Raw genomic sequence first — 72089 nt, 5'->3', positions numbered from 1 at the left:
TCAAATACGAGGCTTGACTATGTTGAGGGCAGGACTTGGTATTTGGCTGATCTCTCTGGGAACCTACCCCAAAAACTCGAACCTCATGGATAAAATGAGCTGTTCTAAAATCCAAAGAGACAAAAAGTCTCGGAGGCTACGAACGACCCCATGAGACCCTTGTTTAGAACATACCAATGGGAAGGGTAGCCTCCCTAAGCCGTCATGTCGAACCTATGAACTTAGGACTTTTGTGCTTTTGTGCTTGATATATGTTTGCGATTTAGATGCTACGAATATGTGCGTTTCAATTTTGCAGGTAATCCTACGCGTCCCCTGGCCTGCAGGGACTCTATTTCTAAGACCATGTCCTTCCCTTGAAGGACACCTTCATTTAGGCACGTTGATTGGCCTCCCGATGGCCATGAGACTTAGTCACTGTCATGAACAGTCACCCCGCGCCTGCATCTACGCACTCCCTAGCCTGTAGGGACTTTCCTTTTATATCCTTGTATTTCTATAACTACGCGTCCTTCCCGCGAAGGACATCTGTATCAATGCACGTCGATTGGCCTCTCGATGGCCATGAGATTCAGTGACTGTCTTGAACGGTCACCCCGTGCTTACACCTTTTATCCCTATCTTGTAGGGATTCTATTTCTAAAAAAAATCACGTCCTTCATATGAAGGACATCTTTATTAATGCACGTCGATTGGCCTCTCGATGGCCATGCGACCTTGTGACTGTTCAAGACAGTCACCCCGTGCTTCCATTTACGCATTCCCTAGCCTATAGGGATTCTATTTCTGAAATCGCATCCTTCGCACGAAAGACATCTTTGTCAGCATACGTCAATTGGCCTCTCGATGGCCATGAGATATAGTGACTGTCTCGAACGGTCATTCTATGCTTGCTCCTACGCACCCCCTAGCCCATAGGGATTTTCCTTATACATCTTTGTATTTTTACAACTACGTATCCTTCCCACGAAGGACATCTTCGTTGACACATTTTGATTGGCCTATCGATAGCCATGAGATCAAATGACCTTCTTGAACGGTCACTCCTTGCTTGCTCCCGCATACCCCTAACTCGTAGGGTTTTGAATTCCCATTTATACATCTTTTATTGGTACACGTCGATTGGCCTCTCGATGGTAATGAGATTTAGTGACTATCTTGAACGGTCATCAGCTTCTACTTTCCGCGCACTCCCTAATCTATTCCCATTAATGCGTCATAATATCTAGCTTGCAAGTGTTTCATTAGGGTCTAATGTCATCCCTAAATCCGCATAGGCTATCCTTAGGATTATATCTATCGCACATCCGCATTGTATTACATACAAGAAGTTATAATAAAAAAGGGGAGCCTTTTACATACGCATGCATTTGCATCTTCATGCATTCATACATTCACATTTGCATTCATATCTTCTCCCGCATCCATACTTACCGCGCAAGCCGATTTGCCGAGACTCACGAAGAAGACCAAAGAGGATCATAAACTATAGAGAAAGGAGGAATGATCCCTACTAAGAAAAAAGGAGGATGTCTTCCACTATGCCAACCACGTGTTCATGCCTTTTCGAAACAAGATTATAAATACAACAAAGGTTATCGTCGGGCAAGGATTAGTTCAACAAAGAAGTTGCCTCATAGATACACTCAAGGGGTATCTAGTTATAAGGGGTTCATCTATGAACATAGCAAAGCTTACAAGGACGCTCTACGATAACTTGGGGGTAAGGATTAGTCCAACTGGGGAAATATCCTGAACGAAGACGCATAACTACGATGGAGGGAAGGCGACATATGTTAACTCCCCACCAAGGGGCAAAAGGGTCCTAAATTTCCTTTATCAATCTACAAACTCTCAAGGTTGCAAATGGTGTGATACTATCCTTTAGAAAAAGCAAAAGAGGTTCAGTCAAAGGAAACTCATGAAGTTCCGATACGACGAAAACCCACCGCTAACAATTTATTCCCGACAGGTTTGGCGTGCCCAAGGAAAGTTCGAGATTACCCTTTACTTCTACAAGTCCACGAACTAAGGAGTAAAACAAGGTCGATAGATTCACAGAGGAGATTTCCCCTAGGATCAATAGGTTTATCATTTCAAGTTGTAAGTTCTACGATCATAAAGTATTATTTGGTGTAAAATGTTGTACCTTTTCGAATAATAATTCAGTAAAATAATCATGCATGTTTTGAAATCAATCTGTTCACTTCGCTCTTGCATTACAACGACCTTCCATTTCAAATTATCACTCCCAATTATTAACAAACTTGCGGGAGAATGACGAACACAAATAACTAAGTCTCGCTAAAAGTATGCTTTAAAAGTAAGACCGAACCGACGATGTACAAGCATTGTTTCAATTCCCAAACAGTGGAGATATAAGGATGTTAATCCCTCGTCACCCCCTCGAGCCAGGAGTTGGAGTTTGTTTCTACTTTTCAATTAAACCTTGATTTCAACCAGGGGCAGGGTAGATTTCAATTAATTCAATGGTGTATTTTGGTTGTCAAGAGAATCAATCCATCCAAGCAAGGATTCAAGCAAAGGTTCAAGCATATCTTCTTCCTCACATTCATCCAAGATTGAGGAAGCAATGGATATAACATTCACAACCTCTTCTTCCTCAATACATCATTCAAGATCGAGGACGTATCAAATTCGAAGCTTACAAATCAAAATCAACATGGCAGTCACAACATTCAAAGGAGAATTCAAAAAAAAAAGAAAGAAAAACGCCCGCTAAGTTAAAATGGAGAATTCCATGAAAACAAATCCAATGACTTAGGCAAAATTTAGGGTATCCCGATGGATCAAACTTAAAGGATTTGGTTCATGCAAAAATAAGGGATCAAAACAAAACGAAGGCGAAATACAAAAGATGATATTGCGACTGCTAACTCATCAAAGCTTCCCATCAATGCTTGGACTTCTACAACATTTTTCATCGGTGCTTGGATCTCTACTAAGGCTTCTGCTCAACATCAGAACTGAAACGATTCTCTTACACACAAAGCACATTCATTGGATTAAGCGAATTTTTAGGATTTGGAGAACATCAAAGAGAAAGGGGTGGGCTAAATAAATTTTGAGCCTTATATCCATTGTTTCTTAAAACCCTGAACCAGGCCAAGTTACAACATTCAAAAGTCCTAATTGAGGCAAGGTTAACTATGAAAGCATATTAAGCAGGATTTTGTTATACTGACTCCTAGGTTTATTAAAACTATTTCTAATCACTACGCTTCTTCAAAACATCCATTTCCAATCATCCAGTCCTAATTCATAACGGACTTCGATTCCAAAACTTGCATACACATTGCACTGGAGTTACTTCTCGAAGGGTACAACGTCATCTAAGAACAAACACTTAGCACTCAAGGAGATCTCGAAATTGGTTCAACCAAAGGCGGTCATTTCTGATAAAGACTCTTGAATGGGGAAACCACGTCCAGAGGGTTTTCCTAAACAGGGGCAAAATCTCAAGGATTACAGGGGCATACAATCAAAGGTCCTATTAACTAGGGGCATTCATCCTAAGGTTCAATTGACTTGAGTCACATCTCAAAACAATCTCAATCAGGGGCATGTAAAACATGGGGGAAATTTAAAAGGATAGAACACCATGGATAACCCTCCATACCCTGGAAATCAAAGGCATACCGTTCAATCTAAACGTCAAAGCATATGACAAGGTTGTTTCCCGGGCACTTCCCTCATGACTTGGAGATCATGAGCATCTTTTCCCACGAAAATATTGGGGCAATGGATATCAAATCCGTAAGACCCACAACAAAAGGAAAAGGCATCCTCACACTTCACAACCTCGAACCAATCTTTCTCCTAACTACGATCTTTAAAGTTCAAAAAACAGGTATTGGGAAATCGCGCTAGCATCCCACAACCTTACAACATTAAGCGAACTATATACGCTTTGGTTATCAACAACCTATCATTGAAGCATCTTGCAAATACATATAAATCATTCATCACATACATTATACCACACCTTTTTAGGTAGTCTTCTTTAAGACATTCTTTCTAAGAACCTTTTTAGGTAGTCTTCTTTAAGACATTTTCTTTCTAAGAACCTTTCTAAGTAGTCTTCTCTAAGACAATCATCGTCATTTCCAAGAACCTTTTTTAGGTAGTCTTCTTCAAGACATTCTTTTTCTAAGTACCCTTTAGGGTAGTCTTCTCCAAGACATTCTTTTTCTAAGTAACTTTTCAGGTAGTCTTCTCCAAGACATTCTTTTTCTAAATACCTTTTTAGGTAGTCTTCTTTAAGACAATTTGTCATCCTTTTCAGGAACCTCTCCAGGTAGTCTTCTTTAAGACATTCTAAGAACCTTTTTAGGTGGCCTTTCTTTAAGACAATCCTATCCTTTCCAAAAACCTTTTTAGGTAGTCTTTTTAGACATCTTTCAGCCTTTCCAGGTAGTCTTCTTTAAGACAATCCTATCCTTTCCAAAAACCTTTTTAGGTAGTCTTTTTAGACATCTTTCAGCCTTTCCAGGTAGTCTTCTTTAAGACAATCCTCATCCTTTGCTGAAAAACCTTTTCAGGTAGTTTTTTTTAAAGAAAAATCTTCATATCCATTCCTGAGACCTTTTCAGGTAGTCTTATAGAAAACATTATTTCGATCCACTCATTACATCAATCAACATATGCATGAACATAAACATCATTCCATACATCAAAACATCCAAGTCATCACTCTGGTACTAAACCACACTGTCCACCTGCTTCCCGGTAACATTACCGATGCCAGTAACCTCACTGAATGTTTATTCTCCAACCACCTGATTGACGCTTTCCGGTAACCTTACCGATGATAGCAACCTTGCTGTTCATTTCACTCATAAAACATATACATACGCAGTAGCATATACATATCATCTAGCGCATTCACATATTACAAAAAGCCCAGTTCCAACCCTCGTGTTGTGATAGGTGTGTTTTCCGACCCACGAGTCGCGAGTTTCCAACCCTCGTGTTGTGATAGGTGTGTTCTCCGACCCTCGAGTCGTGAATATCCGACCCTCGAGTCATGAGTTTCTGAACATATCGTTTCCTTCCCACCCGCGAGTCGTAAAACATTTGACATGCTATTGTCTCCGAACCGCGAGTCGTAAAACATCTGACATGCTTTTTTCTCCGACCCGCGAGTCGTAAAACATTTGACGTGCTATTTTCTCCGACCCGCGAGTCGTAAAAATTTTGACGTGCTATGTTCTCCGACCCACGAGTCGCGAGTCTCCAAACAAGTGATGTTTCCTAACTGCTATTCCCAATTTTGATTACAAGGAAGTGGTCCTCACCACAAAACTTGTTTCCCAACTGCTATTCCCAATTTTGATGACAAGGAAGTGGTCTTCACCACAAAACTTGTTTCCCAACTTCTATTTCCAATTTTGATGACAAGGAGGTGGTCCCCACCACAAAACTTGTTTCCCAACTTCTATTCCCAATTTTGATGACAAGGAGGTGGTCCACACCACAAACTTGTTTCCCAACTACGATGACAAGGAAGTGGGCCGCCCCGCAAACTTGTTTCCTAACTACGATGACAAGAAAGTGGGCCACACCACAAACTTGTTTCCCAACTATGATGGCAAGGAGGTATGGCCGCCCACGAAGACTTACTAGAGCTAGTAAGTGGGCCACACCATAAACTTGTTTTCCAACTACGATAGCGAGCAGGTACGGCCGACCACGACGACTTACTAGAACTATAGTAAGTGGGCCCTACCATAAGCTTACTCAAACTACGATAGTGAGTGGGTATATCGACCGCGACGACTTACTAATGCTATAGTAAGTGGGTTACCTACAAACTGCAAACCCTTGCTAGCACCATAACAAGGTAAACTCCTTCTACACAGCATTCATCACGTTAGTCCCTTGGCAGTGATCTCCTTCAAATCATCTCGCTGATTAATATCACGTTAGTCCCCTGGCAGTGATATAAAGCTACATCTCTTTGCAAATAGGGATTTATTTTCCCTGATCACAAGGTTTCTCAAACAGTTCTTCAATTGGGTTTATCATGTTAGTCCCTCGGCAGTGATCTTCTTCAAAATTTCATCAAAATTTTTCTTTTCCAAAGTTACTAACTTCAACTAACATAACTAACAATCATGCATCATTCAATTAACATACCTCATTCATACATAATGCATATACATACATCGTTCTCATTTATTTTGAGAAGCTCACTACATCATACATTACATGCATCATAACATTGCATAAAATTCAGGTTGCCTTTTTAGGCTATGCTACAATCAAAGCATCTGGTTCCTTCCAGAAAGTATTTGCTTCATATGCCAAAAAATGGTATTTACCTTGGATGGCATCTTTAAGCCCATCTCCCTGTTAGCTGAAGATTTCGTTTGGGAAGAATATCCTTCGAAGGTTTGAAATTCGAAGGAAGGTGGTTACTGATGACCATCTTTGAGATCAAAAATGGCTACTGATGGCCATGTTCGGGAATGATGGTTTAAGTTAGGACGGAGACAGTTAGCACTGAAGCTAAATTCGAAAAGAATCATCTTTTGGGACTTAAACGTTTTTACGAAATATGTAAAGTACTGAAGCTTAGCGTATTTCCGTGGCATTCTCGATTCTGATTACGTTGCCACGCGTCGAAAGAGGATTCAGGCGGGAGGATTTGAATTTCAAAGTAGTTTATATAACTGCATAAAGACAGATGACATCCCAAGGATTCTCGTGAGTAACGTGGCATCAGATTAGTGTAGGACCGTTATGGTCGAAATTAGTATAAATAAGGGTCTTAGTATTAGGATTCCGGGTGTTCATTTTGTACAAATCACTCCCATATTGCTCAAGTATCAAGTGTTAAGAGAACGAGTTTCACTGAGAAATGTACGTATGACACCAACACCATTTTAAATACATTTGTATCTTTCTTTATTCAAGTCTCTTTTGATATTATTGCATTTCGTTTAGTTTCTGTCATTTACATTCCTGCACTCTTTATCTTCATTCTACTTAGTTTCAAAGCATTTACGTTTCTACACTTTAAGGTTCTTGCACTTTACAGTTTTGTTTTATATTTTGTCTTTATCTTACCCTTCGCTGATGTTATATTTACGTGTATAACAAGGTGATTTCTAACCATTATTTCTTTGATTAAGTATTTCTTATTTCGAGATAAGCCAACCATAGACATAATTCGAACTATCATGAATAACAACCTTTTTGACTATGTCCTAGGATCAATCTAGTCGATCCTGCGAGTAACCAAATCATATTTATTATAGTTTGGAAGACTAGCGGTTGTTTACCGGAAATCACCGTAAACAAATTAGCACGCCCAGTGGGACAGTGTCAAACAGATTGTTTTGTTTTGTCTAGAAAATATCAAGACCTTGTATGAACCTTAGGAACGGTAAATTAACCAACAGTGCACAACCGATTCCTAAACGAAGGTACAACAAGAAAATGGTCAATGTGGCCAGTGGAGGGGGAAATCAGGATCCCCCACAAGGGTCAGGAACCGTAGCGACAAATTCTACGCACGTTTCGACTTCTACTCAAGAGGTGCAGGCTATACTAGTTTCGACGGGATCTGAACCCATAGGTAGTTCCCAGGCGATGCCCGAAAATACTACAGGGACAACAGGGACTATACCAATTTCGAGTTCGACCACCGCGCCTTCATTCATTAGCGCAAGCGAGATACCACCCTTCTCGACAAACGCTACAAATCAGATGTTTACCCCAAGACCACCGTCTGCCTCAGAGATGTGGAGATCCAATTTCCAATACGGAATGCCACATTCCTACATGACAGGATTAGGAGGAGCGGGGCCTACATACACTACAACTAACCCAACAGCGTTTTCGCCTAATGTTGGTTCGATAGGTCGAAGTGCACAGAATACTGGCTTCTCTGCCCAAGTACCCCCTTTTACCACAAGTAGTTAAGCAACATTTCGACAGGAAATGGATGCAAGTAACCATGATATGTTAGGAACTCTTGCCAAAGAATTGGGCTCCATCTTGAATCCGTTAGCAACGAACATTGCTAGGACTAACCAGGATAATGTGGAAACTTTCCAAAAAATATCATCTCAAATAAATCGAATCGCAGATTTTTTAAGAGTTCCACAAAATAGACGAAGGAGAAACCAATCAACTTATCAGGAAGGGGAACCCATTCTAGAACAAGTTCGAGCCACAGCACCACCATCTATACTAACACCAGTCGAGCAAAACCAAGTTATAGACTTAGAAACTCGAAGGCAAACGACTAACGTTGGCCAACAGGCAGTTGCCCAGCAACAGCCTAATCTGGTGATGGTAAGAAGAAACGAACATCCTGACGAAGTGGTCCATAGGGTTAGGAGAGACAATTTGGCAACAGAGAACAATCTCACTGCCATGATAGAGAGAATAATGGCTAACAATGGCCTTAATACCGGGCTTCGACGCCCAAATTATACATCTCCAATAGCAGAATATATTATGCAAACAGAATTGCCAAGGGGTACCAAAGTACCAAAATTTACTAAATTTTCAGGGGACACCAATGAGTCTACCGTGGAGCACATAGCCAGGTATATGACGGAAGCAGGGGATCTAGCAGGGAACGAAGAATTAATGATTAAATACTTCCCTAGTTCGCTAACAAAAAATGCTTTTGTTTGGTTCACTACTTTGCCCCCAAATTCCATAGATGCATGGGCACACTTGGAGAGATTATTCCAGGAACAATTCTACATGGGTCAAACCAAGATAAGTCTGAAAGAATTGGCTAGCATCAAGAGGAAGTTCACGGAATCTATAGATGATTACTTAAAAAGGTTCCGTTTGTTAAAGTCAAGATGCTTCACGACTGTCCCAGAGCATGGGTTAGTTGAAATGGCTGCAGGTGGCCTAGATTATTCAATTCGAAAGAAACTGGATACTCAATACCTAAGAGATATGGCCCAATTGGCAGACAGGGTTCGACAAGTCGAAAGATTAAAAGCAGAAAAGGCCAGAGCAAGTAAAAGTTATAAGAAGGAGAGAGTAGCATACGTCGAAGCAGACGACGTTGATGGCGAACCTTTCGAAGATTCATACAGTATGGAAGAGGTCGAAATAAATCTTGCTGAGTTAAAAGAGGCGCCGCCTTATTCTTGCAAATTGCTTACCCCTTCTAATGGAAAAAATCCAGTAGAGAATGATAAAAGTGATAGATTTCCTAAGAAAACTTATACATTTGATGTCACTAAATGTGACGAAATATTTGATTTATTAGTAAAAGATGGCCAGATGATAGTACCTCCCAATTCAAAAGTTCCTCCGTTAGAACAACGGAAGAAGCGAGGTTTTTGCAAATATCACGGTTTTTTAGGCCATAAAACTTCACAATGTTTTCTTTTCAGGGATTTAATTCAGAATGTTATCAAGGACGGACGTCTGAAATTCGCTGACAAAACCAAGAACCATATGAAGGTTGACACAGATCCTCTGAATGTGGCTGACACTAACTTTTGTGAACCACTTGATGTCAACATGGTGGAAGTATCTGAAATTGATGCTGCTGAATCGGAGATAATTTCAGATGGAAAGCAGGCTACTGAAAGCCTAAATACCAATTCGATTTTCAATACTGATGTTGAAGAATGCTTTGACGCTGAGATGACTGAAGATCGGGAAGGAAAAACAAGTGAGGCCACTGAAGACCTCACAGTGAAGCTTCAGCAGATACGGATTTCCGAGGCTCCTCCGGCAGTTGTTAACATGGTCAATGCTAGACGACCTTTATCTGAAATAGAAGAACTAGAAAAATGGCTGATAAGGGAGAAAGGAAATATTGAAATCCCACCAAGAGGGAACAGTTTGAAGGATTATCTCTGGGATTGTCATGTGAAAAATGGTGGAAAAATGCTGATGTGCCCAAGATGTCCAATTATGCTGAATCGAAGGGTTCAAGCCAATTTCGAGAGGGCCCTGCGAGAAAGAATGGAGCAGCCTTGGAGAGGAGGAAACTTATTGCTCAAGGTGTACCCAAGGAGTGAAGAAAGCTTGGTGGGTTTCTTGGTCAGATGTCACAACGACAACTCTGAGATTGCATTGTGCCCTAGGTGTGGAGCAGTTATGATGAATTTCTAGCAAGATCATTCGAAAGGGTGTATCTCTACATGGGTCGGGAAACTCAAGGACTTCGTCCCAACTTGTACGGGTTCGATATCAGGACCCCATCAAGGAAGCCTGACAGCCCACACCCTAGAGCTCGAAGGGTCACATTCAAAGTTCCTGCCGACATACCCAGGGATAGATGGATGCAAGCTGGTGCCCGAACCAACAAATGGCGAAGTTGGGACCAAGGAGGAAGAACTGCAATAGCATATGGGAGGCAATTCCAGACTTCCAATCGAGAGATGTACAGGTTGGAGAACTACAAAGGCAAAAATCCTATGTCCAGATCACAATGGAGAAGGCACTAGAGGATGAAGAGAGCCCAAAGGGAATACAAACCAAGGGAGACTGGAGAATCAAGTAGCAATCAAATCCCAATGCAGGGGGCAAGGACAAATAAACCTCCAGTAGAACGTAAGCTGTTTGATTCTGAAAAATGAGAGAGAATAAGAAATAATGCATTCCAGCCCTTAGAAGGAAGACGATAGGATGACAAATGATTTCGACTCAGATGGAGTATCGTCGATAAACTTAAATTGCAATGTTGTGTCAGTACTCCCTCATGAATTTAACCAAGAAACTGAAGTTGAAGATTGTGAGGAAGCTGATGAGGAAGAGATGGAAAGACACAGACCTGTGTGTTATTATGTGCTGAACAATGGGGCAGTCGAAGAACAGAACGCTTTCTTCGAAAGGCTTGATGAAGGTATGAGGAATCATTTGAAACCACTATACATAAGATCCAAGATTGACAATGTTGGCATTAACAAAGTCTTAGTAGATGGGGGGCAGCAGTGAACCTAATGCCCCAATACATGTTGAAGAGAATTGGTATGTTCGATACTGATATAAGGCCACATAACATGGTTCTGTCCAACTATGAAGGCAAAATAGGGCAAACCTTGGGAGTTGTTCAAGTAAAGGCTAATTACAACCTTTTGCTTGGAAGAGAGTGGATCCATGGAGTGGCGGCTGTGCCTTCGACGATGCATCAAAGACTAACCATTTGGAGATAAGATGGCATAGTAGAGAACATTGAAGGAGATCAAAGTTACTACATGGCTGAAGTCAATCAGGTCAATAAAACTAGTTTCAACAGGAATTTGGCGAACATAGGACCTTGCCATGCTGCTGAAGATATATACACTCCAAACAAAAATGCTTTGTACTATTTGTCTTTACATCCTAATGGATTCCAATGGAATAGAGAAATAATGGACGGTCCAGAAGATACCGCACCAATAGAGCATTATCCAACAATACGACCAACAGGCTGGGATGATGATGTTGATAATGTCTGGGTCATCCTTCTTCGAAAAGATTTCGGCTTATATAGCCGAGAACAAAAGAAAGACGGCTCTCGTAGCCGAATTATCAAACATGATGGTTAATGCAGTTCCAGGAAAGGAAGAAACGACAGATTCGGGGATACGCATGATCCCTCAATCCCTTGAAGATCCAGTTCAAACCGAAGTGATCTCAGGAGAAGAATCGAGTCAAAGATTAGACGCAATCTACGATGAAGAACCCTTGGGATTCGAGAAAGACCCAATGGGGGCAAATATCAAAATGTTAGCCCAAGACCCACTCGAAGAAGTAAATCTCGGAGATGGAGATCAGAGGAGGGTAACATACATCAGTGCGAAACTAGAGCCAACTTTGAAGGCAAAGTCATCACGTTGTTGAAGGAGAACAAAGATTGCTTCGCATGGGATTACGACGAGATGCCTGGTCTAGGGCGAGATTTGGTTGAATTAAAATTGCCCTTAAAGGAAGGGAAAAACCCCATCAAGCAAACTCCTAGAAGTTTCGCACCAGAAATTCATTCAAAGATCAAAGCAGAGGTCGAAAGACTCCTACGATGCAAGTTCATCAGAACTACGAGGTATGTCGAATGGATTGCTAACATTGTGCCGGTTATTAAAAAGAACGGTTCATTAAGAGTATGCATAGATTTTCGTGATCTTAATGCAGCAACGCCTAAGGATGAATATCCCATGCCTGTGGTAGAAATGTTAGTAGATTCAGCCGCAGGCTTCGAATATCTAAGTATGTTGGATGGATATTCTGGGTATAACCAAATCTTCATTGCAGAAGAAGATGTGTCTAAAACAACTTTTCGTTGCCCAGGGGCCATAGGCACCTACGAATGGGTTGTAATGCCTTTTGGTCTAAAAAATGCTGGGGCAACTTATCAGAGAGCAATGAATTCTATATTTCATGATTTTATAGAAACTTTCATGCAGGTGTACATAGATGACATTGTGGTGAAATCTGTTTCGGATACCAGTCATCTGGACCAGCTGAGCCAATCATTCGAGAGAATAAGAAAACATGGCTTAAAGATGAACCCCCTTAAATGTGCTTTCTTTGTGCAGGCTGGAGATTTCCTGTGTTTCGTTGTCCACAAAAAGGGAATAGAAATTAATCAAAACAAAATAAAGGCTATTATGGAAACAAAGCCTCCATCCACAAAGAAAGAATTACAGTCTTTACTGGGGAAGATAAACTTCTTGAGAAGATTCATCTCTAACTTGAGTGGACGCATGCAAGCTTTTTCTCCTTTACTTCGACTAAAGCAAGGAAAGTTCGAATGGCGTGCCGAACATCAAGAAGCTTTCGAAAAGATAAAGCAATACTCGATGCATCCACCAATTTTATCTCCCCCAAATGGGAAGAAACACATGCGCCTATATATTTCAGTGTCAGATAATACAATAGGTAGCATGTTAGCTCAAGAAGATGATAATGGCATCGAAAGAGCCATTTATTACTTAAGTAGAGTACTCAATGATGCAGAGACTAGGTATAGTGCAATAGAAAAACTCTGCCTTTGTCTATATTTCTCTTGTATCAAACTAAAGTATTATATAAAGCCATTTGATGTTTATGTTTCATCTCATTGTGATGTGATTAAACACATGCTATCAAAGCCTATATTGCATAGTCGAATTGGCAAATGGGCGTTAGCCCTTACTGAGTACTCCTTGATATTTCAACCCCTTAAAGCAATGAAAGGTCAGATCGTATCAGATTTCATTGTTGACCATGCAGTGGTTGAAAACCCTCAACAATACGTAGAATTGAAGCCTTGGAAGCTATACTTCGATGGTTCAACCCATAAAGAGGGAACTGGCGTTGGAGTACTAATAATTTCTCCTGATGGAATTCCAACAAAGCTCAAATACAAGATTGAAGGTCCCTTATGCTCCAATAACGAAGCTGAATACGAAGCACTGATTGCTGGACTTGAACCTTTGTTAGAATTGGGGGCAACTAGAGTCGAAAGTAAAGGAGACTCTGAACTAGTGATTAAGCAGCTGACAAAAGAATACAAGTGTATCAAAGAAAATTTGATCATGTATTTTGTTATAGTAAATAGGCTGCTCAAAAAATTCGAGTATGTGGATTTAAATCACGTTTCAAGGGTAAAAAACCAAGAAGCAAATGATTTGGCACAGTTAGCTTCAGGATACAGGGTATTAAAAGAAAAATTAGAAGAGCTGATCGAAGTAAGAGGCAAGGCAATGGCTACCAGACTTTCCCCAAATGACTTGGAGAATTCACAATTAGGTTTTGCCAACAAACAAGATTTTGAAGTTTTGAATATAGACTCTTTAGCAGACACAGATTGGAGAAGTCCAATTGTGAACTATTTAAAAGATCCTTCGACAGACACGGATAGAAAGGTAAAATATCGAGCTTTATCATACTTTTTAATGGGAAATGAGTTGTTTAAGAAGACTCCCGAAGGAGTTTTATTAAAGTGTCTGGGCGAAGCATAAGCATATTTGGCTCTCTCAAATGTACAAAGCGGAGCATGTGGCGCGCACCAAGCGGGGCACAAAATGAAATGGCTTTTGTTTCGATACGGAATGTATTGGCCTTCTATGTTGAAAGATTGCATAGAATTTGCAAAGGGATGTCAGGAATGTCAAGAACATGCAGGTGTTCAACATGCTCCCGCAAACGAGTTAAGTTCAATAATAAAACCATGGCCTTTTAGAGGTTGGGCATTAGATTTAATTGGAGAAATCCACCCCAACTCTTCTAGAGGTCAAAGATATATTTTGGTAGGAATAGACTACTTCACAAAATGGGTCGAAGCGATACCACTTGCGAATGTGGATCAGGAGGCTGTGATTGAGTTTATTCAAAAACACATTATATACAGATTTGGAATCCCAGAAAGTATAACCACAGATCAAGGATCAGTGTTCACTGGGCGAAAGATGCAAGACTTCGCCAAAGAAATGGGGTTCAAGTTGTTTACTTCCACACCTTACTACGCTCAGGCAAATGGACAAGTCGAAGCAGCAAATAAGATAATAATTGGTCTGATAAAGAAACATGTAGGGAAAAAACCCAAGAATTGGCACAAAACTTTGGACCAAGCACTTTGGGCTTGTCGAACATCTCTAAAAGAAGCTACAAACACTACGCCTTTCCAACTGACGTTTGGACATGATGCAGTACTCCCAATTGAGATATATTTGCAGTCAGTTCGGATACAAAGACAAGCAGAGATTCCTCCAAATACTTACTGGGAATTGATGATGAATGAATTAGTAGATTTGGACGAAGACAGACTTCGAGCATTGGAGATGATAAAGAGACAAAAAGAAAGAGTGTCCAAAGCATACAATAAAAAGGTGAAAGGTAAAACGTTTATCAGTAATGACTTAGTTTGGAAAGCTATTTTACCTATAGATCGAAAGAATCAGGCGTTAGGTAAATGGTCCCCACATTGGGAAGGCCCTTTTCGAATCTTGAAAGTGTTCTCAAATAACGCTTATGAGATAGAAGAATTGGCAGAAGATCGTAGAATTTTAAGGGTAAATGGAAAGTATCTGAAAAGATACAAACCAAGCATGCATGAAGTAAAGATTCTTGCAAAAACGTAGATATTCGAAGTATATTACGTAGGCCAAAATGGTTGAACCAACACCAAAATGGCTGTATTTTCAAACAAACATGCATGGTAAATACAGTAAGAAGACAAAGAAACGTCAAAATATTTTTCATTAATATCAAAGAAGTACATTCGTTAAAAAGAAGGTGGTTCCCAAGTACATTGAGGATTACAAAAATTCGAAACATAAAGCCTAAAACAACCCACCTCCTAGTTGATCCTTTGATCTAAACCCTCTGGGGACAGTAGGGGCAAGCTTTCCGCCTCGAACATGTCCAAGGATCCAAATCTACGCATCCTTCTCACTATTCCCTTTTTAAGGAACATGTAGGACAAGAGTCTTCCATATGGAAGACATGTTACTACACCTTGCCGAGTAGCAGCCATAGAAACTGCTTTAACAAGTCCTTTGAAGATCATCAGAGGAAAGTTAATCTTCTTCCCACGGAGGGCACAAAGTATAAACTCCAAATCCTCCACCATGATGCTGTTTTGATCATGGTTTCGTGGATGAAAGTTGCCCACGAGGAGCTGGTGTCAAACCCTCATGACCTTGGCGCTGAAAGGATCATTGTCCATAAGAGTCCTCAACATAAGATGGGTGGTCATGTTGAAGGTATTATCATCAAAAGTTTCTCCAGAGTTATTGCATCTCAGCAGGTTGGAGATGGTGGAAGGAGTGATAGTAATATGGGCCCTTCGAACCTCAGAGACGATAGTGGTTCTGCCTTCCGGATCTATGCGCAGAGACGCAAACATCCAAAAGTCGTCTAACATATTGGGATAAACAGATCCCTCCAGGATATCAAGCTCTTGGTTAGCAAAGAGGGCGCCGATATTTATAAAGTTTTCATCAAGTTCTTCTTCAGAGATTTTGAATTCTTTCTTGATGCAAGCCCTGATGTTAGCATAAGTTAGGGGTAGTGCCATTTGGAGAAGAGAGGATTGGAAAAGTTTTTGTCTGACTCTGTATTTGAGAGAATGCAAGAAGAAACGAAATTTTGGGCAAGAGGTTGAAGAAAGTGTGAAGGAAGAAGTGGAATGCCAACCCTTTATATAGAATAAGTGGGCAGCAAAGGAACGGTTCATTTTTAATGTTTGATTGGACTGCGTTTGGTATTCCAAAGAGAATTTATGGTTTCTGCCGTTTCCCGCCCTTGGAAGTTGAAGTGTAATCATGATGAGAAATGATGCACGCACGTCTCAAATAGACGTTTTGGTAAAGGTGACGTTAGCTTTCAATGATGGTTACGGCTAAGGGTAGTAGAAACGTCAAGTCTAGGCTCAAAGGGCTGCGAAGGGTAATCATGTCACGTGGTTTATATTTATTAAAATTACTGTGACAGTGAAAAAGTATATTTTGGCAAGTTTTAGAGAATTGCTGGGGCATTACTTATGACAAACTGCAAAATAAAATATGTGGGAAAATTGAAAGATAAAGTTGCATATATATATATATATATATATTCTTGGAGAAATTTGATTACAAAACAAGATAAGTACGCAACACAAAAGGAAGTACAAGGTTCGAAGCAACTAATTAAAATCTTTGGGAAGGTTATCTTTTATCTTCGCGTACTAGATCTCCCATAAGGACATATGACGTTCAATCAATGCCTGTTGTCTTTTCAGTTCTTCGATCTCTGGCACTAGCTGTTGTGCCGTCTCGAAGTGTCGAATCCCTGACTGCGCCACTTCAGTTAACTCGTCTTGATTGGTCTTCTGGATTTCTACCTGACGAGTCTGGGCATCCTTTATCTTCCCTTTGAGTTGCTCAATTTCTTTTTTCCAGGCTTTGATATTTGTCTCACACTCTTCATATTCTCGTTGGTTCTTCGAACGCTCGAGCTTAAGGGTTTCAACCTTCTTCGTTGCATCGTTAGCAGCTTCCCATGGAGAACTGTGAGAAGTCATTTTTGCTGTGAGCTGTCCGTCAATATCCCGTTTTCAAAGGAGAATAGATTGCAGTTGTTCAATCAGAGAACTCAATAAAACAATTACTTCTGAGATTTCCACTGGAACAAGCAGTAAATCCACTTCCTTCAGAAGGTTGTTTAGACCATAATATTTGGTGGAATCCTTGCTGAGAGCTTCGACGAGGTTGGTTTCAAAGAACCTCTCTCTTATCTGATGAAGGAGTTTAGGAATATCATCCTTGTCATCAGCACCTGCCAAGACAGTCGAAGGAGTTCCAAGGGACGAAGCGCTATCGATACTCATCATGGTCTTGAGAAAGCTCACAGGATCAGTCTTCTTGAGTTGCTCTAGTTCTGAAGGAGTAGGCATCGCAGGGGCTTGCTTCGAAGTTGTCCCAGGAATGACTGTGGTTCCAAGGTTCGAAGTTTCATTAGAACCAGGTGTAGCCAGTTTGGAAGTTTCTTCTGCAGCATCTTGTTCAGATATGGTGTCTTCGCTGCTAGTTGGTTGTCCAGCTGCGTTTCCACTATTCGAACATTGCGGATTTTCCTCCATAGTTTCATCTTGATGTATGGGTGGAGACTCATCATTTGAAAGGCTTTCTTCAAGAGACGCAGTCGGAATAATGGTTGCAAGAGGTTGAGTGTCTTCGAGAACGGGATAAAGCACATGAGGTTCGTGTTGAGACACACCTGTGATGGACAAGTAAAGTCGATCAAAACGGAGGAAAAGGCAGAAAGTCCATCTGTCATTCAAAAGAGCAGACATTTACCTCGAAGGTTGTCAAGGTCAATATGTAAACTTGAGGCTTTGAGATCAGAAGTAGCGGTGCCAGCATCATCCTACATTTACAAGGTAAAAATGTGAGCTTAATCATTAGAATTAGAATGTAAAGAAATGGTTAAATGGTGAAACCCAAAATACCTTGGTCGGAATGTTGTCTGGACTGGAGTTATGACTCTCCATAATGGGGATAGTGCTAGCAGCCTTCAAGGGCGAGTCCTCAAAAGATACCTTGTCACTCGAAGAGGTGAGCTTCGATGTCCCAGATCCCTTTCCTTTGGCTGAAGGGGTAGCAACTTTTTTTTCTTTATTATTTGTCTGGTTCGAGGAGGAGATTTATCTTCATCGTCTGAGTCGGATGTTGGAGGAACTTTTCGCTTCGAAGGTGCTGGAGGTTTCGAGCTCTGAAGTGCATATTAAAACCAAGTGAGTGACATTCATTAAATTTTACAAGCTAAAATATAAGGTATCCATGTACCGTAGGTTTCTTGCCAGTGGTGACAGAGTCACTCCCACTTTCCCGGGTGTTCCTCGAAGTTCCAGAACCCTTTTGTACTGGGGCTTCCTTGATTTGTCTCTTTCGAGCAACAGCTGTGAACAAAATATGAATCAGTATGTCATTGAAAAAGGAGGAATTAGTCGAAGGATTGTCTAAACCCCAACCTTCAGATATTGGGACCACTCGTTCAGCGCGTTTTTTAGAGTCTTCCTGAAGAATTTTTATGAGATTCCCACACACAAACCAGTCTGGAAAAGGAGGGCTTAAGGCCACCCCAAAACCAGCACTAGGAAGTGGAGGAAATTTTGGAGGATGATGTTCGAAAGCCACTTTATAACGTAGTTCAGGTCGAACAGACGTAGGCAATTTCAACTTATCCAGTTTGGCAGAAAACTTTTCGCGTAAAGTAACTGCGGCCTCACGAACAGTCCGACTAAGGTCATCAGGCCTGTAGATAGTTTCAAAGAACTTTTGAAATGCTTGAATTTCTTTAATATGAGTCGAAGTACCTTTCTGGAAATTCTCCTGCACATCAGCAAAAGCTGCAGTTAGTTCCCGAGTAAGGCTTTCGGCATCGAAGATTTGCGTAGAATAATATTCTGTCCACCATTGATGAAAATCTATGGTAGAATAAAAAGCAAGCTCGAAGGAAACGAGAGACAAAGTGGTCATGCCAACATATCGGGTGATTTTTGATTCATATTCATCTTCTGTTAGATGCGAAGTGTGTAGACACATGTGATTCCTTTTGTCATACAAACACTTTGGTTTGAGTTGAACCAGCCCAAATTGTCTTGCAACCAGATTTGGTTGATAGCAGAGGAGACAGCAATGACTTTTTGGAGATCGAAGTCGGTGATATAACAGCTTTGGGGTGAGGAAAGCTTCCCAGATGATCAAAGATTCAGCTTGTTTATCAGGAGAAGTTGTTGGAAATTCTCGAGTAAACCATTCGGGACCCACCTTACATTGTACGAATGGAGCCATCGAAGGAGTGAATTGATGACGTTCAGCGAACATCATTATGAATGCCAGGAAGGTTTCACGAAGTTTGCCACTTTCTTCCTTGGGAGGATAGTATTTTGATACTAAGCTTGAGTCACATGGATAATTGTATCTCCTTATAATCAACTTCAAAAATGGCACTCCGCGTGCTTGTGAAAATGCTGCGCATGACTTGGAGATCCTGCCCAGACCCATGACTTGCACAAATGGATTTCTTCAATCTTCACACCTTGTTATCTCTTGATCTAGGCTTCTAATGAAAATATTCCCAACTACAAAGTTGTATAGGGCCATGAATAGAACATTTTTTATGTTTTGATTATTTTGAAACGAAGCCTTAAAATACGTGTAATGTTTGCATGAAGTTGGCTGCTTATCCATTCTCATAAAAAACTCAAAATTTTCACTAAGTATGGAACTCACTATTTTTGGTAAGTTTCAATTTTCAAATACCTTCCAAAAGTGGCAATCTTAAATGATTTCTTGATTTTATTTATTTTGCTGACTTTTCTTGACCGATTTTCCACCAAAAGTCAATATTTGACAGTTGACTCTGATTTTGACTCAAAATTCAACTTTTCCTGATTTTTTTGATTCCAGATGAATTTTCCCGATTAATCCGCTTCTGATCTAATTCTCAATCAATTTTCAACCAAAGAAGCTTTAGTGAACATTTCTTCAAAGCAACCACATTTTCATATCCAAAATCATTTCCTGATTAAATCTTGACCATAAAGTCAACAGGGTTGACTTGGGGCAAAACCCTAATTTGGAAATCTTGATGAACCTGAAGATTGTGTCTTTTAATCAGAGCTTTTACTTGGAGAGGCTGAAACCTAGATTTCAGGAGAATGCCATTGGAGATGATGCTTGAGACCGCAAATCTAATTTTTCTTAATCAGGAATTTTCTCAACCTCAGCCCCTTTTTGTCAATTTTCTTAAACAGTAACAATGATATGCATGAAAGTATTGTGTGAATGACCTACATGAGGTATGCATATGAATGTGATATGAAAGCCAGTTGGGGATAAATAAGTGGGCAAATTTTGGGGTGCAACACTATGTACTAGGATCAATCTAGTCGATCTTGCGAGTAACCAAATCATATTTATTATAGTTTGGAAGACTAGCGGTTGTTTACCGGAAATCACCGTAAACACTCCCGCATAACATCCTTCCCAACAAGTGTAAATTTCAAGGCATTTCAGTGTTCAATCATCTTCTACCTTTAGATCACGATAGGCAGACGTGCCTATCTGATTCTTCAGGTTTAAGAAGATTGAACTGGGGCAGTTGTTGTCGCACGCTCGCGAAAAATGAACAGGGTCGCCACTAATATATTTATCCCATAAGGGAAAGGAATATCAGAAAACCTAGGAAAGGATAAGAACAGGGTCTTGCGACCAGAGAATCTAGGTACGAGAGTCGGTTACGCAAGGGGAAGGTATTAGCACCCCTCGCGCCCATCGTACTCAATGGTATCCACCTATGTTTGTTTCTATCTAAAGGGTGTGTACTATGTCTAAATCTATATGCGAATGAATGCAAAATGTAGGGAAAAGAAATAATTGTACTCGCACGGGCCCTACCCCGCTGCCTACGTATCCTTTTCAGGAATCAGAGTTATCGTAGCTCGGCTCACGATTTTCTGTTTGTTTTTGTGTTTTTCTGTTGGGCGGAGTTAACGTTCACGCTCTTGCATAAAGGATCGACCTACGATGCGTTCGAGCGGAAATAACATTGCCCTTAGAAAGAAGAAAAAGAGATATTGGTTTGTGTCTTTTAGGGTAATTCCATGATGACGAAAACCCACTACAAGGCTTCGCATCACTTCCTTACTTTGTTTTAAATTTGAACATTTATTAAGTTTTTTAAGTGTTTTTGGTTGGTGTTTTTTAAGGGAATTTATTTGTGACTTAGATCATACAAAAAGAGTTTTTTTTTTTGATTATTTAGAGAATGCACATCAAGGCCTACACCTCAATCGTTTCTCTAAATAGCGGTTAAGAAATACACCGAGGCCTACACCTCAATCATTTCTCGCCCGCCAAGTAGAAAAGAACGTACATCGGGGCCTACACCCCAATCATTTCTTTCCCACTATGAAAAAACAGTAGCGGTATGATCTTCGTCGGTATTTATTAGATTTTTTAAGATTGAATAAGAAAAAGGAAATGAGAAATGGAACTAAACCTATTTTCTAATCTAATGTTGTTTTGTACAAAGGGAATCTAAACCTAATGTTAACATATCTACAAAATAGGCCAAAAATATGGCAAAAAACAAGTAACAAAATCGCACAACAATTATACAAAAAAAATAGCATGGAAATGGTACAAAACATAAAGAAGACGGTTCATGTATTAGTGCAAAATTAAAATAAAAAAATACTACTATTTTTATGGGTTTTTTATGAGAAAATTCTAAGACTAAAATTAATCCTAAAAATCACCTAAAAATCTAACACAATTTTAAAGGTTTTATATGCATTTATCACCTAAAAATAATAGAAAAAAAACGTGTGAATCAAAATCTAAATCTAGCATGAATTTGAGTAGCACAGGGGGTTCAGACAGAAAATAGTGGTGTGCTAAGATACAGGCACCGGGCCCACTGGATTGGCCCAAACAGATTTTTTTGTTGTAGTTTTCAGCAAAAAAGAGGGATAATTGGGCTATGGGGGTACGCTATAGAATCTGGCAACAAGGCCCCATGTTCGTTTGATCCAATTCAACTATTATTCAATTCAATCCTCAGATTTTTATTAATTAACAAATTTAATTAGTTAAATAAAATAAAATAAAAAAAGAAATAGAAAGAGGAATTAGGGTTCAATTATATATGACGTTTTAGATACCTAACCTCATTTCTCTTCTTCCTTCTCTCACGAACAAGCAAGCGGCGGCGGCGGCTGTTATATCTTCGAATCTCCGGCGAAAAACAGAGCTCCGTCCGATTCTACGATTCCGTCTTCTCGTTCCTGTCGTTCTCTCCGACTTCCTCTTCTTCTTCTCTTGCGTGTTGGTGTGAATGCGTCGCGGTGATGATTGAAGAATGAACGTTATCGTGAAGAGTTGTTGAAATGAGGAACGGTGTTGATCGACACCGATGGAATTTAAGGCTCTGTAGAAACCGATGGAGATTGAAGTTTGGCGATGATACAGAGAGGAGGAGATTCTTTGGTTGAAGGTTGGAGAAAGATGAAGATCGAAGAATGGTTAGAAGAGATTGAAGATTCTGGTGATTTGAGGTGTGTGTATTGGCGGTGTGAAGATGAATGGGGAATTGAGAGGAAGATCTTAGATGATGGTGAATTCAGAGAGTGAGAGGATGACGAGGTATGAAGATGGTGATAGAAGCTGAATGAAAAGAATGGTGTGGGAACAGAAGAGGTGAAGGTGGTGAATGTGAAGAAAAAAAATGGCGTGAAGTGATGGAGAATGAGCTTCTGTGTTGGAAAAAAATGGTGAAGAATGAAGTGTGAAAAAATGGCGTGGACCTTTGAATTATGGAGGGAAGGGGGATTTTATAGGTTGAAGTGGGAAGCTCTGAGCCACTAGATTGAAGTCAGTTAGTCATTGGGATTGGAGGGTGGTGATTGAAGCTGAGCTGGCAATTCGGCTATGGTTAGTTAATTCTGTTTTTGATGGTTGTTATATAGGTGAAGGTGATTGAATCTGGTGTGTAGGATTGGTGAGAAACGGTTAGAGAATCTAAGGGTGGAGAATGAGCGGTTATAAGTTTGTTAAAGGTTGTTATTTGAGGTTGGGATTTAGTAGTTAGTTGGAGTGAGTTTGGACAGTTAGTTATTTGTAGGTTTGAAAGTTAGTTACATGAAGAGAGTGGAGAGATTTTGGTAGTTATAGGTTTTCTGTTAAGAGCTTGTCATGTCAGTTAGAAGTCAGTTAAAAAACTGCTAGTTGTTTGTTAATTACCTATCTATTGTTAGTGCTAGTTTTTGTGAAATCGTTTGGTTTTGCTTGACTCGCAACATGCTTTGTGAATGTATATGTTGAACTGAACATTTATATGATGAATGGTACAAATTATGCAGATTTTTTGGTTTGGACTCCATCAGTCCTTTGTTATGGTTTGTGATAGTTGAGAATGAAGGAAATTAAGAAAGTTAGAATCGGTTTTTGAATTGAATGTGCAACTGTTTTACTTTGTTTTGACAGGTTTGGAAATGGTTTAAACATTGGATATGTGGTGTAGTGAATTGCTGGATTACTTCTAATCTGAATGTGTATGTATGAATGGTTTTGAGACTCGTCTTATCTTTCTCTTATGTGTATGGAGCTGACTATGTGAATATGTGCAGGGCTGGATTTCATTAGCAGTGAAGCGGTTTGAATGTAGCAGGTTATGTTTTCATGAAGTATGAATCAGGTGGTGAGGTCTTAGCAGCTTGTTGGGTTGAGGTGAGTTTGAACAATCATTAAAATGTGATTTAGAAAAAGGATCTGTTAGAGATTAGTCAATAGAGATGTTGGACTGTTGGTGTGTGAATGATGTATTGATGCAGGATTCTATTGGTTAATTTGTGCACTGCAGTGTGTTAGATGTTGGAATTCATGGTTGCTAGTTTAAGTATGTATTGTATCGTAGTTTTGAAATGTGAAGGTATGGTGGGCTGACTCATGTATGTGTATGTGATTGTACAGGGTCTATTTTGTTGTAGGTTTTGATAAGTGTAAGGCTGGATTTTGAATTCTGCATGTTTAATTTAGTTTTGGCTTTTTGTATGCAGGTTATGAAGATTGACGCAGGGCCGTTACAGTAGCCTTTTGAACCGAACCAGATTATGGCATGACTGGAATAGCAAGCTTAGGGCAAGGCTCATGATGACGGTTGAGCGTATTGACTGACAGTGACAACCAAAGAATGATCATGATCCATTAATAAAAACTTAGAAATGAACAAATTTCAAAAGTTCAAATTAGGGTTTTTATAGGAAAAGTCAACTCAACTTTGACTGGTCATAACTTCCACATGGAGTATTAGAAAATTCTCACTCAAAGCCTATTTTGAAGGAAATTGAATCCTCTACAACTTTGTCTCTCACAAGCCAAGGCCAGAAGTGCTTCATTTGGGAGATATGGTACAAAAGATTATAGGTCCTTTTCAAAGGTCAACCAAAAGCAGTTTTTTTGTCAAAGGTGATATCATCAAGATAAAATCTCCAAATTAAAAATATGTTCCAAAGCGGCCTGTAGAGGACATCTTGAGGTTTCCAAAAAATCCTAGAACTCTTTCATATCTTAAAAATTGAGGGAGATATGCCTTGTCAAAGTTGGTGAAATTTGAAGGCAAAATGTGAAACAAAACTAGTTCAAAATGGATATTTTTACACATGGGCCTATCCTTTTAGGGTTAATGAACTTTTTGGTCCCTCTAAATATTGCTAATTTCGTTTTTAGTCCCTCCAAAATTTTCCTTTAAGAAATCGTCCCTTCAAAATTTTTTGTCTAAACTATTGGTCCCTAACGTCAAATTTGCTAGAGATTAGCTACGACTTTAGCCACCGATTAGCTACGAAATTTGACGTTAGGGACCAATAGTTCGGAAGAAAAATTTTGAAGGGACGATTTCTTGAAGGAAAATTTTGGAAGGACTAAAAATGAAATTTGAAATATTTAAAGGGATGAAAAAGTTCATTAACCCATCCTTTTATGATCCAATCTTGGTCATGAAGTTACTAAGAAGCTACAAATACTTTCCCACGCCTTTGTGATTTTATTATATTTTTTATTGAATTTTGATTCATTAAAAATGTAGTTTAAATCAAATAAATCAAGAAAATATGAAAGATATGATTTAGTGTTAATTTCTAATCATTCCCAATCATCCAAATATCAAATAATGGTACCAATTTCGTGGGCAAAAGGATTGGAGAAAAATATGCAAATTTTAGCCAATTTTGGAAACTTTGAAAATCAAATTTCAATCAAGATTCAATTTTGGATTCAAAGGGATTTGATGTGGTTTTGTTACCCTAATCTACTCCACTATATATACTCAACAACTCCAAACAATAGGGAGAGGTTTTTTTGGCCGAAAAGCATATTGTGCAGAACTTCAAAAATCGTAAATTTAGTAGCCATGGCAGAAGAATTTTGAAGCCAATCCGATCCATTCTAAAGATCAAATCAGCTCCCTCGATCCTTCCTGAAGCTAACCCGATCGTCAAGGACGATCAAAGCACACGAAATTGCCTCCATACACTCACGGTGGGGCCAAGTCTTGGAGAGTCTCGGTTGCTATCATACGGGCAGCATAAATACTGTTTGATCTTATATTCTTGTTCATATTCATGCACTCTATGTTTCTGGATGGTTTAATTTGAATATAGGTGCAGGAATTGGGAACCACCATTGTTAGGTTTTAGAGCTTCAAAAAGGGGTTTCCTATTCTAGGCCGAATTGAACGGAGATAATGATACCATCATACTCATAAGACAATTTCGGATGGAATTGTGATGTTTCTTTTCATGTATCGTTGTTATATTTCACTTTGACAATGGCCGGACATGTAGCTACGGCGGCGCCACCGTCACCAGAACCATATCTAATACGACGGACCTTTGAGGAAGAAGGTTGCGTGGCGAATGGGTATTGGACCGATTCAAATGTATTGGGGGGGGCGCGCGTTTGTCTTCTGGGTTCCCTATAATGCTTGTTCTTTACATAATATTTCATTACCGCATTATCTTGATAACATGGAAACGTGGTACAGTTGGCAAAAGCATCTTGCTGGGAAAGAGAGAACTGGGGTTCGAACCCTATATGCTGCAACATATTATTTTTTTGATAACTTGTATGATTCAAGCTGCTTACAGATCCTACGCAACAAGCCTATATGTTCCTACCATGCACGGTCAATCCAGCACCATCAGATCAAGCCTGTATAAGATCTAACGTTCAAGAACTTGAAGGTCCATCATGCACCCTCAAGACCTCAACATACATGATTACTGCCAGGTTTCTTTGTATATTTATTTTATTATTTATCTTATTATATTAGTTGTTTAGATTAAATATTAATTAACATTGTTTGATTTAATTAGTCCATTTAATTAGGATTAATGATATGATTAGGATTAGGGTTGTAATTATTTAGGATTATTCTCCCGATTATTTTCCCGATTATTCGATTTAATCTAACTTTAATTATAAAAACCGTAAAAACCCTATATAGATATATTAAGGTGTTAGGGTTTGCTCAATCCCACTGGCCATTGGCCAAAGTATTAGGATTAGGGTTTTCTAGCCGACTTAGGTTTTAGCCAAGCAATCTTAGAATTTTATTCGCTTCGATTAAATTAATTGATCGCGGTGGGTAATAATCAATCCTTTAAATAATTAAATACAAATTAAAATAACAATTTATTCTGCTTAATGGTTTTAACCAAAGCTATTGGTTACGATGATTAGCATTTTCCCTTTATCAAAATTCGTTATTATTTGTAATCGAACCTATCAATTATGAGGAGTAACGATAATTAAAATACACACATTTGCTATTCGTGATAATCGAATCTATCGATTATAGTGGTTAGCAATCCTCCCTTCAATCCGTTAGCCATGGTAATCAAACCTATTGATTATCGCAACTAATGGTAACAAATTAAAATCAGGGTTGTACGCCTAAACATTCAAAACACACTAAACCACGAAACTACAGATTTTCATCTCTTCAATACTGCGATTTTCAAATCTACGATAAGGTAATTCAAAATACCTTCGAACTTCGCATTTAAAAACTACGATATGCCATTCAAAAAGCCTTCAAAACAACTTCATGCTAATGCTAAGGCGTACAACCCTGTGCCCGAACTACGTTGACTCTGATTCTCCATAAGGAGATACGTAGGCACTTAGTAACAAGGGGAGTCCCCTTCCCCATAAATCTCATTTCCCCCCTATTCATTTCCTTAGCTATTAAACCTTAATATTTTAGCCATAAAATTTGACCTTAGATTCAAAGCCATAGGAAAGGGTTGAGGGTGCCTAACACCTTCCCTCGACCGGATTATAATAACTTACCCCGAATCTCTTAACTGCGTAAGGTTTCCTATTCGCCTTGGTAGAATAGGTGGCGACTCTAAATAAACTTAATTTTTTAGGGCAGGTTGCTACACTCGGCAACGAATGATGGTCTCTATATTTGAGCAACTTGTATGTCCCAGATTTCCTTCTTGAGAGAAGATGACATTCTCTACGGAGCAATCAAGTTATTTCCGGTGAAGAAACTTATGGACAGTTGGACTCTCAGCGTTAGAGACAGTTTATAATAAAAGTTTCGACGGATGGTTAGCCTTCTCAAGATGATGAAGACAGTCTGTTGAAGAACATGGTAGTTATCCCTTATGAATGGTTAGTCTCTCCAACGTCCAAGACAGTTCATATTGAAGTTTGTTCTTTTCCAATGAATGGTAAGTCTCTCCAATGTTAGAGGCAGTTTATTATGGAGCCCCGTGTTTGCTTTCCTTATAGATGGTGTGTCTCTCCAGGGTCAGAGACAGTCCGTGATGAAATTTACTTTCCCTAGTGAGTGGCGAGTCTCTCTAGCGTTAGAGACAGCTAATGGTGAAGATAATCCTTGTTATGAGAGAATCCGTAATCGACCCCCTTTGTTCAGAGAGAATCCAGAACCCCCTTTTTTGTGTCATTGTTATGAGAGAATCCATAACACGTCTTTGTCATTACGAGAGAATCCATAATTGACTCGTTTTGTATGTTCCCGTAAAGGTCGGAGTCTTGCATTCATATCATGTCAGATATGTGGGCTCTCATAGTCTAAATTGTGCTATCATTCTGTATTTAAGTCCCTCATACCATGCTGAGACGAACATTCCCATCTTCCCCTCATCAGGTATAAGGAGCTTAAATAGGGGGCAGCTGTTATACCATAATTTTTGACCCTGAAATCCCACACCATTTTGAGCATAGTGTGATCATCATCATCATTACCATAATTGTCCATATATTGTTTGGTAACCCAAATATACAAAAAATATTTGTGTCTTGCTTGTTATTTGTTTCCCAAGGTAGGTGACTGATCAAGGAGACTAAGACAATTAGGGTTTTGAGGCCCCCAAAGAAGCTCAAGAATTCTCATATGCTCAATTGGTTATCCTCGTCAATATTCAAGTCCAAATGTGGTACAATTCAAGATCAAACACTTCCAATTTCATCTGGCACATAAATTAGGGATTTTGACCTAATTTCTCTAGAGGGTTGACTTTTAATCAAGACATAGATCCATGGCTCAAAACATGATTCAAGAATCTCCAATGCCTTATTATGATCCACTCATGTCATTCATTTGAATAAGAGAGCTTGATTCAATTGAAACTCACTAGAATGCAATTCATTTGGAAAAAGTCAATTGTCCAAGACTACCTTTGACTTTTGGGAAATTTGGTCAACTATGGACTTTTGAAGATAAAAATATTAACATATGATTGTTGAAGCCATTTGATCAAGAAAAATCAAGAAAATGAATCAAGAATAAAAAGTCAACAAAAGTCAAAGTTGGAAAGTTCAAAGACTTAGAAAATTTCTAAGTGTTTTTCAAGTATTTTAGCCATAACTTCATGTGCAAGTAACTTCAAATTTCAAGAATGAACTCAAAAATCTTTCGTCATAAAAGTTGTAGATCTTGATCCATACATCAACTTTGTCACATACAACTTTTTCCCAAAGAATGAATCATTTGAGAGTTACGGGATCATGAATTTTCATACAAAAGACTTAGAAAATTTCTATGTGTTTTAACCTAGTTTTTCCCTAACTTCATGGACATTTTTCACCAAGATCCAAGATGAATCTGAACAGGAACCAAATACCAAAGTTGAAGAGTGTTGCAAGAGCTTTCCAAAGAGACCATTAGCATAAGGTTTCAATGCTTGAGCTAATAGATATGAATATGTGAATAGGGCACCATAGCGCTTGATTTCAAGCCATTTCATGAAGAACCAAGTTTCAAACATTGAATCAAATATGTATAAACCTTTCTTGCAGACCCTATAACTTGTTCAAAACACCATTATCAGATAATTTTACTTACTTTTGAGCTATGGACCAAGTGTTTCAAGCATTGTCCAAGAATTCATTCCATTTCAAGACTAAAGGCAAGACTTCCATTTTGAAAAAGCCAACTTTAATCATAAAGTTCAATATCCTTGAGCTCCCAACTTGTCCCTTCTGCACACACTTAACCTGAAGCTCAGATACAACATGTTTAAAGTATCCAAACACTCCAAGCATGCTTGTACTATGCATTGGAACCATGTCTTGCAAAATTGCTTCAAAAACAAGTTATGGAACCTTAAGACTCCATGTGATCAGACTTAAGCCCATATGTTTCTCTATAAGTATAGACCATTTCTAAGCTTCAAAACACACCAGAAATCCCCCTCAAGTCACTCTGAAACTCTCTCAAATCAGAGTTGGCAAATTTTCTCCATTTTTTCAACTTTGAAGTCCATAACTTCGAAACTCTCTTCTCTTGCAAACTCTTGGCAAATTAAACATTCAAACACCTTCTATATAGAATATAAACACTTCTGTATGCATAAGAATCCAACTGAAACACTTGAATCCAAACCTCCATAGCCCGCTTGTTCATCATTGCAGGTCGAGGTCCACAGAGGAATCCAGCCACTCTCAATCCAAGGTGAGTATTACAATAGCTTCCTGGGAGTTAATTGAAGCTAACAGGATCATTACAACACTTCCAGACCTCCATTAATCCAAGTTTCGATCTCCAGTTTCAGAGGTACAAAACTCAACTTTGAACTCTATGGTTTTAGCACCAATTGTTGCATTTCTTGATACCAGATTATTTGTTTTGATGTGCTGAATGAAAGCCTTGAGGTATTAGAGATTAATTATTCATGTTAATCATTTACTTTGAAATTGAAATTCTAGAGTTCTTCACGTTTTCTGAGAAATTCATGAGTTACAGTTAATACAAATGAATGAATGATACATGGTTGATTTCGTGATTAAATTCTGAACATGTTTGCCTTTTACACTTTTGAAAATGGTTGAGGTTTGATGATATTTAGTTTCCAGAAATCATGAGTGTCGTAATGTTGAAGATGAAGTCAAATTTGATTTTAAGACATGCTCTCTCTTATATAAAAAACCCACGTATTTGTTAATCACTTGGAGCGCTTTGGCTCAGTGGCCAAGTTTTGAGTATGAGACCATAGGGTGTGGGTTCAAACCCTTCCAAGTGCAATACTAATTTTTAATCACTTGTTTTTATTACTTTTCTTTACAACTTTGACATTTTATTTAAAATAGTAAATCAATTTAATTTTAATTGATTTTTTGTACACTCCCTATTTATGGGACATATTTTGTGAATCAACTACCTACCTATAATTGAAACATGCCACCAAACACCCTATATTACCCTTTAATTACGATTACATTTACACTACAAAATACCCTTTTTCGTAATTTACTAAATAAAATAGTACTCTCCAATCAAATCTTTCCAAACATCCAAGTGGCACTCATATTTTCAAATTTTATTGGGTGATCTGCTTATTATGTATTTTTGTGTGCAGAAATACAATATGGAGTGAACATACTATGTAATAGGTAAAGCTCTGTCGCCTCCATTCACCTCTCGCTGCTCCATTCAAACTCAGGTATGCAATACATCTCTTAAAACGATGGCTATCCAATGTCTTGAAGTTCATGGTGGTTAGTTTGGTTTGTATCAATTGCTAAAACCTAGATCTTGTGAATCTTATGAAGGATCTGAAATAACCTCTGTGTCGCTTAGATCGTTCATGAGAGATATTCATATCAGAAATAGCTAGCACATGAAGATCTTGCCGAAGAAACACATAAGTGAACTATCGGTCAAGAAGCAAAGCAGAAGACACAAGGTACATATTTTGAAGTTCAGTAATATGTATGATGAATTATCACTAGTACAAAAAGATTAATATAATTTTAAAATTTACACCCAATATACTAAAAACGGGTGTAAATAAGAAATACGGTGGCAATTTTGTAAATAAAATATCATTTTAAATATTATCAGGTGACAATATACACCCTGTTTTCTAAAAACGGGTTTAAATTGAAAATATTATTATAATCAAATTTTAATTACTCCCTTTAAACAAAAAAACGGGTGTAAATTTATATGAATAAATTTTTTTATTTAATTTTATAACTCAAAATATATAATCTATGTGGCATAGGTGAGTAAAGTATTTTTATAATATTAGTTGAAACATAATACTCTAAATTCATTTATTTTCAAAAAACTCTAAACATAATACTAATACTGATTTTCAGAAAACTCATTTTCACAAATCCATTATCAACTTTTGCACGCATGCAAAAAAAAACCCATTTTCAGTAAACTCATTTTCAAATTTTTTTTGAACTCTGCAGTTTGATTTCACGAAACTCATAGCGAGATTAAAGTTTGATTTTACGAAACCCATTTTCACGAAGTTTGCAGAAGATTGCAAAACCTGTCACCGTTTCCTTCACTCTCATTTCGGTAAGCTTCTTCCATTCCCAAATTCGATGAATGTTTGTTCCATTTTAGGTTTCTAATAATTACCCGTGGTTTTGCATTTTCAGAAATTCGAACACTGAAACTCTTATTTTAGGGTTCTTGTTGAGGGTAAGTCATGGTGGCAATTTTGTTCACTGCAATTGGGGAAGTTGAGGGACAAATTGAGTCGTGTTACGATGAGAAATTACCGGGATCGGGAGAAAAAGAGAAACACAACGCTTCTGGATTGAGTGGGTCTTTTCCTTTGGTATGTTTCAAACTTTCAATTTACCTTGTGATGATTTGGCTTTGAATATAGATGTGATTTCATAATTATTGATTGGTATTTGATTATGCCATTTTGGCTAGAATAGTTTATGATTTGAATACATTATCATGATTTAGTTCATTCCTAGCATTGGTATACTATTGCTTCACTGATTACTTTCATCTTGTACGGTTCTGTTTTCTTCTTTGTTAGTTCGTTTGGATTTACTGTGTTGAATATTGGAATTGATTTTCTCTCTTTCAAACATATGATATAAGTGTGTGTTTGGTGACTTATTTTCCTTTTCATCTTTGATGCAGCTTCTCTAATAGTCATAAGATGTAGTGGTGACTTATTTTTTCGAATGATGAGCTTTGTCCTCTTAACATTTGTGGTCCATCTTAAGGAGGATAGTCGAAAAGTTACTATAGTAGAAAAGGATAACAATTTTGACGTGTGTAGGGATATGAGTGGGCGGAGATTGAGACATGCTAATGCTGACAAGAGGTTGGAGGAATGGAGAGATGGTGATGGTGAGGAGGATATGAAGCTTGAGAAGGTTGATGAGGATTTTCTGAAGAAACATATTAAGAAATTGAAGATATGGTAAGCCATCTCATCTTATCTTAGTTTTGTTTTCGTATTTCTCAATTATTAAACGGTATTGATTTTTAAGATTATTATGAAGGCAGTGGTTAACAAAATAAGATAGTGTATGTTTGGTTGTAGTTACGGAGAAACTGATTTTATCTCCGTTCGTACTCTTCACCGCCGGTTGAACGGTAACCCTCTTTCTCTCATCTATTTTGTTTACAGTGCCATCTATTTCTTCAACGAGAGAAATGATTTTTCCCAGTTTTCTAAGATTTTTAGTTTAATTATATTAGATTTATTGACTGAAATTTGAATCTGCTAGTTTTGTAAGATTAGATTTATGGACCGAAATTTGAATCCCCTATTGAATTTCAATTGATTTTAGTGAAATTTATATGAACCCTACATTGTGATAATGCTTTGATGATATGAGAAGAGTAAGAATGTTTATCTGTTGTTTTGGATGTGATGATTCAGAGATTTGCAAAAAGAGAAGAAAAAATGAGTCGGGTTGTAATTTCATCTTTCTCCTGTTAAAAATGTTAATCAGAAATCTAAGGTTAAATATGTTTCTGACTAGTCTCACATGCAAATCAATCAGTGACTGTCACTGAGCTTTACAAAAACACTAGTAAAAATGTGAACCAGAGATATAATGATACAAATGGTTTGATATGATTTGTTTCCTATAATCTGCTGTCTAATTGCCGCATTACGTATGAAGTATTTTAATGAAATATGATGAATCAATAATTCGTTATCAATTCGGGCGTGGATTGGGTTTTAGTTCATTGCTAGTTTCCTTGGTGGATTCATCTGTTAGGTTCATGTTTTTACTACAGGTCTCTTACGAGTCTATTTTGCTTTTGTTTGCTTCTTATTATGCAGGTATCTGATTCAGATAGCATGTCGCAGCATCATAACATAGCATCTTCAACTAAATCAATTCATAGTTCTACGGTTCTGAAACAGAATCAGCGGCATGAAGGCAGTGGAAGGATTATCAAAAGCATACTCACCAACAGAGATCTGCGACAAAGTCAGTCTTCCAGAGCCTATTCCGAGCGGCAGATCCAAACTTCAAATCTAGAAAAAGAAAAACAACCTGCTCGCCCCGTACATGTGCAATTGATTTTGAAGGGCACTGATGGTGCGCCAGAGAATAGGAGTATCGTGCATGGTCTACATGTTTCTAGTGAGAGACAGGAGAGGCGTTTTAGACATAGAGATAAACCTGATCGCGGTGTTTGGACAAGTCGTTCCAATGTAGGTGATGAATCTTTGTCACCCTCAGCTTCTTCACATGTAGATCCTTTGGAAGGTACATGCTTTGATCTTGCAATTGTGGAATAATCCTTTATGCTTATGTAAAAGGGGGAAAAGATTGAAAGTCACTTTTTATTAGCTAAACTACTGACAAATTAATGTACAAAATATTACCTTTTTGGAAAGTCTGCCACTACCGCCTTCTTACAGTTGCATGGTGATCGGAGATGGTATTCTTGTAAGTTTAAGAGTGCGCCTAAGAGGGGGGGTGAATTAGGTTTTCAAAGATTTATCCGGTTTTTAGAATACTTGTACTTATTTTTGGTTAAGTGTTTGAAGGCTTTTGAATGGTTCTTTTCTTTTCTTGATAATAGTGATGAAAGCGGTAAATTGCGGAAAAGTAAAGAACACAATGATGTATACTGGTTCCCCTCACAATCCGAGAGTACTCCAGTCCCCTTTCAACATGAAAGAGATTTTACTATTGTTAGATCTTTGTACAAGCCTACACAAGACTCCTCCTACAATCTTCTAACAAAACCACCAAGAACAATCCTCTTGGATTTCAATAAGTCCTTAAGAGAACACCCTCCCTAAGGATACCTCTTGTTTCCAAAACTATGGACAACAAGGTTACAACTACCAAGAACAATCCTCTTGGATTTACCAACTTGATTACGAGAACAATCCTCTCACTAATTAACAACCCTTACTTCCAACAATCTTGGATAGCAAGTCAAAAATAACAAAATATATTTTGAGTAGAAAGTTGATGAACATATATCAATCTATAAGATTGATCTTCTCTTCCAATGACAATATTTCACAATTCTTAAAGTAATAGATTGCTCAAGTATTTTCTAGTTTGGATGATATGAAAGTGTGTAGAAAATATCTTGAAAAGATTGAAGAATAACAATGTGAAATTCTGAAAATTTCTAAGAGTTTTTTTGATTGGAAGAGGTGAAGAATGAATTTGAAATTTTGAGTATATATAGATGTTCATAACACCCCTTGAAATATCATAAGTTTCTGTAAATTAATCATGAACAATTGCCAAGATTAAAGGAAATGTTTCAATGAAAAGGTGTGTGGAAAGGTGTTATGAAATGCTGCTGTTTTTCAAAAAACGTACAGGGGAAATCGATTTCCCTTAGCATGAAATCGATTTCATGCATGTAACGTTAACAAAATTTCAAAAACAAACAGTGGGAAATCGATTTCCTCTTTAGGTAAATCGATTTCCATAGTGCAAAAAGTGAATTTTTGCTTCTGGAAATGTTTTAAGACAGTGGTAAATCGATTTCATGATATGGTAAATCGATTTACCCAGTGTAAAACTTGAATACAAGATTTTGCAAATGTTTGCTATTATCATGGATGGTATATGCAATGGTTGGTTGATTTTTTGAGCATCTAAGACTTTAGAGAATGTAAGTATAGTCATTATACCTTCTTGAAGTGCAAGCTTGATTCCAAAGCCTTGATCCTTGATATTCTTGATTCCAAAGCCTTGATCCTTGATATTTTAACTTTAACAACTCATCTTTGCATTCTTGTTATTTAGAGATTTGTCTTCATCAAAACACATATATATCATTGAGTAGCTTGTCTTCACAATTCTTACTCCGGCTATATCTGGTTTGTTTTCTGTCTCGACGATCTTCTTGTTCCATTTGTTCCTCGTGTTTCTTTAAATGCAAGCTTTCCTTTTATTCATCCAATTAAATTTTCGTATGTAGTTTTATCCGCTGCTGGTGGCATCAGAGTAAACAAACCCGAAATCCATAGTGGTATGGTCCTACACCTTCAACATTACATTAATCCTCTCTGTCTTCCATTTTTCTTCTCTTATTTTTCTTCCATTTGTGTTACAGGAGTAGTTGTGGTTGTTGCTGTTATAATATTAGTTGGGCTATTCAGCGTGCAACATTATGGTACCGATAAAGTCGGTTGGCTCTTCGCTCCAATTGTTCTGGTTTGGTTTCTCCTAATAGGAGGCATAGGTATATACAACATTTGGAGATTCGGTGGCAGAGTCCTAAAAGCCTTTTCGCCTCTCTATGTGTATCGGTATATAAGAAACGGAAGAAAAGAGAGTTGGCTTTCCCTTGGCGGCATCTTGCTTAGCATAACTGGTACGTTTGATTTTCATAACTATTTGATTTACTTCTCATGTTTCAGAATTATTAATTGATGTGAACTGTTAATTTAAACTCGACAACTTGCGATGATTGATTTCAGGGACAGAAGCTCTCTTTGCCGACTTAGCCAATTTTCCAGTCTCGTCGGTACAAATTGCATTTACTCTTCTTGTGTTTCCTTGCCTTCTTTTAGCGTATTCTGGACAGGCGGCTTATCTGGTGCATAACTTGCATCATTCACAAGATGTTTTTTATCGCTCTATTCCAGGTTTGTCATGTCTGTCACCTTACATAGAAAATAGTTTCTGATTTTTGAGTGATTTTCATCTGGTAGATGTTAATTATCCTTTTTTCTGCAGAAAAAATATACTGGCCAGTATTTGTTATTGCAACACTAGCAGCAATAGTTGCGAGCCAAGCCACAATAACAGCAACCTTTTCAATCATTAAGCAAGCCCTTGCTCATGGCTGTTTCCCACGAGTCAAAGTCGTACATACATCGAAAAAGTTCCTTGGCCAGATATATATCCCGGATATCAATTGGATCCTTATGGTTCTTTGCATTGCTGTTACCGCTGGCTTTAAAAATCAAAGTCAGATTGGTAACGCATATGGTAAGTCTTTTCTTCGCCAAATGTTGTGAGCCATTATTTTCATTCAATCATTCTATTTTTTGTGAAATTTCCGTTTGTGATTCATATATTTACCAATTTGGACTGAAAATGCATGATAAGCATATCAAGAAAGCAAAAAATGTTGGTTCTTATAATTTAGGCCTGACGAAGATGATCTGGTAAGGAATCAAATCAACCTTAATGTTTAGTGCTGAAATTGTTCTGTAGCATCCACAACTCTGAAAACCAATACTTGTAGTTATATTTAATTTATTTTTTTCATTGGATTCGCCATGACAGTGTCTCGGGGTGTCTGTGTTTCATTATGAAAGTAATGTTGTGTGTATGATGGTGTACAGGTGAGGCTTCAGCTGGAAGCACTTTTTGGTGAGAAAGCAAGACTGCGAATGAAAATGAAAATCTGATGAGAGAAAACCAATGCCTTCACCAGCTAGTGGAGTATCAGCAAGACAGGCCCTTAATTGATGTGTTTGCAAATGGTTGAAAATCAAAAGGTTGAGGAGCAAAATCTATCAGATCAAATGCAAATGGTTGAAGAGGATAAGGAGATAGAAATGTTGTCAAAACAAAAGCCAAAGAAGAAGAAAACTTATATATGAAGAAAGTGTTATGACTTAGTTAAAATATGATTTTTATGTGTAAGTTTTATAGTACTTGAAATATTATAACTGTACATGATTTTGTATACTTTTTGGTTAATATTAAAAATATTTTGACTTAGTTAAAATATGATTTTTTATGTGTATGATTTTATAGTATTTGCAATATTATGACTGAAAATGAAATATAACTAAATGGTGTATATGAAATAGGGTGTAAATAGATATAATTGTTCATTCATAAATGGCGTATTTACACCCGATTTTTATTAAAATAGGGTGTAATTAAGAACATATTTACACCAAATTTTTATTAAAATAGGGTGTAATTAAAACGTAATTACGCCCAATTACACCCGATTTTTATTAAAACAGGGTGTAATTAAAACGTAATTACGCCCAATTACACCCGATTTTTATTAAAATAGGGTGTAATTAAAAACGTAATTACGCCCAATTACACCCGATTTTTATTAAAACAAAGTGTAATTCAAAACGTAGTTACGCCCAATTACACCCGATTTTTATTAAAACAGGGTGTAATTAAAAACATAATTACGCCCAATTACACCCGATTTTTGTTAAAAATAACGGGTGTAAATTCGTTAGACATTTCTCACCCTGTGGATATACACCCGATTTTTATTAAAAATAATGGGTGTAAATTTAATAAAAAACGGGTGTAAATTAACATTTTTGTACTAGTGTATGTGTAAAATGTGTGCAATTAACTAATTTTAATTGGGTTTTATTGTGGTCTTGTATTTACTTTTGCATTTAAGTTTACTTGATCTTCTATTTGATAGATTAAGAGAGTGGAATTGCCAAATCTGCTACTTCAAATGAAAAAATGAAAATTGAGTCTTTTTCCTTTGTCAAGAGCTTTTGTTAGCTATTGAGTTGGGTGTCTCTTTGTTTAGCGCATTAGGTATTGTTTTGGCTTGGGAAGGCTACAACAACCAATTATATTGTTTTGGCTTGGAGTAAATAACAATTACCTTAAATGTTAGTTTTGATTTGTTTCTTTTTTCAAATGATATGTTTGGGAGAGACACCGTTCAAAATCACACTCAATGTATTACTGAAGCGGAGAAGTATGGTCCGAAAGGCCAAGGTAAAGCTTTGAATGGTTCAGCTGCCAAGTCGGGCAAAGATAAGAAGCAAAGGCCAGAGGTTGATATTAATGTGGGTTTATCTAATTGTCCTCCTTGGTTCTGTAGTTGTTGCAATACAAGAGCTACAAGCCAGCAAGCGCTTCTTCTCCATGCTGAAGGAAAGAAACACGGGGCAAAAGCCCAAGCATTTCATGCTTCGCAGCAGCCATCCGTCCAGGCAGAGAAACATGCCCCTGATGCAAAGGATGCAGTAGAGGCTGCTTCTGATGGTGTAGCGAAGAAAGATGGCATCAATGCGGAGCATCCCAAATTGCAAGAGCCTTCTGAAGAAAATAACTTGAAACCAGCGAGTGAAGTTTCTTCAGAAAAGAAAAAGAGGAAACTTGATGCAACAAAGGGTGGTCTTATTAAAAAATGCAAGATTGACGCTTCTGTTGACACAAAAAATGACGAAGTAATTCTAGGCGAGAAGACTAAAGATAGGAAAATAAAATGGAAGAAGTTTATCAAAGCAGCCTTGAAATCTCATCCTGGTGGATTGAAGATGAAGAAAATGAGAAAAGTTGTATTCAAAGCGCTGCAAGAATCTGGCATTGTAGTAAATGAAAATGAATTGAGTGACACCCTTGATCAGAATATAAGTTCTAGCTCTAAATTGCAGTTAAAAAGAAGTTTGTTTGATTAGTGGCCAAAGATTGAACACTGCTATTTGAGGTGTCAAGACTAGGATCAACTACTTTTGTCTGCTAATGTTTTGATAACATTCATCCTTGAAAGGTATCTCCAGAAAATTTTGTGGACGTGTAATTTGTTGTTGCTTTGTATGCTAATTGCAAGCAATTGGTTATTGAATCTTCTGAATAGTCATATGATGCTTTTGCTGGAAAATCATATCAGAGAGCATTATCAATTTTATATTGTTTTATTTTATTAAAAAAAATTAAAAAAATGATTCCTTTTAGTTTTCTTTTGCTAGATCTTTGTATTTATTTTTAAAACAATTCTAGGTTTGAATGCTTGATGAATACAAGTATCAATGATTTCTAAGTGAGATGCAAATTTTTGAATCTTAATATGTTATTAGTATATTTAGATTTCATTTATCTTCTAATCTTTAATTTTAAAGTCTCTAAATTTATGTATATTTTTATTCTGTCATATGATTTTATTATGTTGATTGTTGAATCCAGTACCTAATTCTATACATGAAGCCTGAGAAGTCTCAATATTAATTTGCATGAAGAATTGAAAATGGATGAGATGCAAAGAAATATCAAAACTTGATAATATTACTGATGTAACAGGATAATATTGGTTTAATATATCTAATTATTTTCTATTTGTATCAGTCATTTATTATGTTTAAACTTGGCGAAAAACGAAATTTATTATCATATCATTAACAATATTGATAGTGATTTAATTTATTACTTGTATTGCATTTTATATTATTTTATATTATAACATGTAGCAGCATATCAAAAATGTTTTTTTTTCAACAAATTATTGAAAAAATTGTAATTGAGCCTAAAATTAGATGAGTTCAATAATTTTGGGCTTCTAAAGTCAACCGGAGTTTAGGCTTGGTGACACTTTTGGATCCGAATACGCCGGCCCATTGTCCACTCCTAGCGACTCATATGAATTTATGACTAAAACTACTATCTCTGGTCCCATTTATAAGAAAAGATTCTCTTTTTAGATACTGGACAATATATTGTCCAGATACATTATTTATTCAATGTATCTAAAAAGGAATCTTTTCTGATAAATGGGACCAGAGGGAGTCTTAATTTTCACGGGACACTATCATCACAATACTTTTTATTTTAATCAACAAAATATTATAAATTTTTATAATTACCATAAACTCAGTATTTTCACGAGAAACTATCATCACAATACCTTTTTTTATTATAATCAACAAAATATTGTAGATATTTATGGTTATTAGTGATATTTGTATGTATTTATAGTTACTAGACAATGAATTTATCGTGTTGCTTATTTGTTACCTCTTTATCGAATGATCTAAGATATGAATGAAATTACCCGTGCGGACATACGGGTCTTCTACTAGTATAATTAAAAAATACAAAAATATTTATTATTTGGTCATTTAAAAATTAAATCAAAAACAAGTCTTTTATATTTTTAAAACCTTTTTTAAATCATTTCTTTTTACTTTTTCCACCAAGTAAATTGTTAATATTTTTGTGTGAATCAGTTAGGGCAAGGTTAAAATCAACTCTGATAATACCATGTTCCCTTAGACCACTCCTCTTGTAGGATGTGGCTTTTAATCAATCTTAAAATCAATTAGGTTTATGTGTGCTTCAAAATCCTAATTTCAAAACCCTAATTTGAACATCTTTTGATCTTTAGCTTCACCATGTTGATATAACTTGTTGCTTTGATCTCTTTGTCTATACTTGTACATATACTTGTTGACTTTTATCCTTGTATATTTATACCTTGTTTATAGTATTATCATTGTGTGTGTGTGTGTGTATATATATATATATATATATATATATATATATATATATATATATATATATATATATATAAACTTATTCATCCATCATCCATCATATTCATTCATACATGAATTGATCCAAAGGTATAAATTTTCCCTTGTCCTTAAACCATTTGCATTTGAGTCTTATACATTAATATCATTGTTATACTCACTTTTTTAATCTTATTATACACATGTTATCACACACATCACTTGAGGTATTCATGATTGATTGCTTAAGTTGTTGCTAAATATCCAAACGAATGGGAATGGTATTGACTAAAATTGTCAAGGTACTAAATCTATTTTTCCAAAACTCTTTTAATTTGTGCTTAGTATTGTTAAAGCTTTGCACCCCACTTGTTTTTGAAAATGGTGTTGTATTGTTAAAGCTCAACCATTTTTAATCAACCTTTTGTTTTGTATTACTAAAGCTCAACCAACTTTTTTTATTAAACCCTAGCCTTGTGTTGTTAAAGCTTGGCTCTCTTTTTTATTAAACTTGTTAAGTATTTTAAAGCATAACATTTTAAAAACCCGTTGAGTATTGTTAAAGCTCAACACCCAAAAATATTTTGCCGCTTGGCCTTTTATTTTCCTTCTAAGAGGAACTACAGAAGCTCTGACTTCCCAATTTCACTTAAGGGGTATGTAGGCCTAAGATGCGATATCTTATCAAGCTCACTTTTAAAACCTTATTTTCTCATCCCCCACTCTATTTAAACAAAAAAACATAAAGGCATTTTATGACAATAATAAACAATAAAAAGGTTCCTACAGAGTATCGTAGATGCGAGGGGTTCTTAACAACTTCCCATTGCATAACAAACCCCCTGTACCTAAATATCTAATAAGTTTATTAGTTTTGATTTTAAAAACATTTGTGGGTTTTATTTTGCTCTTTCTCCCATTTCCTTTGGAAACAGTAAAGCACGGTGGCGACTCTATTTAAAATATGAGCTAAGTCATTCAATGAATTTAGTCTCACAAATTTCCCCGCTACAGTATGTAGGAAACATGGGTTGAGTTATGAATAACATGATGAATTGATTATGTTATGATGATGTGTGTAATATGAAGCATGCGATGATGTATGATGAATGATTATGTGTTTTGACTAGTCATGGTCGTATTTTATGTGGTGTTGGGCATCATGCATTCATAGCATTTGTAGGAATTTTGTTCGGTGAGTTTGCAAGATATTTATCCAGTGATGCTAGGACGTCTTGGTCCAGTGATGGCCTCAATCCCATAGTGTGGATTGAGTGCAACTTGTGAGGTGCTCTGAATCCAGGCGGGAAATCGATCATATTCGTGGGGATCTTTGGAGAATAGCGATGACTAAATCATCATTGATGTTTTGGTACCACATGCATGAGTCTTATTAAGTAGAACTTCATTATTTGTGACATTGCACAATACTTGGATTAATTTATGTCCATGATTGATTCTTGGAAGATGATTTTTGGTATAATTTAGGTGAAATATTTGATTGATTCTTGGATTTATGATGTTGTGACGTGAAGAATTGGTGATTGTTGTTATGTGATGGAATGTGTTAAATGATGTTATATGATTGGTATCTCCTTGATATGAGTACTATATCTATTCCCTATGACTTTTATAATGATTATGAATTACTCACCCTTTTTGTTTGAATGTTTCCTCCACGTGGGTACGCGCAGGTGATCAGGACTAGCTTATTAAGGAGTAAGGATAGCTCCAGCGTCATTTAGTTTTTCCGTTGAATAAAGGGTCTTGCTTTGATATGTAACATCTGATTGGGATCGTATGATTTGAATACTTTAATTGTTTGAGAACATGATTCTATGAGTTACCTTTAATGGTTTGAATTTAATTTTGAGATTTAAATCACGAATGATGAAACATGACGGATAATTGTTACTATATTTTAATTTTGAGACTCCGCTGCATGATATTTGAATTTATATTGATGTTTCAAAAGAAAGTTTAATTGTTATTATGTAGAGAACCCGTGTTAAGGGGCATGATATATATATATATATATATATATATATATATATATATATATATGATGTTAGAAACTCTTGTTGATGCTTGTATTTTAATAAATTGATTTAAAATTACTCGCAAAATATATATTGGGTAGAAGGGTGTTACATTGGTGGTATCAGAGCAGGCTTGTCCGTCCGTCCAGGTTGTCTAACATTGTTTGTTCCTTGGTATACGACATTTATGTGGAACACTGTCAGTAGGTGAGTGTTTTCTAACTATTCGTCTGCAGCAGTTAGTTTGAAACAAGTGGGGGGAGTCTTATGCTTCTCTGAGATGTTTCTGTTGTGAAGTGTTGGTTCGTTGTGCCGTTGAGTGCAAGAGTGCAAGTGTTGTTGAGCCGATAGTGTTTCTGAATCCAAAGAAAGTAAGAAATTGTGACTCTTGTCTACATGTCAAGTTGGGAACAATCTTGCATTGTTGATCTTTACTTCTCGGAGGGTAGAGAGCAAGGTGACGGCTAGTGATATGCCAGGGATGTGTATTCCTTGACGTTTTCCCTAAAAATATTTGCGGCTTACCTCCAGTGTCTAGATTCGAGTTTGGTGACAGTGGAAGATTGATGTTTTTATCGGCTGAGAAATTAGACGAATTTGTGAAGGATGAAGTGATGTTGTTCATAGTGTTGCTATGTTGGATACTAAGTAAAGGAGTAGTAGTGAGTTGCATGCTGTGTGTGAATTTCCAAGATGTATTTCCAAATTACATTGGTAATACCTCTAGAGCGTGAAGTAGAGTTGTCATAAATTTAGTACCAGGTACGAGTCCGGTGCCAATGGCTCCTTACGAAATGTTAGCATCATAATTGGTTGATTTGAAGAAACAACTAGAAGAATTGCTTGAGAAGAAGTTTGTTCGACCGAGTGTTTACTCGTGGGGTGCTCCTGTGTTGTTAGTTAAGAATAAATATGGTTGTACGAGATTATGTGTAGACCCCATGCAGTTAAATAAGGTGACTATTAAGATTGAGTATCCACTTCAAAGGATTGACGATTTGATGTACCAACTGGTAAATGAGTATGTCTTCAGTATAGTCGGATTGAGGTCGGGTTACTTTCAGATTTGTAGAATTGGTTTTGGAGTTTTTGGGTTATGATGAATTGTTGATGATGTGAAGGATATTGATGAATTAGAGGTATGAATTTGCAATAGAATGATACCCCTAATGTATACTACATTGAGTTGTGATTATGCGATGAAATGATGATTTTAGATGATGATTTAGGACTTGTAATATGATGAAATCGCAAGAATTTGGACTGGGTTTTTGTGCAGAAAAATCACAAGAGAATTTCCCTGTTTGCGTTGATTCGTCGGGCGAATCGATTGGGCCGTCGGGCGAATGGACTTTTTCAGAACGAGAGGATATAGAGGCTACTGGCATGATTCTCCCATGTGTTGGTCGGGTGACCCTCAAGCGAGCGTGTGTTTGTCGGGCGAAAGAAAAGCTTGCTGGGTGAAGGACTTGAGGAATTTGAGAGTTTGGATACTGACTTGGTTCGTCTGGCGTACGAGGAAGCTCGTTGGGATAATGCTTCCTTAATCTCGAAAATGTTTAAATTTCATAACTTGAGTTTTAGGAACTCGTGTGCTGCATTGTTCGAAGCAGATGAGATATTTTTCGAGTGATAGTATTTGTGAGTCCATCCAATGTAGGTGCAGTTCTAGGTTGGAAGGCTCCGAATTCGGCTACGGAGACTAGAAACTTTATGGGCTTAGATGGAAATTATCGTAGTTTGTTTGAGACGAGGTCAAGTACGATATGTTGTTAAGGAATGAGTTGAGGGAATGAGATGTTTGGTATTAGGAATAATGTGAAGGTGTTGGAGGAAGTACATGGAGATGCAACATATGCCGGTTACTAAGAGTGACGATAACTTTCAGGAAAAGAGAGGTAACGATAAAGGGAAAATAAATTCAAGGGGGATTAGAATCATGTTTGTAATGGCAAAACATTGGCATGTGTCAAGGAGAACTTGGGGAGTTTCTATCATCAACCGAATGTGGGGATGGGGTTATTGAGATTGCGATTGGAATGAGATACTTAGGTGAAAATATATGGACCTCGTTGTGGTGAGATATAAAGGAAAACTAAAGACTTATGAATGTTGTTAAAGTACTCTACATGGATGAAGACTTCGGTTGGAGAAAAATGAATTGTAATGTATCTTGAGTTAGAAGATTCTTTGCATTTGCGTGATGCTAAGTGACTATGATGTAGACCATGTAATGTGTTTGGGCGATGGTGTCATATCGACAAGATCTAATGAGAAGGAAATTGTGGAAGCATTTGTAAACCTCAATGGAGATTATCGGACCATGGTGCTTTAAGTGACTTTGAGTACAAGTTCGAAAGGAAGGCTATTATAGCTTAGTAATGATGGTTTATGCCTCAACGTGATTGTCGGCTACCTATTGACAAATTAAGGAACTGATCACCCTTAATCTCTTATTGATAGTATACGGGATTGTGTTGGATGAGATAAACTTGTCTTTCTAGATTGATGGTGTGTAAAGTGTTTGACATTCTATCAAGAGGATATTTGTTTACTATTTTGTAAGTATCATGGTTTTAGGATTGGCACAATTTTGCTAAAACTTTGTTTAATATTGATGTTATGGAAATATGTTCTAACAAGTTACTCAATTAAGATGTCTTGACAGATGTTGTGACATGTTATAACAGAACATTAACATATGCTATTTTAAAATCTTGAGTGATTTGATTTAATCCTGAGATAATTATCTTGGATATATTTCAGTTTATTTCACAGGTCAGGATAATTTAATCTGGAATAATCTTTTGTATCTCCAGTTGTACATGTGGCCAAAATTGGATGACAAGACAATTTAGGAAACTTGATATTTGTGTGCCAAGATTTAAAGAGATTTATATACATAATTGGTACATCAATCACCTTACGGATCAAGAAATATCTGGATGCAGATTTCGAAGCCCATGGACTGCAAAGGTGTATTGAAAAAGAAGACCTAACCCAATGTAATGCAACCTTTTTTTAAAGAAATATTGTAAATTAGGGGAATCAAATCCTGCAGGGTTGAGAGTCTCTTGTTTAGGTGCATCTTCACCCTTGTATCTTTTGATACTTGAGGTAGACATTGTTGTTCTCACTCAGAAACCTTTAGGTAATGAGTTGAGTTTTTGTTCTCACTCTTAAAGCTTTTAAACATGAGAGTTGAGTTATGTTCTTGATCAAAGCTTTTAAGTAAGATCAAGTTATTTTCTTAGTTGAAGTTGTGAAGCAACATAAGAATATTTTAGTGGATGTGTAGTCTTCCCTTGTCACTGGTTTGTGACTTGATCTTTGAAGTATGATCTTCTGATATGTGAAAGGTCGGTTATATAGTAAGTAGGACTGGGACTATTATACATATTTGCGGTGATTAGAAGTGAGATGGGATTTCTCATATATAAGAAGGTCTTAGGTAAAGGTAGCACATGATAGTGATTAGGATGGAAAGTTGTAAGCATGGGACTTGTTTAGGCTTTGAACTAATACTATAGTGGGCTTATTTCTTGGCTTGGTAAAAAATTCCGTGTGTGTTATTTATGTTTCTGCATGTTTATTTTCTGCATAATCACACAATTTTAAAAGTCTATTCAGATGTCATAATAGATGTCAGAACATCTATATCGATATTAGATCTGTTATTAAGATATCAGTATGAACATGTGTTGCTTGTACCATATAATTTTCATTTAGTATAAACACAACTGCAGATATCTCTAAATCATGAGTAGGATAATTCCGTTCATGAATCCTTAATTGCCTCGACGCATCAGCTAGTACTTTTTCATTTTGCATAAGCACGCCACCTAAACCCAATTTAGATGCATCACAATACACAATAAAATATTCTTTCGGGTTAGGTAATATCAAAATTGGAGTCGTCGTCAACTTCTTCTTTAGCTTTGTAAAACTTTCCTTGCACTAAACATCCCATAAAAATGCTTTGTCTTTACAAGTTAGCTGAGTTAACAAAACTGCTAACTTAGAAAAACCTTCGATAAACATTTTGTAGTAACCAGCCAAGCCCAAAAAGCTTCTTATCTCTGTCACTGATTTTGAAGCCTCCTACTGTAACACTACATCTACCTTGGATGGATCCACAACAATACCATCACGTGAAATAACACGACCAAGAAAACTGACACTTAGACAACTTTGCATATAATTTCTTCTCTTTCAACACTTGCAAAACAATTCGCAAATGCTCAACATGCTCTTCCTCCAATTTAGAATAGATCAAGATGTTATCAATAAAGGCTAGCACAAACTCATCCAGATACGTATGAAAGATTATATTCATACACTCCATAAATACACCTGGTGCATTAGAAACGCCGAATGGCATCACTAAATACTCATAATGCCCATATCGAGTCCTGAAATCCGTCTTCTGAATATCATTGTCTTTAACTCAAATTTGATGATAGCCCGATCTCAAATCAATCTTGCTAAATACTTGTGCACCCACCAATTAATCCATCAAGTCATCTATTTTCGGAAGTGAATACTAGTTTTTTATCGTCACTTTATTCAAATGTCAATAGTCTACACATAATCTCATATTGCCGTCTTTCTTTTTCACCAACACCGGAGCTCCCCAAGGCAAAACACTTGGTCTCAGAAATTTATTTTCAAACAAGTCTACTAATTGCTTCTTCAACTCTACTATCTCGGATACTGACATCCTGTACGGTGCCATAGAAATGCGTCTGGTACCAAGAACAAGATCAATAGAGAACTCCACTTATCTTTCTGGCGGCACCTTAGACATATCATCGAGAAATACTTTAGGAAAGTCACGTACCACCTTCAATTCATCAATCGCACCTTGATTCTCAACCGACAAAGTTGCAATCAACATAAACACTTGAGCTTCGTCTTACATCAACTTAGTCATTTGCTTAGTAGTCAATAAACAAGCTTCTTCCTCCTCATCAGGAGCAAAAAACCGAACAGACTTGTTGTAGCAGGTTATATGTACATAGTTAAACTCCAACCAATAAATCTCTAAGATCACATTCAGTCCACTCAACGGTAAATAAATTAAATCCACAGCAAAATCTCTGCCAAAGAGTGACAAAGGACACATCAAGCACACTAAAGTGGTAGTAATTGATCTGTTAGCTGGAGAATTGATAACCATCTCTTCATTCATAGAAGATAATACAAGATTCAACCTTTTCACACAATCAGCAGTAATAACGGAATGTGTAGCACCAGTATCAATAATAGTACCGAAAGGAGTATTATTAATGGAACATATACCTTTGATCAACCTATCTTCACTAGATGTATAACTCCCTTCTAAAGAAAACACCTTCCACCGGATTGAGCTTGGCTTGGCTTCTGAAAATGAGTACTGATATTCCCCTCTTCACCATAATGGAAACATGTCACTACCTTGTGTTTGGAGTTCGCTATCACATGCCCACCCTTTCCGCAACGGAAACACTTTTTCAAATCGCCTGTACAATCACTGATCCGATATCCCCACTCACTGCATTTGAAACATCTAAGTTTAGCAGCAGCACCTCCCCCTCTTGGCCTCTTACCTTCAACAACTTGTTGTTTGCCCTTGCCAGTTGGAGCATCGTAAGGCTTCCCACAGTTCTATTATGGTTTGCCTCTCCTCTCTCTCATAATCTTGTAATGAGATTTACTATCCTCTTCATGAATTCACAACTATTCACTAACTTTGGAAATCTACGAATCTTCTATATCCAATTACTCACTTGATTTCCGGACAAAACCCATTCTCAAACTTGATACACTTTGAGAATTCAGCAGTAGCCTCAGTATTGTGGGAAAAACTTTACCAATTTACAAAACTAGTAACATACTTAGTTACAGATAAATTCCCTTGTTTCAACTCTATGAATTCAATCTCTTTCTTTCCGCGCACATCTTCTGGAAAATACTTCCTCAAAAATTTTCTGTTGAATACAACCCAAGTAACAACCTTGCCCACCGCTGTCAACCTCTGACGAGTACTAACCCACCAGTCATCAGCTTCTCCTGCCAGCATATGTGTACCAAAACGCACCTTATGTGTCTTAGAATAGTCCATGACTCAAAAGATCCTTTCAATCTCCTTGAGCCAAGTTCCCGCTCCGTCAGGATCAAACTTACCCTTGAAATTAGGAGGATGATTCCTCTAAAATGTTTCCAATGCACGGGGCCTATCATTCCCACCAACATTGGGATGTTGTTGCACAAATTGAACAACAACCTGAAAAGCAGCACCAATAGCAACATCGCTCTTCCATCCATTTCTATGTTTCACACTGTCATACCCCAAAATTTGCCCATCTTATTTCTCTTAAATCAAACTCCTATCAAAGTTCAAGACTCAGATACATCTCTCCTAAACAAAGGTTCAAGAAACTAGGGTTTATGTTTTCCTGAAGAAAATCAAGGGATCCAAGGCCCCAATGCATCTCATATGGCTTATGATGTTTCAAACTACCTCCATGACAAATGTCCGGCTCAATTCAAAGAGTTGATCACTCTATTGCTCAGAAAGTCAACAGTCAACTGATTTGACCTAAAAGTCAACTGTGTTCAAAGTACAGTCAAAACTCCTGATTTTTTGTCAACATCTTTATTTTGAAGTATCATTCATCATTTGATCAAGAATTGATCATGGTTCATCAAGGGAAGATCAGAGATCAACAAATTCAAAAGTTTCTAAATTAGGGTTTTCATAGGAGAAAGTCAACTGAACTTTGACCAACCATAACTCCTACATGGAACATCATAAATTTCCCATCCAAAGCTCGTTTTTAAGGAAGTTGAATTCTCTACAACTTTGTCTCTCACATGCCAAGTCTAAAAATGCTTCATTTGAGAGATATGGATCAAAAGATAATAGGTCCTTTTTGAAAGTCAACCAAAAGCAGTTTTTTGTCAAAGCCAATATCATCAAGATAAGTTCTTCAAATGGAAAAAAGCTTCCAAAGTAGCTTGTAAAGGACCTCTTGAGGTTTCCAAGAAGTCCTAGAACTCCTTCATATCTTAAAAATTGAGGGAGATATGCCTTGTCAAAGTTGACTAATTTTGGAGGGAAAAATATGAAAAAAAGTGGTTCAAAATGGATTTTATTTCAAACAAGTCCAATCTTTTTGGCCCAATCTTGATCCTCAAGTTATCCAAGATTTCAAATTTGGTTGCCACGAACTTTGTAACATTTATTTGATTCTATATGAATTTTCAGACCTCTAGGGGACATTTTTTTCAGCTTCAAAAAGACCTAACCCGAGCACACAAATATTAAAGAAAATTGAAGTTGCTCTTGGAGATTTAGGCTGGTTCAAGAGGATTCGAAGTTTCCAACGCATTCCCAGAGTATCCCTGGGTGTTTCTCAATCCTTGGCAAGCCTTGAAGCATCCGGAGACACCTTCATTCCCTCACGGTTTGATCAAATTCGTATTCACTCAATTACAACATTCCATGCATTTTAATTGAATTTTGAATGTGTGTTCGTGTTTATCATGATGTTCTGATTAATTCTGGATGTTTAATTGCATTTTCGTGTACGATTGCCTTGGATTGCCATGTTAGGGTTTATAGTTCTTGAATTAGGGCTTCATGATTAACGTCAGATTAGGTCAATTCATAGACACCATGGAACTCGTGGCATATGGACGATCGCAATAGCGTGGTCGCGGAAGATTTTTGTTGTGTTTTGGATGTTATTCGATTTCACAGGTGTAGTAAAGGCAAGCTTTTACAGCTACCATGGAAAAAGCGATGTAAAAAAGGATTTGCAGGGGGTCGTCTGGAGAAGATGACTGCGTGTCATCGTTCTATTGGCTGGACGAGTGACGCGCAAAATTCTTTTAAAAAAGGGGATCAGGTGCATCATGTCTACGAACGAGTACAATATTCTCAGCTTCTCAACCACTTGATGGCCACCTTTTCAGATGCCACGCACCAAGGACGCTGGCACATCATGCTCCCCGCCTGATGCGCAAGACAGGATCAGCTAAGCCTTTTTCTTAATTTTTTTTATTTTTAATTACATAATTATTTTTTTACCTTTTTTTTATCCTTTTTATTTTAATTATTCATATTTTATTCTTGAATATCCCTTTTATAAATTTTTTTTCTTATTGTTTAAAATAAAAACATTTATTTTATTATTATTTTAATTAATATTTCTTACTTCTAATGTTAAATTAATTTAAATTGTTTAATTAACTTAATTAATTATAGATATTTTTATTCATTGAGTGAAAATAAATATTAGGGTTAGGATATTTAATCGAAACATAATTTTCACCGATTTAATTAATTGGGTTGAAAACCAACAATTAATTTGTTTTTATTTATTTATTCTATTAACCAAGGTTAACTTGTGCCCTAATCAGGGTTTACGAGATCGTTCCTACACTGAAAATTTTGCCCTTTTTCTTTGTGCAGTTTTCAGGGTTACCATCAGGGCTCGTCCGACTGCGCGCCATCTCAGATCAAAAAGTTTAGTCCTGATTCTTTATTTATTTATTTATTTTTAGCCTTATAAAATGAATTAGGGTTTACTTTCGATCAACAATGAATTGGTAATGCACTCACCCTTTGTTGTTTATTTTTTCTGTTTCAATTTTCAGGGTTGCCCAACCGGTCAAAGCTCGAATGTTCGGTAACCCTAAAATTCATCTTTTTTTATTTTCTCTTTTAAATTATTACTTATGTCAAACCATTTGCCTTGTTGGGTTTTTATTCTTATTGCTTTTTCCCCTATCCCCATGACTTATTATGTAACTGCTTCCTGGGTGTATTGTGTGGCCTTGAAGGCACTTAAAACTGTGATATATTATATTATTACTGCGTGGTTAGTAATTTAGGGCGTGGAAACTCGAATTGAACCTAGAATAACTAATTATAGGATAAATTTTCTGAATTAATCACGTGATTGTGCACCCACACACCTTTTATGGTACCCCTCTTGTTGCTTGTTGCCTTGTGTTTTCAGTGCAGAATAGCCAAGTCCCTCGAATACGAGGATACCTTAGCAATGTTGCCCTCAGTTCGTTCTTAAGATCATAAGTCCCTAATGATGCTGCCTTCGATTCGCTAATATGATCTAGTCCCTCGAAGTTGCCTACGAAATGCAGAGGTGTCCTCTGGTTGCCTAAAAAATAATGGCTATTCTGATCCTTCCCTTAGACTACCTGCCCCTCTATGGCAGGGACAGTCTTATGGCGAACGATGATTCGACTACCCTTTAACCTCCAAATAAAAGGACTTCCCTACCCTTCTATGGTATGGATAGCCTTAAAAGGCTAAAAGAACATTTTTCATCTAACCAGGTAATTTTCCCTTAATTGCATGCTCTGGTTTAAAACTTCTTTTTCTACTCTTTTCTAAAAACTCACAAGGCTACGCTCATTTACGAGCTAAAGTCCCTGTTTCTTCTTCTTCTACATTTCTAAACTTTTGGTTTCTGAAAGAGCAAAGCAATTAAGAGCCCATAGAAAATCATGGATGCAAAGGGTGCCTTACACCTTCCCTTTGCATAAATTACCCCCCGAACTCAAGATTTCTTTTAAAAGGTTTTTTCCTGTTCTTTTAGCCTTTCTATTAATTTGGATAAAATAAAAGTCGATGGCGACTCTTGCTATCCGCAACATTTCGAATAAAGTCAGTTCACCGTATTACAGAACTGGAGACTCTGCTGGAGAGAATTTTCTAATAAAAGAGGGGTTACTTTAAAAGCTTAGGATTCACTTTAAAATTGTTTCTATTGTTTGCTTTGCTTGCTTTAATTTTCAAGGCTGTTTTGGGTATTCTGTTATGTGAAAGATCCTACACCCGCATCTAGTGTACCTTAGGTATGTGGCATGAGACCAGGTAGGCTGTACGACATGTATCGTTATGGTTGAATTGGTGGCCACCGTTAGTGCGACGCTTTGGTTTGTCCTGATGGCCCTTGAATCTGATCGAGGAGACATTTGGCTACCGCGTGGTGTCATGAGCACTAATTCGCCTTTAGAACCTTAGTTGAACTTGACTTTAACTTGTAAGAAGTAGCGAGATGGCTGGCTTCGGATTCCTGACTGAAGCCGGTTGATACTCGATGTTACACTCATTGAGATTGGAATCTAGGGATGCTTTTGGCTAGCCGATTGAGTGCTATGTTGAGACAATGCCTGCGAGAAAGATCAGGGATATGAGCACCATAGAACCCAGTTACTCTTCTAGGACAGGTTGAACCAACTAAACGAAAGGAAGGAGGGTATATACCTATGGACTTCATGCAAGCCTACCCTTAAGGCAATTGTGTGACTTGTTTGTGTTTATTATCTACTTGGCATCATGACATCATGGCATATCATACCCACTAACGATTTCAAGGACCAAGAAATTTATCTTTGTACTGTTTTGTAGGACATGGCTTTTGTTACTAGGGATTATGTACGACTCAACTTCGTGGGAATACCTTCTGAGCTTAAGGAGCTTGTCTTAAAGGTTCCTAGAGATTCCAAGTTTGTTGAAAGACATGGTTATCTACTCTGACTGGTCACCTCTCAATTTGAGAAAGGTATGATGAGACTCTTATGCCAATTCTTTGATCCTGAGCATCATTGTTTCACGTTCCCAGATTACCAGTGTGTACCTACCTTGGAGGAGTTCTCGGATTTACTTGGTATACCCATCTCTGATCAGTTACCCTTCAGTGGTTTGGAGGATACTCCAAAACCCGAGACTATTGCTGCTGCGCTACACCTAAGGAGATCGGACATTGCTTCCAACTGGGACACCAAGAATGGGGTCGAAGGTCTCTCAGCCAAATTCTTATTTGGGAAAGCTCGAAAATTCCTGAAAGCCATGAGTTACCATGCCTTTGAAGATATTTTAGCTTTATTGATATATAGTTTGGTATTGTTTCCTAATCCTGATCAGTTCATTGATGTGCATGCAATTAAGATCTTCTTGACCCATAATCTAGTGCCTACATTACGTGGAGATATTCTACACTCTCTTCACTCCCGTATCATGAAGAAGCGAGGAACCCTTATGTGTTGCACACCTCTGCTATCTAGGTGGTTTATTTCGCACCTTCCTCGTTCAGTGTTAAGAAATGATCAAAAGATGCAATGGTCCCGAAGGATTATGTCACTTTCTCATTCAGATATTCGTTGGCACATCATATCTCAGGAGTACGTCACTATTATTGATCATTGTGGGAAATTCCCTAATGTGCCACTCCTTGGCATTAGAGGGGGAATCACCTACAACCCTTCATTATCCCTACGACAGTTTGGTTATGCTTGCAGAGATGGTCCTCATCACATGATTATTGAAGGGGTTGTTTTCAGCTACGAAGAAGATATTCAAAACCAACGCCGAGAGTTCATATGCGTTTGGAACAAAGTGTACAAGGTTGATAGCAAGAGTTGGGGTCAAAAGAACTCCCTTCCTTCAGAGCCTTATCTCAGATGGGTGCGCACTCGCGCTCAGCGTTTTGTCATGCCATATCCTTATGTTAGACCTGTGATTGTGGAACCAGAGTGTGAAGAAAAGGTTCCTCTGGTTATTCTCTATCTGGACATGCCTACTGATTTAGAAGAGCTACAAAGGTCATAGGTTCAGTTGAAAGAAGAAAGAGATACTTTTGAAGCCCAATTCCGTGTAAAAGAAAAGCAAGTGTTAGAGCTCACGAAACTACTTCATGCGGAGCAAGGCATCAACAACTTCATCGGATCAAAGAGAAAGCGTCCATGGGAGACTTGAAGAAGTTTTATTTTATTATTATTTCTAGTTGTTTATTATTTAGTTGTTTTTTTTGTAAGCCTAAAAATGGCAAAGAACCATAATTACAATTTAATTATTACTAATAAAATTTGTTTCTTTTCTTTTGTTTAAACAAATTTAAATTTCAAGGTCCTTGAAAACATCGCATATGCATAATCAGACCATTCATAAACATTACATCACAGGTTTTATAAAGCAAATACCTCACCTTTCCGCTGTTTATTTCAGTGAGAAAATGGATCTCGAACAATCTGTCAAGAATCTCCAGGCTCAAAATGCTGAGTTCCAAGCTTTGATCCTGAACTTGTCCAAAAGGAAAGATGAGCTGAAATCCCTTCTGACTAAGAAGGAAAAGAAGACCAAGAAACCTAAAGGTGTTCTCAACCTGGGGAGAAGATTCAAAGGCCCTTTCAAAAAGGCCGGAGAAGCTGAAATTCCCAAGGAGGAAGAAGAAGATGATGATGCTAGTATCAAGACCAACGCTGGAAGCAATGGAGGCTCTGCTAATCAAGATGATGATGAGGGAGACTATTTCCATGAAGAAGACTATGCTGATGAGAAGTACAGGCTACTAGAGGAACGGTTGAGAAATATGGAAATTCAGAAAGTACCTGGGCTGGATTTTGAGGAACTAGGGCTCATTCCTGGAGTCGTCATTCCTCCAAAGTTCAAGACTCCAACTTTTGCTAAGTATGATGGAGTCTCTTGTCCCAAGATGCATCTAAGATCATATGTGAGGAAGATCCAACCTCATACTGAAGACAAAAGACTATGGATTCATTTCTTTCAAGAGAGTTTGTCTGGAACTCAATTGGAATGGTACTATCAGCTGGAGAGTGGTAACATTCGCACTTGGGAAGACATGGTTGCTGCTTTCTACAAGCAATATCAATATAACTCTGACCTCGTACCAACTCGCATGCAACTACAAAGCATGTCTATGGGACCTAAGGAAAGTTTCAAGGAGTATGCTCAAAAGTGGAGAGATTTAGCTGGAAGAGTCCAACCTTCTTTAACTGATAGGGAATTGGTGGACATGTTCATGGGCACACTAACTGGGCCGTTCTATAGTCACTTGATGGGTAGTTCCTCATCTGGTTTCACTGATCTCATATTGACTGGGGAACATGTGGAGAGTGGAATTCGAAGTGGGAAGATTCAAGTAGGCACATCTTCTGGTACTACAAAGAAGCCCTATCATGGAAGAAACGAGTCTAATGCTGTTCATAGTCAGAGGGGCCGTAATAAGAGTGATCAAAACCAATCTGTTGGAGCTGTTCTCATCTCTACACCAACACCTCAACAAGCTCCTAGACAAGTGTATCAGCGTAGCTCAGACACACCTAAAAGGCAATTCACTAAAATTAACATGCCTTTATCTCAAGCCCTGCAACATCTGTTGAAGGTCAATCTGATCACCATAAGAGATCCTCCAAAGAACGTCACTACCACGTCTCCAAACTATGATCCTAATGCAAAATGTGTGTACCACTCTAATAGCCCTGGACACAGTGTTGATAATTGCTGGGCATTGAAAAATAAGATCCAAGACATGATAGATTCTGGTGAAATTGAGTTTGACCCGCCAGAAACCCCTAATGTCATTACTGCTCCTATGCCAAAGCATGACAAAACTGTTAACGCTATCATAGACACAATCCATGTTTATGATGTGAGAGATCTGTCAACTCCTCTCCTTGACATCAAGAGAAAGCTGCTGCAAGCTGGTTTATTTCCAGGTTGCGGCCCGGGCTGTTATTACTGTGCATCCCAACCCAATGGTTGTGAGAATCTGAAAAGAGGTATTCAAGGCTGGATGGATCGTGGCACTATCAAATTTGAGAAGATTCCTTCTATTGAGAATTTGTGTGAAGGTTTCTCCCCTGGCTTGAAAATTGAAAAAGTATCCGTAATTTCCAAAGCTCCACTGAAGATCCCTACTAAGGCTCCTTTCAAGATTTCTGCTGAACCCTGTGTGGCTCCTATTATCATCACTAAGCCTGGTCCAGTTCCGTATTCTTCTGACAAGGCTATCCCGTGGAACTATGGTGCCGAGGTTTATATTCAAGGAGTTAAGCAAGAACTCATAGCTGACAGAGTTTCTAAAGACGCCAATCCTGATGTGGGTAATATTGCCGGAACTAGTAAAGTGACAAGAAGTGGAAGAGTGTTTTCTCCAGAGATCTCTCCAAACACTGCTTCACCCACTGTTACAAATACTCCTAATGCTGATACTCGAGGTAAAGGACCATTGTAGACACCAGTTGAGACCGTTACTGAAAATACATCTTCTGAAGAAGAAAATGAGTTCCTGAAGATCATCCGCAAGAGTGACTACGACATCATTGAACAGATGGGGTATACTCCTTCCAAGATCTCTATGCTTTCACTCTTGAGTTGTTCTAAGACTCACGCCAAAGCCATGATGAAGTTTCTAGAGGCTGCCCATGTGCCACAAGAGATTTCTGTCACTCAACTCGAGAATTGTATCGCAAACCTGACGACAGATAATTACCTTGGGTTTTCTGATGCTGATCTAAGTCCTAGTGGAAACAATCATAACAAGGCGTTGCACATCTCCATTGAATGTGGGGGCACCACTCTGGCCCATGTACTGGTTGAAAATGGCTCGTCTCTGAATGTACTACCTAAGTTAGTACTGGACAAGCTCAACCCTGAAGGAATCGTGCTGAAATCCATTGATGTGATAGTAAAAGCTTTTGATGGTTCAATGAGTACTGTACATGGCGAAGTTGAGCTCCCGATCAGAGTAAGTTCCCAGACCTTCAACACTGTGTTCTATGTGATGGCTATTCATCCTGCTCTATGCTATCTCCTATAGTTAGGAGTAATTGCCGTTTCTAGTTTTGTTTTGTTTTTATGATTCCCAGTTTTAATTTCTGTATTTCAATAAACAATAAACTTTAAAGCCGTGTGTCTTGCCCGGGGCACAACGGTCCATTTGTTAGGGCTTATCATCTCATAAGCATATTTTCATTCAATAAAGCATTGGACGTTTCGTATTCAAAACTGTGTGTTCGCTTTTATTTTCTTTACTTTTCTACAGCTATGTGTTCTTACATACACCCACATAATGCGCTGCAGATCTATATCCACTCTGGATCCTATTGATAACGACTCTGCTATTGCTAAATATGACTTTGAAAATCCGATCTACCAAGCTGAGGACGAAGGTGGGGAAGATTGTGAAGTGCCCAGAGAACTTGCCAGATTACTAGAGCAAGAAGAAAAGACTATACAGCCGCACGAGGAGCCAATTGAGGTTGTGAATATAGGTACTGACGAAGAAAAGAAAGAAATCAAGATAGGGGCCAAATTAGAGGATGTTGTCAAACAGAGGTTAATTCAGATGTTACGAGACAATGTTGAGATCTTTGCTTGGTCCTACGAAGATATGCCTGGGCTCGATACTGATATAGTGGTTCACCGTCTACCTATCAAAGAAAATAGTCCTCCGGTTAAACAGAAGTTATGAAGAAGCAGGCCTGATATGGCTCAGAAGATCAAAGAAGATGTTGAGAAGCAGTTCAATGCCGGTTTCTTGAAAGTTGTGAGTTATCCACCATGGATCGCCAATATAGTACCGGTACCCAAGAAAGACGGAAAGGTCAGAATGTGTGTAGACTATAGAGATTTGAATCGAGAAAGTCCTAAAGATGATTTTCCCCTACCACATATTGACATTCTAGTTGATAGCACTGCGCAATGCAAAGTATTTTCTTTCATGGATGGCTTCTCAGGTTACAATCAGATTAAGATGGCACCTGAAGACATGGAAAAGTAGACTTTCACTACTCCATGGGGCACATTCTGTTACAAAGTCATGCCATTTGGGTTGAAGAATGCAGGGGCAACGTATAAATGTGCAATGGTAGCTCTGTTCCATGATATGATTCACAAATAGATAGAGGTCTATGTTGATGATATGATTGCAAAGTCCAACACCGAAGAAGAACATCTGGTCCACCTGCAGAAGTTGTTTGATAGGTTGAAGAAATACAAGTTGAGACTGAATCCAAATAAGTGTACTTTTGGTGTGAGGTCTGGTAAGCTACTAGGTTTCGTTGTTAGCAGCAAAGGTATCGAAGTCGACCCTGCAAAAGTAAAAGCCATACAAGAAATGCCGGTTCCACAGAATGAGAAAGAAGTTAGAGGATTCTTGGGACGTTTGAACTACATTGCCAGGTTTATCTCTCATTTGACCGCTACTTGTGAGCCAATCTTCAAACTACTGAGGAAAGATCAAGCAGTGAAATGGAATGACCAATGTCAAGAAGCCTTTGACAAAATTAAGAAGTACCTTCAAGAACCGCCGATTATGATACCACCTATTGAAGGAAGACCTCTAATTATGTACTTAACAGTATTGGAGAACTCAACGGGGTGTGTACTGGGGCAACATGACGAGTCCGGTCGAAAAGAGCATGCAATATACTACCTTAGCAAAAAGTTTACCGACTGTGAAACAAGATACTCACTGCTCGAGAAAACTTGTTGTGCTTTGGCATGGGATGCCCGCCGACTGAGACAGTATATGTTGAACCATACCACTTTATGGATTTCTAGAATGGATCCTATTAAATACGTGTTCGAGAAGCCTGCCCTCTCAGGACGAATAGCAAGATGGCAAATGATATTAATGGAGTACGACATCCAGTATACAACACAGAAGGCAATCAAAGGAAGTGTGTTAGCAGATCATTTGGCACAGCAAGCTGTAGACGACTATCAATCTATGAGTTTTGAGTTTCCAGATGAAGATGTTATGCTGGTGACTGATTATAAACAACCTGGTCCGGATGAAGGACCTGAACCAGGATTCGATGGACTATGGTTTTTGACGGAGCTTCGAACGCACTTGGTAATGGTATTGGCGCTGTGATTATCTCTCCTGCGGGTGGACACACCCTGTTCACAGCAAGACTTTGTTTCGATTGTACCAACAATATGGCTGAGTATGAAGCATGTATCTTGGGTCTCAGAGCTGCTATTGACCTAAGAATCAAATTCATGGAAGTATATGGGGATTCAGCCCTAGTAATTAGTCAGATCAAAGGAGAATGGGACACGAAGCATCCTAATCTCATGCTTTACAAAGATTTGGTGTTATCTTTGATTCCTCATTTAGAAGAGATTACTTTTGAACACATTCCCCGAGAGGAGAATCAATTGGCAGACACATTAGCTACTATGTAGTCCATGTTCAAGGTCAGATGGGACAACGAGGCTCCTATAGTTATTATTGAAAGACATGACGAGCCGGCATACTGCTACGAAATAACTACTGACGAGGTTGAAGAAAAGCCATGGTTTCATGAAGTAAAAAGATATCTCGAAGCTCAGGAATACTCTTAAGAGGGATCTATCAACGACTAGAAGTTCTTGAGAAGGTTTTCTTCAAAGTTCTTCTTGAGTAATGGTACCCTATACAAGCGCAATCATGATTCAACTTTGCTTCGTTGTGTGAACAAGAAGGAAGCAGAAGAGATTATGGAAGACATGCATGACGGTACCTTTGGAACTCATTCTAGTGGATATACTATGGCTAAAAAGATTCTGAGAGCGGGTTACTACTGGTCCACTATGGAAACTGACTGCCATCAGCAGTCCATAACTTGTCACAAGTGCCACATCTATGCCAACAAAGTACACGTACCTCCAGTTCCACTGAATATTCTGACTGCTCCTTGGCCTTTTGCAATGTGGGGCATTGACATGATCGGGGAAATCAAACCTACTACGTCCAATGGACATCGTTTCATCCTTGTGGCCATTGATTACTTCACCAAATGGGTAGAAGATGCTTCATTCGCTTGTGTTACTAAGAATGTGGTGGCTCGATTCATTAAGCACAACCTTATTTGTCGATATGGCATCCCCAAAAGGATTATCACAGACAACGGTACCAACCTGAACAACAAAATGATTACTGAACTTTGCACGCAGTTCAAGATCAAACACCATAACTCTTCTCCCTATAGACCAAAGATGAATGGCTCAGTGGAGGCCGCCAACAAGAACATAAAGAAGATTGTACAGAAGATGACCGTTACTTACAAAGATTGGCATGAGATGTTACCATGTGCTCTTCATAGTTACCGCACTTCAGCATGCACCTCAACTAGGGCAACCCCATTTTCACTAGTCTATGGCATGGAAGCAGTGTTACTGATTGAAGTTCAGATTCCATCTCTAAGAATCATGAAAGATGCAGAGTTAGAGGAAGATGAATGGATTCAAACTCGACTAGACCAGATAAACCTGATTGATGAGAAGAGGCTCGCGGCTGTTTGTCATGGGCAGTTATATCAGAAACGTATGATCAAGGCATTTAACAAGAGAGTCAAGCAACAAGCATACCAGACTGGTGACTTGGTCATAAAGAGAATCATTCTACCACAAGGTGATCGTAGGGGCAAGTGGACTCCCACCTATGAGGGACCATTTGTAATCAAGAAAATCTTCTCTGGAGGAGCAACGATACTCACTACTATGGACGGTGAAGACTTTCCACACCTTGTGAATGTAGACATAGTCAAAAAATACTATACATAAATACGACCCGCTAGGTCGACGTACCTAGGCAAAAGTAAGGGCATCCCGGCGAACCAAAAGGGTTCGGGCAAAAGTTAGGGATATATATAGAAAAATTGTACACCCGGCAAGTTGAAAATCCGAAAGGGCGACTTGGGCAAAAAAGGGTACCCTGGTAGGCTGAAAACTTGAAAGGGCGGCCTAGGCAAAAATTAAGGATTAAAGCGTACGACTATGTCTCGTTCAGATCATCCATCATTCAGTTCTATTTACAATTGTCATACCCCAAAATTTACCTTCCACACTTATCTCATAGCAAAAGCAAGGTTCAAATCTCAAGACGTGGCTCATTCAAATAATCCAGATGATTCACAGTCAGCAAATTCAAACTGAAAGGTCAATCACAATCAAGGCATGATTCAAACCATAATCATTGGGCAAACATCAAGTATGGGGTGCATAACCATCATTTGATCAAGAATTGATCATGATTCCATTAATAGAAACTCAGAGATGAACAAATATAAAAAGGTTCAAATTAGGGTTTCTTAGGAGAAAGTCAACCCAACTTTGACTGGGCATAACTTTCACATGGAACATCAAAAATTCCCCACTCAAAGCCTATTTTGAAGGAAATTGGATTCTCTACAACTTTGTGTCTCACAAGCCAGGCATCTTTCAGAAACAGTTTTTCCCCAAAGAGAATATGGTCAAGATAAAAGCTTCAAATGAAAAATATATTCCAAAGTGGCTTGTAGAGGATCTCTTGAGGTTTCTAAAAAGTATTAGATCTCCCTCATAGCTTAAAAATTGAAGGAGATATGCTTGATCAAAGTCAGGTGATTTTGAGGGACCAAATGTGAAAAAAGGAGGGTTCAAAATTGAGATTCTTACAAATGGGCCTACATTCTATGACCCAAACTTGGTCCACAAGCTATCCAAAACATATGCCATAAATTATATCATTTTATTTGATTTTACATAATTTTATTTCATTTAAAATTAATTTTTAATGATTTAATTAAATGAAAAATCAAATATTTGATAGAAGGTATATTTTGGGTGATTCTCAATCAGAGTTTATGACTAAATATAATCATATTTTCGTGCATAAATTAAATGGAAAGAATTGATACAAAAGAAGCCAAGTTTAGTAACTTAAAAATCAAGAAATCAAATCAATTTTCTCAATATTGCAAGATTTGATTCAAGATTGATTTCTGAAGTTTTTGTTAACCTAAATCGTTGCCTATAAGTACCTAACATATACCAAGGGAATAAGGGTTGGAAAAAGCCGGATCAGAAGCAAGGGGTAAGATCAAAAAATCTTCAAGAAACTCAAAGTCGATTTTTGCAAATTAAGAGGAATCAAGGAGATTCAAAGGTCCTAAAAGCTTCCTTGGTTGATTCTGAACGTGTTTGGATAGGAGCACTACTTCAACACGCCCAGAAATACCTCGTATTTGCCCAGGTAAGTCGTTCTGAAAATCCTTTCGATTTGAACAATATATGCATCCTCACTGAAATCTATTTGCATATTCGTGTTTGTCTCAATGTATTGGTTGTTTCTGGACTGGTTTTATGAAGTTTGCGCGTGTTAATCGCGTTCTGCCATTGATGACCGGTTGAAGGTTTTTAGGGTTTAATTTAGGGCTTTTTACTAGAGTTAAAATTAGGCTAAATTGATTGCGTGATTGAGTTCGTACCGTCTATACGAAACTTTTGGAACAGGTGCGCCACATTTATATGGGGGAGGGGGCTATTCGCTATTTTCGTAGGGGGGGTTTGCTACGAACGTTTTCGTAGTAAAATCGTAGCAATATGTGCAGTCTTTTGCAGGTCTGGGAAGGTGACGATGAGTTGTCACAGCCTGGTTCGCCAATTCAAAATTTGGCGCGCGTTTCCCTTAATGAGCGTTGGTTTGATATATTATGTTTTGAATGCGTTTGTTATACGCGTGACTGGTTCAGCTCAGTTGGTTAGTAAGCGCTTCTGGGAGTGGAGGGTCGCAGGTTCGAGCCCTCCCTCCATCATATATTTTTCTGAATTTGTTTCCACGTAATCCCATGCGTCCACAGCCTTAAGCCTCACCATGTACCCTCATAATCTGACCCTTGATTCTCACCCCAACCTAGATCTAACGCCCCAGGCTGGTTCCACACACCATAGTCCTTATTAACTACTACACTGAATAAAACCTCATTAAAAACTTATTAAAAATCTAATTAATTTGTTTTCTTGAAATTAAAATATTAGTTTTGATAATTATATTAAAATTATTTTATTTATAGAATAAGAATATGACATTTCTATTAAATATTTTTAATTTGTTATTTGCGCCGATTAAATCGATTAATCGCTGTGGTTAACAATAAAAATAATTAAAGTACCATTTTAATTAAAATAAAATCCAACTAAATTCGATTAAATGGCTGCAATCATCTTATTGATTGTGGTGATTAATCTTGCCTTATTGTTTAATTTAATTTGTTATTATTTGTAGTCGTGTTAATCGATTATGAGAGGTAACGATATAAAACGCCAATTAATAAATAAGTAAAATACAAGTAAGTTGTTATTAGTGATAATCGAATTAATCGATTTGAATTGGTAACAATGCAAATCCTTAATCTTTTAACTATGGTGATCAAACCTATTGATCATTGCGGTTAATTGTGCCAAATCAGGGTTGTACGCCCCAAACCCTAATAATTCTAAAATCCATTCAAATTACAAGACAAAACAAACTGCGATAGGCTAACTAAAAAGCCTCTAAAAAACCCATATCAAATCAAATTCAAACTCTAAATGGCGTACAACCCTTCCCGAACTACGTAGACTCTGATCCTCCCTAAGGAGGTACGTAGGCACTTGGCAACAAGGCGAGTCCCCCTCTCTAAAATCTCAATTCAGTTTAAACCTCAATTTTTACCCTTTTCACTCCCTTAGCTATTAACCTCGCAATTTTAGCCATAAACCTTTACTTTAAACATAAAACCTTAGGAAAGGGTTGAGGGTGCCTAACACCTTCCCTCGACCTGATTATAATAACTTACCCAGATCTCATAACTGCGTAGGGTTTCCTATTCGCCCTTCAGAATAGGTGGCGACTCTAAAAGTCTAAATTTTTAGGGCAGGTTGCTACAGCTGGCGACTCTGCTGGGGATAACACTTTTAGTATGCTCCTTAAGGCTTGAGAGGGTTTAGGGTTAGGTTTGTGATTTGGTTTGTGGCACACTGTAGGGATGGCAATTTGCCACAATTAGGGTTTGGGGGAGGTTCATCTTTTAATAAATGTATTATTTATTTATTTGTTTTGTTGTTTTTTATCTGCCTAAAAATGTCTGCTTTTATTATTATATATTTGCTCTATTTTTATGTCGGTTAAACCTTAAGCGTGGGAGTTAACTTTGAGACCAAAAGGGGACATGAATCGCCTTACGAATCTCACTGATAACTCCACTCGGAGTGGGTTAGGTGTTTGGAAAGGTCCGAAACGAAGCTAGACTTTGTGGAGGGCTGGACTGGATACTTAGCTGATCTCTCCGGGAACCTACCCAAAAATTCGAACCTCATGGATAAAATGAGTTGTTCCAAAATCCGAAGAGACGAAAAAGTCTCGGAGGCTACGAACGACCCCATGAGACCTTTTAGAACCCCCGTATAAAGGTTGGCTCCCAAGAGCCCCCTACGTCGAACCTATGAACCTGGGTTCTTTGAAATACCATGTTTTTTTGCTTAATTATTTTTTATGTTTGTATTATTATTATTATTTTTTTTTGTTATGTGTTTGCATGCATCATCTAATCATTTGCATTTTTCATCATGTCTTATCCACAAATAAAAATAATAATACACATATATATGTATATATATTTGGTAAAATGTATTTTGTTGGTGAATGTGTAGGAAGGATGAGTACGAAGAAGACAATCGTGCACTTTACTGTTTCTACTCCAGACATTAAGAAATTGAAGATCATCAAAGAAAAATTACCATCAGGTGCTTTGGATAGGTTTGAGATTCGCTATGGTAATATCTTGGATTTGCTAAGGGTAAAAGTGCAAGAAGAAGCTATCACCGCCTTGGTACAATTCTATGATCCGCCTTTGAGATGTTTTACTTTCCAGGATTTTCAGTTAGCACCTACCATAGAAGAAATGGATGCTATGTTGGGTTTTTCGAGGATAAAAAAGGAATTCTATACTGGTGTGGGTAAGGAAGTTGACTTTTCAGATCTAGAAAAGGCTTTGGGAATGTCCGCTGCAGAACTAAAAGTTCATTATAAAACTGAGGGAGAAGTGCATGGGTTCAAAAGATCTTATTTAGAAAATCAAGCATTAATGTTTGCTCAAAGGAAACAATGGGACATTTGTGGACATGTGTTAGCTCTCTTAATTTTTGGTGTTGTTTTATTGCCAAAGAATATTGACTATGTTGATCCTACCGCTATTCATGCTTTCACTTCTTTTAGGCTTTTTGACAAAGATCCAACTCCGACTATCCTCGCTAACATTTACTATGCTATTCATATGAGGTATGAAAGAAAGAGAGGAGTGCTAGTTTGTTGCGTTCATTTGCTCTATTCTTGGTTGACTTCCCATCTCTACAAAGCTAGTTGCTTTATCAAAGAATTAACTAGGAACGATTGGTCTCAAAAATTAAAGGCTCTTAAAGCGGACTCTATTCTATGGTATGCAAGAAAATTAAATTCAGATAAGATCATTTACAAATGCGGAGAATTCAACAATGTGCCATTGATAGGAACTCTTGGTTGTATTAATTATAATCCTGCTTTAGCACTACGTCAATTGGGTCATTCCATGGATAAAGAACCTTCCGAGCAACGTATAAAAGAATTAATTTTGCATGACAATGGGAAAGGTGAACCAAGAACATGGAAAAAGGTAATTCAAGCTTGGAGCAATGTTCAAAGGAGAGACTTTGGGCCAAAGAATGTAATTGCAAAAGCAGCTTATACCGCATGGGTTCAAGAAAGAGTTAAGAAAGTGTTGCTTCCTTTTGTCGTGGATCCCGCCTACAAGCCTGATTCTCCTGATCCTGTTCCTTTATCCATCGAAGAGATAGAAGGAATCAGGGCTGCCCTAGAGGCGTCCCGAAAGGAGAAAGAGAAATTAGAACTTGATTTGCATCAACTTACTAATGAAAGGAGCCAACTACGCTTTGACCTTAAAGAGAAAAATCAAGAACTCCAAGCGATGAAAGAAGAAAATGATAGGCAAAGAAGTAAAAGAAAGTGTGCAACCGAAGGAGTTCTAAGTGCTAATTTTAATCTAGAATCGCATAATGAAAGGTTGGCACAAGCGGATGTAGAGATTGCAAAATGGAGAAGGCGTTATGAAAAGGCTTCCCATGACAAAGCGGAATCCGAAAAAAATCTAGAAGCTGTGGTCTTTGAATTAACGGATAGAACTAAGGACCAAGAAGTGGAAATAAGGGATTTAAAGTTTGATCTTCAAGAGGCCCGCAATGCTGGACAAGAAGAACGCACAAGGAGGTTAACCGCGGAAGAAGCACTTTTACAGCGCACTGATGAGCGTCATAGAGCACTTCAAGCTTTGGCCGTGCTTAGGCAATTACTACTAAGGCAAAAAGAGTTATGTGATGCTGCGAGGGATGAAAGGGATTATTGGGAAAGACAATACACAATTGTTTCTACTGCTTATGAGCACGTGAGTATGGTTCCCAAGATGCTCAAAGACTACGAAAAATGCCGCGATAATTATGATAAGTTGGTTTACTTGTGCAACGATTTGATCCTAGACATTCCAAAAAGTTTGGCAAAGGCGGAATCATCTCTTGTTATCCTTCCCAAAGAGGTTAAGGAGTTTATGGAGCTTTGTAGAGATATGGTGGACAAGTTCAAAGAAGACATCCAAAGGCGTTCTTAGCTTTATGTTATTTCCTTGTTGCTTTTATTTCAAGTACTTTTAATTTAATTTATTTTGAGCATTTTAATTTCAGTTTCCTTTTCCTTTTTGTAAACCAACAATGGAGTTTTTTTTAGTATTTCCTTTCAATAAAGTGTGTTTCTTTTTTCGTTACTCATCGTTTCTATAAATATTCACCAACCTTGTTTACCTCTCTAAAAAAAAAAAACATATGTATATATACATGTACAAAAAAAATATATAAAAAAAATTAATAAATACATATGTAAAAAAGAATATATATATACATAATACATATGCGCAAAAAAAAAAAAAAAAAGGAAAAATGTACATGTATATATAAAAGAAAAAGAGAAGAATAAAAATAATATATAAATATATATGTGTATTATAATAGTGTGGATAAGACATAAACATTGCATAACCATATCATTCATAGCATGCATATCATATTTATTTTTCAAAACATTAAAGCAAAAAACTATCTTCATCTCCAGTCACACCATTGCAACTCAACCACAAATCAAGACCAGAGCTCAGAAGAAGAAAGCAATGGAACAATTGGAACAGAACCAAGCCGCCCTTCGTGAGGAAATGACCCAGCTGAAAGGTACTGTTGAAGACCTCAAGGGAGGAATGGCCCAAATGCTGAGCTTCATGAAAGACCTCAAAGATAAGCAAGACAAGGCTAAGGAGGTTCAGGATCAGTATGAGGAGATACCTCAGGATGGCAACCCATTGTTAGGGTATGTACGAGGCCACGACCCTCACAAAACAAATGCTCACGCATCTAAAAAGGTCACTACGACCCATGAAGAGGGAGAGGCTTCTCGAGAAGGGTTTATTCCTACTGCTCAGAAAGAAGGGACGTCTCGCACAGTTCGCATCCCTATCAACAATCCGCTTAGGGATGAAGAATATCTGGACCTGCAATATGGGGACACCAATGACACAAACCAAGTTCCCCAATCAAAGCTGAACTCCACTAATTCCGGAGAGGATTCTAAGGACAGTGGACAAATCAAGGCACTGGAAGAGAGACTGAAGGCCGTGGAAGGGTATGATGCTTTCGACGTGGATACTTTTGAGATGAGCTTGGTCCCAGATCTAACAATTCCACACAAATTCAAAGTTCCGAACTTTGAAAAATACAAGGGACTCACATGTCCAAGGAACCACTTGCGCATGTATGTGCGAAAGATGGCTGCTTATGCTCATGATCAGAAATTAATGATACACTTCTTCCAGGATAGTTTAAGTGGAGCATCAGTGGACTGGTACATGCAACTGGAAAAGACTAATATCCGAAGCTGGACCGACCTTGCCAATACCTTCCTTAAGCAATACAAGTACAATTTGGATATGGCACCCAATCGGATGCAACTCCAAAATCTGTCGCAAAAGAAGGAAGAATCATTTAAAGAATATGCTCAGAGGTGGAGAGAGATGGCTTCCCGAGTCCAACCTCCCTTGTTGGAAAAAGAACTGGTAGATATATTTATGGCTACACTACAAGGGCCATATGATAAGATGGTTGGAAGCGTGTCATCAGGATTTTCAGACTTGGTAGTCATTGGTGAAAGGATTGAGAATGGGATCAAGAATGGGAAGACACAAGGGGCATCATCTGGATCCTATCAGGCAAAGAGGCCTACCCCCAACTTCACAAAAAAGAAGGAAGGAGAAACTAATGTTGTAGGCCATCAGGAAACTAGACCTCCTATGACATACCCACCACGACAAAACCGGTTTCAGGAAGGACCAAGGAGATTCGATCCGCTACCTACTTCCAAGAAAGAAATTCTGAAATATTTAGTAAATGAATCCTTGGTAGAAGTTAGGCCACTGCCACCTCCTCCTCCAGGCAAGCACATGCCCAACTACAAACCGAATGAAAGGTGTGAATTTCACGCCAATTCTCCCGGACACACCCTGGAGAAATGTTGGGCCTTCAGCCACATCGTTCAGAATTTAATTGAATCAGGGGCAATCGCCTTTGACAAACCCAATGTGAAGACGAACCCGATGCCACACCATGAAGGCGCAGTCAATGCAATAGAAGTTGTCAATGAGCAAGAGTTGGTTCAACAACGGAACTCCCCCATAGATGCACTTAAGAGGTATCTTCTTATAAAGGGGTTTATCCTAGAACACAACGAGGCTTTTAAAGACACTCTGCAAAGACTCATGGATCAAGGGCTGATCCAGCTGGAAGAACACCCTGAAGAGGAATATGTGGCAATGGTTGAAAGAAACGAACCTTTAATGATACCCACACAAGGGGCAAGGAAACCATTAATCATCCCATGCTCTAGACCACCAGTGGTAATACCTGTACAAGAGCACACTAGGATCATCCCAATCAGAGGACCATACCCTTTGGACAAGATGAAAGCGGTACCATGGGAATATGAGACCGATACTAATACTGCAGTATCAAGCATCGTTGGACCTGGAGGCATGACCCGTAGTGGGCGCATATTCAAAACTGCGCAAGTACAACCAAAGCCTAGTGAAAACTTGACGCAATCTGGAGAACAAGTAGTCATGAGACCAAGTGACGAGTCTGAACCTAAGGATAGAGAAACTTCTAACAAGGATGCTGAGGAGTTTCTCGCTCTGATTAAGAAGAGTGATTATAGAGTGGTAGATCAGTTGCAACAGACACCATCTAAGATATCGCTCTTATCACTATTGATACACTCTGAGAAACATCGAGATGCTCTGATGAAAATCCTAAACGCTGCCCATGTAACTAAGGACATCACAGTCAATCAATTTGACGGGATGGTGGCCAATCTAACTGCTGGGGCATGCCTAGGTTTCAGTGACAATGAGCTACCCTTACAAGGAAAGTCACACAATAAAGCCTTGCATATCTCCATGCAATGTGGGAAGGCCCATCTAGCTAGAGTTTTGATTGACACGGGGTCATCTTTAAATGTGATGCCAAAAGCAACACTTGACAAGATAGCCTTAGAAGGACTGGTAGTCAGACCAAGTCGCCTGGTGGTAAAAGCTTTCGATGGATCACAAAGTCCGGTGTTGGGAGAAGTGGATTTGCCCGTTGTAATCGGTCCTCATACTTTCTGCATCAATTTCCAAGTGATGGAGATTGAGCCAGCATACACCTGTCTACTAGGACGTCCCTGGATTCACGCAGCTGGGGCAGTTACCTCTACCCTCCATCAGAAATTAAAATTTGTGAATGGGAACTCTATAGTAACCATCAATGGAGAAGAGGACATATTCGTCAGCAACTTGAATTCATACAGATATATTGAGGCTGGGGACGAAGCATTGGGTATCGCATTTCAAGCACTAGAAATCGCAACTGCTATCACACTACCAGTGGAGAAGATAAGAAGGGCGGTAACATCATGGAAAGATCTGCAGGATGCAGATATTAAAGGCTGGGGCAAGCTACCAGAGGTGTCAGAGAAAAAAGATCGCTCAGGGTTAGGATATCAACCCACCAAGTTCAAAAGCATCAAAAAGGAGGAACAACAATTCCCCCCAATAATGCAAATTTTTGTGAATGGTGGGTATGAACATGTAGCTATGGTGTCCAACAAGGATTCTCGAGAAGGGACATCCAACTTCATCCGAGAAATCAGACCAGGAGAACAGCTACAGAATTGGACAAGCATGGAGATACCGGAGATAGTTTTCATTTCAAAGTAATTTGCTTTTGTGTGTTTTATTTCCCTTTTTCAAATAAAAAAAACAATAAAGCTCATGCCTCGCCCGAAGCATAGAGTTAGTTTGTAAGGGCCCCATTTACTTTCAAGTTCGAAGTTTATTAATAAAATTGTCTTTGCATTTTGGTATTGAAAACATTGTCTTTTCTCGCATTTATTCCTTTTCCATTTCTGAAAATGACAAATAAATTTCTTGCACAAACAAAGCACGTTCACATCTGCATACTAAAAGAAAACAAAACATAAAACATGTGCAGATCACCTTCTGACACCACCGATAATAATACTGCTGAGACTCTATACAAACTCGAGGCTCTCGCTAATCAGGCTGAAGAAGGGGATGAGGAAGACGATGAACTTCCGGAAGAGTTGTCAAGGTTAGTGGATAAGGAATCCAAGAGCATGCTCCCTCCACAAGAGGCCATTGAAATCATAAACTTGGGAACGGATGAAGAACCCAAGAACATTAAGATTGGGGCAACGCTAGGTAAGGACGTAAAAGCAACGCTAATCAAGCTCCTCCACGAGTATGCAGAGATTTTTGCTTGGTCATACCGTGACATGCCGGGGTTGGATACAGACATCGTGGTACACAAGTTACCTCTCAAAGAAGGGTGTGCGCCGGTCAGGCAAAAGCGTAGAAGGGTTCGACCAGATATGGATAGTAAGATTAGGGAAGAGGTGCTCAAACAATTCGATGCCGGGTTTCTTGTTGTAGTTGACTACCCACCATGGATTGCAAACATAGTGCCAGTTCCTAAGAAAGACGGGAAGGTGCGCATGTGTGTAGACTACAGGGATCTAAATAAAGCAAGTCCAAAAGATGATTTCCCACTACCACATATAGATATCTTGGTGGATAATACGGCACGAGCTTCAGTGTTCTCTTTCATGGATGGTTTCTCCGGGTATAATCAGATCAAGATGGCGCCCGAAGATATGGAGAAAACAACCTTCATGACATCTTGGGGCACTTTCTGTTACAAGGTAATGCCTTTCGGGTTGAGAAACGCAGGGGCAACATACCAAAGGGCCATGGTCACGTTGTTTCATGATATGATCCACAAAGAGGTCGAAGTATATGTAGACGATATGATCGCCAAATCCAGCACAGAAGAAGAGCACATCACAAATCTACATAAGTTGTTCGAG

General features: G+C 38.1%; 2 protein-coding genes and 1 long non-coding RNA gene across 3 annotated transcripts; all 3 read left to right on the top strand.

Moving 5' to 3' along the window:
* The first annotated feature begins 31644 nt into the window (after window positions 1-31644).
* Window positions 31645-33190, top strand: LOC131628264 (uncharacterized). The gene is made up of 3 exons (XR_009291710.1): window positions 31645-31809; window positions 31893-32074; window positions 32395-33190. It is a non-coding gene; the product is annotated as an uncharacterized LOC131628264 (long non-coding RNA).
* Window positions 33191-33399: 209 nt separating this feature from the next.
* LOC131628266 (potassium transporter 10-like) lies at window positions 33400-37541 on the top strand. Its single transcript, XM_058899126.1, has 7 exons — window positions 33400-33510; window positions 33557-33989; window positions 35677-35727; window positions 35812-36072; window positions 36179-36346; window positions 36438-36692; window positions 37052-37541. Exons 1-7 carry the CDS (start codon window positions 33400-33402, stop codon window positions 37081-37083), a joined length of 1311 nt encoding a protein of 436 aa, XP_058755109.1. The 3' UTR covers window positions 37084-37541.
* An 809-nt stretch (window positions 37542-38350) lies between these two features.
* LOC131628265 (UBP1-associated proteins 1C-like) lies at window positions 38351-39112 on the top strand. The gene has a single exon (XM_058899125.1). The coding sequence runs from the start codon at window positions 38351-38353 to the stop codon at window positions 39110-39112; it is 762 nt and encodes a 253-aa protein (XP_058755108.1).
* The last annotated feature ends 32977 nt before the right edge of the window (window positions 39113-72089 follow it).

Source organism: Vicia villosa, unplaced genomic scaffold (genome assembly GCF_029867415.1).
Source record: "Vicia villosa cultivar HV-30 ecotype Madison, WI unplaced genomic scaffold, Vvil1.0 ctg.000437F_1_1, whole genome shotgun sequence".
Lineage (NCBI taxonomy): Eukaryota > Viridiplantae > Streptophyta > Magnoliopsida > Fabales > Fabaceae > Vicia > Vicia villosa.
The sequence above is the reverse complement of the archived record's forward strand: the minus strand, read 5'-3'. Positions and strand labels throughout refer to the sequence as shown.

Coding starts and splice junctions, on each gene's coding strand:
- LOC131628266 (XM_058899126.1), top strand. CDS start 33,400: ATGAAATATGATGAATCAATAATTCGTTATCAATTCGGGCGTGGATTG. Junction 33,511..33,556: donor GGTTCATGTTTTTACTACAG/GTCTCTTACGAG, acceptor CTTATTATGCAG/GTATCTGATTCAGATAGCAT. Junction 36,347..36,437: donor TTTTTATCGCTCTATTCCAG/GTTTGTCATGTC, acceptor TTTTTTCTGCAG/AAAAAATATACTGGCCAGTA.
- LOC131628265 (XM_058899125.1), top strand. CDS start 38,351: ATGTTTGGGAGAGACACCGTTCAAAATCACACTCAATGTATTACTGAA.